This window comes from Dermacentor variabilis, chromosome 7 (assembly GCF_050947875.1).
Source record: "Dermacentor variabilis isolate Ectoservices chromosome 7, ASM5094787v1, whole genome shotgun sequence".
NCBI lineage: Eukaryota > Metazoa > Arthropoda > Arachnida > Ixodida > Ixodidae > Dermacentor > Dermacentor variabilis.
This window is the reverse complement of record NC_134574.1, coordinates 74053912-74126000: the sequence shown is the minus strand read 5'-3', so window position 1 is coordinate 74126000 and position 72089 is coordinate 74053912. Positions and strand designations below refer to the sequence as shown.

The following is a 72089-nucleotide window of genomic DNA, read 5'->3' as shown; positions in this document are numbered from 1 at the left end:
AGCTCGCGAGGTGAACATCTGTTAAATTATTCAATTCCAAGTTCCTTTTCCAATTCCTGCCTAATCTTCAAGTAGGCGCTGCTATGTCTTTCAGCGTGTTGTCGCCCAGCTGGGTACAGAGTAAGTTCGCTTGCCAGCTTTATTATTCTGCGGCATGCTAAAGGCAGTAGAATGCTTTGCCGAAGGTTCAGGAAAGTGCATACTGCAAGCCAGCAACCGACTAGCACTGAACATAAGTGAAAGCTTTGAGAACAGGCGAGACGTTGGCAGAAAGTCTTAGGAGTAGCGTTGACGACACCCTCATGTGAGACAACGACACCGGGCAAAAGCGCGGCGCGGAATATTTGCGAAGACGTCGATTCCCAAGTTTACGGTGAAAAATGAAAAAAAAAAAATAGCTAAAGTATAGCAATTCTTCCAGCCAGCTACTCCTGAAAGGAAGCGTTAGCTCGGGGGCCAACTCCGATTACCTCATTCAAATACATGTGAAACGTAGAAATTGTCTAAAGAGTCAAGTGCTGCACCGATTCAAATGAAATTTATTTCATTTCAGAGAGAAATGTAAACGTTAATGAATCTAGGAAGTAACATTTTAATTGGAGGCCTGGAATTTTTAGCAGAAATTTCTGAATATTGTCAAGTTCAAAAAAAAAAAAAAAAGAAATGAAGCTCGAAGTACACAAATCTGTTACTGTGCACCAAAAACAGATATCGCAGTTTCATAAACTGCATCTCTTACAAAACTTAAAGCGGACAAATTTGTTGCACAAATTTACAGCCCACCTAATAGTGTTTGCAAACTTAGCCATAATTTAGCAAGAGTCTTACTCGCAAGTTACTGGTATATCTCACGGCTGTAACTACACGTTAAATGGAACCTGGAGAAAAACCTTACGTCGAGGTAGATTGAAATATTAGGCACCTGTTATAACGTTCTTCACTCGTAGCGACAACAAACCATTTATCAGTAATAACGTTCTTCACTCGTAGCGAGAACAAACCATTTATCAGTGAGAAGTGACAAACATGTAAAATCAGAGTGGCGCCGCCTGTTGTCGGCTGTGCTGCCTCTCATGTGACGTCAGCACTGCTTAACTCGGACAGAGCTGCATAAAAGGAGGCCTTGTGGTGATTTCATTAAAGCGAGCTCGCTTTAAATACGCCAGCTCGTCTCATCTAGCGCGGGCGGCTCAAATTGAGGCGCAGGAGTGATGCCTTCGGTGGCTACCTTCTGCGCAACAAAGTGACATGTTTGCACACAAAGAACAGTTGTGGACTTCTAGACGAACAATACATCAATATAACTCAACTTAATGTTTTCCTTTCGTGACCCTTTAAATTTGTTCGTCTTACACGCCTTAATAGATGGAGTTTACAGAAATGTGATATCATTCCTTACTTCTGAGGCACAGATGGAAAACTCCGTACTTGGGCTCTTTCTTTTTTCTCTTTCAGGTTTACAACGCCCAACAATTTTTGTAAAATAACACGGCGACCTAAATAGAAAATTCTTACCTACAGTCACTAAACATTTTTTTTACTCCACCTTTAAGTGCAACGTCATCAATATAGGTGCAGTGGTTGCCGAGCAAAATAATTTTTCTCCGTTCCCATGTGTCTATATAGAAGCTGCCGAACTAAAGCTTCCGTTAAGTCGTTCGCTGCAAAACTCGAAAAAAAAATTCTTCATTCCTCTACTGGAATGAGCTCACATTTTGGCAAGCCGCATGTTCACACATAAGCTCTTCCGTAATCATGCTGTGACACAACATTAACGCTAATGAAGCTTAAATCCCTTCCGTATAGTTTGACAATGTTAATCTACAATATTCTTCTTCTTTACAACGAGCCGCATATTATGTGAAACGATGGCTTGAGTAGTGAATCAGTGTAAGAGCGTACTACATCACAAGCCCACAGCCAGCATTAACATCGCACCAACGATATCTATACGCTACAAAAGACGACATAATTGCAGAGATAGTATATTTTACCTCGAACTGGGCAACAATATAGCCTTCACGCTCGGCATATTGGGGATTCTGTAAGGGCAAGCGGCTGATAAGAAACCAGTCAGATACTTTCGCACTGAATTCTTCGTTCGGCTGCTGTTTCGTAAAGAACGATATCGAGCCCTGTATCGTCACCGTTATCGGCTGACGCTCATCACCCGATCGGAGGTCTACGCGATAAGCACAGCCACTTTCAAGTGGACATTGCACATAGCGTGAGGGTTATCAGTGACCTGCGTTAGAAGGATTTCGCCGAGGAGAACTTCAGTAAGCTATAAATGTCCCCCGGACATAATAAGATAAGCACGTCAACATAATGGGTTCCTGTAACGCAGCAGATGGTTTGATGGCTAGATAAATGAAGACAAGGGAAGATGAAATACCAGAGTCTTTTTTGACGTATTTCAAAGTAAAATGACTTATGTGACGAGACGGGAATGTGACACTCACGAGCGCTTAAATTCTATTTTTTTTTCTCTCAAGTATGCAAGGTACAGAAGGTCGGAATAAAGAAAAAGGAAAATAGACACAAGAACTATCATAAACATTAGGTCACCAAATAATCACCGTTGCAATTTCGCGTGAGAAAAGAAAGTGAAAAATGTTAACTCCTTTTTTGTTAGCCTCGTAAAAGCTATGCTCACGCATGCACCCGTCGGGTTTTTCAATTAGACGTGAGTCCGTGATTTGCCGTGTAAACTGATCTGCACATCTTCATAACACGAGCCCACGAGCGCTCAGCTTTCAACTAGATTTTCTTTTCACAACACACAATGTACATTACGTCAGATATAACAGAATATAGCAACGGGAAGAATACACAAGAACTGCGGCACAGATTAGGTCACCAGATAATCGCAGCTGCGATTTCGTGTTCGAAAATAAAGTGAAATTTTTTAGCTCTGTATTGTTAGCGCTATGGAAGCTATACTGACGCATGCATCGTTCGGGTATTTCATTAAAATGTGGGTCCGTTATTTCGCCTGTAATCTTATCTACAGATCTGCATAATACAGTAATCTCTTTGAGAAGAGCGGAACGCATCTACAATGGCAATAAAAGATGCCTAAATTGCTGAGACCCTGTCTCGGTAACATTGTAGTTATCCGTCTTGAGCCTTTCATTTACGCAATGGCCCACTTTTTCCTCGTAGGGCTTACCGCAGGAGAAAGAAGAAAAAAATACACAGCGTTCCGAATGCAGCGCAGAAAAACGCTAACCACGTGGTAGCTCTATTGTCTATGGCGTCGCGATGCTAAGCTCAAGGTCCCAATCCCAGCCACGGCGGCTGCATTCCGATGGGCGGGAAACTTAAAAACGCTCGTTAACTTCAATTTAAGGACCCGTTACAGAACTCCAGGTGGTCTAAATTAATCCAGAGTCCCCCACCAAGGCTTGCTTCAGAATCACATCGTGCTTTAGGCACATGATACCAATAATCTTATTTCATTAGAGAACTTCCGATACTCAGCAGCATGCTTGCAAGAAAGAGATAGGTTCTATTGCCAGGGAGGAAGAGAGATCGACCTGAGCTGGTGCGGTCTAGTCCGCTACACTGCACTGGGAAAGAGGGAAGGGGAGTTTGTGGGAAGGATGAAGAAGTGGTCAGTGCTTGTGTCCTACATTGGACGGCGGTCCTTCTGCAGCTACTCGTCTAGTTTCGCGTGATGCAGGAACTTCAACAGCGCTTTAGTTGCCCGGATTCAAGTAGCAGTGTCAGGTCGTGGACTGAGAATAGCGTCCTCCGACAGTCTTCGATTGCCAACGCCAATTAGGGAATTATCCGAGGTCCTTCGTCCCAGCTTATACGCGCTGGGCAAGCGCATGATATGGTTTCCTGCGTATGAGGCGACTGATACCGCTTGAAACGAGGTTTCTGCAAGGGTTCTGGGGCGAAAAATAGCACGGGGGCATTTGGCTTCGTATCTATCTTCTTGGGATTGTGCGAAATTCGGCGGAGATACCGTATCACCGTTACTGCCTTCCGTTTTTCTTGCGGTATAACCGCTACATTCTCCTTTATTTACGGCCCCTCCGAATCTGCACTGCCCAATCATGAACATTTTCCACAATGATTCCCTCGCAGTGACGATCAGCCGCGAAAAGAAACCTGTCTCCACTGGACGCCTAGCTTAATCTTCTCTGCCTGTGTCACGAATAATGGTGACCGTAAGTCAATCAATCGGAATCTCGCAGAAGTTTTAGCAGAAAAAGTGACACTACATTGCGCCCTGTACGGCTGGATATGTATCCGCGGTATTTGCGGGAAAACTAACTGTCCGGCACTCGCATCAGGATAATACCATCTGATTGTCGTGCTCTCGAGAAGATTCTTCACGCGAGAATAGAAACAGCCAGAAAACAAGATAAGGTGCTGTACATCTCCCATATTCGTACATACTTGGCTCAAAACAGAGGAGCATCTTAAATGCCCATGTTCGAATATAAGCGGCGGTTATCCTTAACCTGTATAATAGGATGACTTCTGCGCGGCAAGACCCTTTCGAGCACAGGAATGTTGCGGCGCTTTCCAGAGCGAAGCAATGTAGCGACGGATTGTCTCTTTAAGGAGCTGGTTATCCAGCGGCGCTCAGAAATGCTGGCCACCTTGAAAAGCAAGCTTGTCATTTCTTTAATTACCAGTGATAACACGATGTTATCTACTGAAATATTGCTTTATTGCTCCCTTTTCTGCGATTTTTGTAAGTGAAGCCAGACACTAACGACGAACTTGTTTCAAGCCACTCGACGAGATAGTTGAATGGCAAACTTCTAATTGACAGAAACCTGCAATAAACATCCCGCAAAGTGTGCCACAAAACAGTGCGCCGCCATCCTAAGGTGGTACACTAGTCACCCTAGCCATAGCATACACTGTATTCTGTTCATAGTACACTTTAGAGAAGCGAAAGTACATGTATGAAACAGAAAACACAGCGCTATCAAGTCACCATGAGTCTAATCGGCTTCAAACTTTTACGAGGGAGCGCTGCGTCGGCGTGGCTGACACAAAAGCACCTTTTTCCCGTTTCCTCTGTCGAAAGCCCTTGCACGCTCGTTCATTACGGCAGATAATTTCCGTTTCTACCAGCTGTGGGCTACGCTTGCGCTTACTAATTGGGACAGGCAGGTCAGTGGTTTTAGACGCTTGCGCGGGCACAGCAATCAATTCCATTATTTCACCGGCTCCTCCCTCGCGTTTACTCTTTTTTTTTGTGTGTGTGTGTTTTCCTGCCTACACGGGTTGTTAACCGGACACGTGCGCATTATTTTTTTACGATGCTTGTGTAGGTTTCTCTAGTTGATAAGGTTTCAATCGTGTGTATAATGGAACGACAAAGCCGTTTTGTTTGTTTGCGGATAGTAACTGCTGGTAGTGAACCTCGGTGACAGCGAAATGTTTATCAACCAATTCGTGTGAGAATTGTTAAGACGACTGAACACTCCGAGCTCAATTTGTAGGAGTCACAACTCTCGGTTATTTCTTTCAGTCGGGGAAGGGGTCACCAGAATTGTTGGACACTCACTAACATTCACTCATCCATGCTCTGTTTTCGGGATTCGCCAAAATCGGAAATTTTCGGATTCGCTCAAAATCTGCGGCTCTCAATCATACTAAAATCTTCACCTAGCCCCCCTCACTGGCATCATTTCACTTTCAGGCGCTAACTTCTCAGAATGCTGGTGTGATTTGAAACAGCTGTAATTTTTTTATTTTGTACACACTTATAAAACTTGCTGTTGCCTATATTTGTAATTGTATTATACAGCCACTTCGGTATTTTGTATTTGGCAGACAAGTTTTAATCTTGATCGTACGCCGTGTGAAATGTATGTGGGTGAGGTGGCCTAGTCCGGCAAACTGATGCCTTTACCCTTACAAAAATGACTGTTGATTAACCATTGATATATTGTTGGGCAATTGTTGAAACAACGGACTTCAACAAATTTTCAAGAGCAATTGAGTTCACTCAACCCTTGCACAACAATATTACCGTTGAGTGTTCTCAATAAACAATTTATTGGGTAATTTGTGTTGATTTTTCTAGTTGTTTGTTGTGTAGCAGTTGAGTCCAGTATACAATAATTAGGACTCGCATATGAAGACATTCCAAACATTTATTGCGATGCGTTCCAACCTCATTCCTGTCATATTGCGGCAGGTAGGTTCTTCTTTCGTCTCGCTTTCATTAAAAGACAATAATGTGTGACCGATGGGGTGGAATCGAACGTCGGCCGTCGAGCCCGGTAATCTAACCAATAGGCCACGAGCGCGCGCATACTCCTCTCATTCGAAAGCCAGTAAGCTCTGAAATGCTTCGGGCGTGCGCCGCGTGCCACTTCCTCGCGCTGTCGCTACAGCTGGCGCTTTGAAGCGCCTATCTCCGGGACCGCCCCGCTTTCGTAGCCGTTTTCCATACGTAAAAACTGCAACGTTAGACTAGATTCACGACCGCCCAAGTTCATAACGATTTATTTCTTCGCCGGTGTACAAATTCCATCGTCCTTTTAACATACACTAGACGACATAGCCATTGGTACGATTTCAAATGAGCACGTTTCGGGGAGCAGAATAATGCGAAATTCACTTGCAAACACGGTGACTACGCACATGTGGAGTTCCCCAAAAGCCCCTGCATCTACGCGCCACCGCCGCTTCCTAAGTAGCGACAACCTTTGTTGAGCGCCGCCTTTTCCCCTCACACTAAATCCGGTTGCGGTATTTTCGGTTCCGGCATTTCCGGTTTAAAAATTTCCGGTTCCGGCGTTTACGCTTCCTGGAGTTGCGCTGCGGGAATTTCCGCTTTGACTGCTGTTCTGTTCCACTCGGAACAGAAAGCTGCAGCTACGTAAGTTCCGCTTGACGCCGGAAGGAAAGGGGGAGAGTGGGAGAGGAGCGTGGAGGAGGAGGGCAGGTTGGCGGTACTAAAGCCCCTCCATACACGTTTCCGCCGACCAGGTTAAGTACCGCCAACCTGCCCTCCCCCTCCACGCTCCTCTCCCACTCACCCCCTTAGCTTCCGGCGTCAAGCGGAACTTACGTAGTTGCAGCTTTCTGTTCCGAGTGGAAGTGACGCTTTGTTTTTTAGCGTTGTTTACTTTCGCGCCGCTGGAGAGGCTTCAATTGCACGAGCTGCGGTTGAAACTGTGAATGCGATTCCATCCAAGAACTACCGCCTACTGTAACCAGCGATCTGCTCGTGTTCGCTGCTTCGCGTCAACTAAAGCCCCTACATCCACGCGCCACCGCCGCTTTCTTAAGTAGCGACAACCTTTGTTGTGCGCCACCTTTTCCCCTCACGCCAAACCCGGTTCCGGTATTTCCGGTTCCGGCATTTCCGGTTTAAAAATTTCCTGTTCCGGCGTTTCCGCTTCCTGGAGTTGCGCTGCGGGAATTTCCGCGTTGACTGCCGTTGGACGATGGTGAGACGCCCGCGCGTGCTTAGCAGAGCTGTGGCAGTCACCATAAGAAGAATGCACAGGGGACAAGCTGTGTATTCCGCTGAGGTAGTAGTTCGCGGTCGCTGTTTTCCAAATGCACGAAAAACGGCAGTGGTCTCCAAGCGCCTAGGCACTACATCCCACTGTACGTTGTCGCTCGTGCCACAACCCATCGCAGGTTGACGCGAAGTAGCGAACACGAGCAGATCGCTGGTTACAGTAGGCGGTGGTTCTTGGATGGAATCGCATTCACACTTTCAACCACAGCTCGTGCAATTAAAGCCTTTTTAGGGACGCGAAAGTAAACAACGCTAAAAAACAAAGCGTCACTTCCACTCGCAACAGGAAGCTGCAGCTACGTAAGTTCCTCTTGCCGCCGAAAGCTAAGGAGGTGAGTGGGAGAGGAGCGTGGAGGAGGAGGGCAGGTTGGCGGTACTTAACCTGGGCGGCGGAAACGTGTATGGAGGGGCTTTAGCGTCAACCTGCGACGGGTTGTGGCACGAGCGTCAACGTACAGTGGAATGTAGCGCCTGGGCGCTTGGAGACCACTGCCGTTTTTCGTGCATTTGGACAACAGCGACCGCGAACTACTACTTCAGCGGAATACAACAGCTTGTCCCCTTTTCATTCGTCTTAAGGTGACTGCCACAGCTCTGCTAAGCACGCGCGGGCGTCTCACCATCGTCTAACAGCAGTCAAAGCGGAAATTCCCGTAGCGCAACTCCAGAAAGCGGAAACGCCGGAACCGGAAATATTTAAACCGGAAATGCCGGAACCGGAAATAGCGGTACCGTATTTAGTGTGAGGGGGAAAGGCGGCGCACAACAAAGGTTGTCGCTACTTAAGAAAGCGGCGGTGGCGCGTAGATGCAGGGGCTTTACCCAAAAGTAGACACGGCGGCGGCGCCGACACGAGACGACGCTACCTTCGAGCATCGGAGGCGCTGTGGGAAGCGTAGGATGCAAGCGCGCACACGCTACAAACATGCCCGTGTGAGGTCTTCGAATTTCCTGCGGCGTATGCTGTGTCCGTAAAGCAAATATAGTTTTTTTATCCAATGTCCGTGGTACTAGAGATCAAAAAACGAACGCACTTTGAGATCGCAGCGCGCAGCCGCTATAACAATTGACTTCAAAGAACTTCGGATTCAGCAACAGCCGCAACAGTATCACAGCTAATCGCTGTATCTGCGGCTGCTCCCGACTCTCGCCTTGCAAGAAGCACGCCATTTATTTGAGCCTCGCCGAACTGTCGTCCTGTCATCTACCAAGCCTGCATGTCTCGTATGTTCAGAGAAATAGAAGAACACCAAAGAGGAATAAAATAAATACAGGTAACGGGCTCTTATCATACCTTAATTGTCACATCGTCATCTGCAAAGGCGCTGCAAACTATTTTAGAAGCGTTATACTTTTGTAAAAATAGCAATATTAGTAGAAATTTTTATTTCTAGGTGGCGCTACAAACGTCAAGGTAGTGTTAAGGTATGTGTGTGTGTGTATGTGTGCGTGCACGCGGTTGCAACTGTTGTAGCTTCGTTTTGCGCACCCTTTTGCAACAATACACATGGTTACCGCTAGTTTCGTAGTCGCATTTTTTGGTCATAGTATTTCTTGTTTACGCAACAAATTAGGTTGTTCTTAAAGAATAATGAAGGTTAGTGGATGAAAAATTATTGCTAATTAATTAGCGGTTTTTCAGTGCCGTTATATTGTGTTTGAAAGATTTTTATAACTCAATACGATAGTGAAGCCGTGAACGGCTTTCATACTCAGTTACTTGGTTGCAGTTGTGCCATAGAGAAAGAAATTCAGCAAGAGGGGACACTCTTCAAAAACTGGCAACAGGAAAGACGTCACGCCTAGTTTCAACAACATCCGTTAGTTGACGCGAGCATCAGAAAAAAAAAGAATGTGAAATAAACTTCCAGACAACGTTTTATTTTTTTTATTCTTTCCCACTAAAAGTGAAAAAGTTTTGCGTGTAAATGAACTTACACTTTGCAACTTTTTGTTGCGTTGCCTAGCAACAAGCTAGCGGCACGCCAGACGCGCGTGCATACGTCATGCGCCAGACAAGCCGCAGGAGTGAGCGAGGCCGGCCGTACGTGCGAAGCTCGCGTGCTCGGCGACCCGTCTGTTTTGGATATAGCCCATGTTTTTGGGCTCCCGGCCTTCTCTATGCTTTTCTTGCGTATCGTCTGCATTTCGACACGGCACCACTGCACTACTGGACTACGGCAAGGTGAGAAATTGTGTTTGACAGTGTGCGGCGCATTTTAAGCACATTTAGGCTTAGTTCGAGTGGCGCAGTTAGCGAAAAACAGCTCCGCCGTCCTGGCGCAGTTAATTTGAGTTAATGCCTCGTCCTGGGAGATGTTTGCGACGCTTTCTATGAGCACCAACATTACTGTAACTTATTTCGGTAGGTTTTGGGCACGCTTGCCGCGCCCGGCTTATTGACGCAGTAAGCGAAAACCGGCTCGGCCGTGTGAGGCATTTGCGCGTGTACATACATGCGTGTACTGCGTCGTAGCGCCTAAGACAGACAAGTTTTCGCGCATTCTGTGGCCCCCAACATTATTGTAACTAGCGTCGTTATATTTGGGGTAGTTTAGAAGCACGGTTGCCGCGCCCGGCTTATTGACGCAGTTAGCGAAAAGCAGCTCGGCTGTGTGCCGCAGTTAGTTTCGCGTGTACTGGATCTTACTGGTAGAAGTTCGTGACGCATTCTCTGACCCGAAAAAGTATTGTAATTTATCTGGTAACTTTTTGGCATATCTTAAGGCTTGCTCGCCGCGCCTGGGGTTGTGAAGGTGTTAGCAAAAAAGCAAGCCGGCCATAGTGAGTTAGTTTTGCGTGTACTGAATTTTAGTGGGACAAGTTTGTGACGCATTTTATAAAACGCGACGAGCGATTGCCGAGAGATAACACGGGAGTGTTGCATGCGCCGGCAGGACGCGTAAAAGATAACACGGAGGAGCTCAAGAACACGACATTTACGTATTATGTGCGACTGAAAACAGGCTTTGCACCCACGAGTCTGACTTGAGTGCGATTAGAAGGCATTCTGCGAGCGTGTAACATGGACTGGCTGAGCCTGTGTTGTAGCCACCTTTGTGTACTTCGCGTACCATCGTGTCGACTGAGGCCAAGTTGTTTTGGAAACGCGCAGTCACCCGTGTATTTGTGCACTTAAAGTGCAGGAAATAATGCCAGGTAAAGGAGGGGTGCTTGAAAATCGGATGTTCAGATTTTATGGCATTGTTTCGGAGGAGTCTTTGCTGCGAAATGTACGTAAAAGTGAATTTATCTGTAATGCCTCTCATTCACCACTTACGCACGTTTCGCCTCTACACGAAATACTCCTGTTAGGTCAAAATGCCAAAATGATACATGCTTGTAATTTACTTTCAGCTGATGGGATCCGGTGGAGCATCGTACGGCAACGACTGCTGCTTACCTGGTGCCACAACTTTCGATGAATGCAGAAGAAGCCCGGAACGAGCATTTATATAGAGCAAAATAAACATTTCATCATTTCAGAAGACTTCTTTCGTTTTCTTTATGAAATTGCACCTGACAGATTCGGTGCAGTCTTGTAAAGGTCAATCGCAATCATTTCTACGTAATAATGAAACGATTCCACGCCAAGGCCACGCGAGGTTCAGCAGAAGCGAAAAAAAAAAACAATGCCGCGCCGAGCAGCGGAGCCGGCGCGGCGTGTACCAACTGGTGTTCAAAACGCGCGCCCCCAAAACCGAAACCGGAAGGAGTCAACAACATCCACTTGGTGTGCTACAGTCAATTCGGCCGCTGGGCTCTATGGGAGTGTCCGCTCTTGTTGAAATTTCTTTCTCTATGGTTGTGCGGTGGTTCACGCCTCGTGCTTTTTGTGAAAGTACTTTTTTCTTTTAGGGCACGATGACGCACATTTTAGTGAAATGCTTTAACGACGACAAGTGGGACGTTTATCCGTTGAAGTCGTTGGCTGACCCAGCTACTAGTCTTCGACTGATATGCGAGCCTGGCTGTTTTGATGAGTTGCGCGGCAGAGGTCATGATGCCTGTTGGAGAGAAGGCACCCCGAAACAGTCGCAGCCGAACTTCTGCAGATAGGTAAGTAATCTCGTTTTCTTGAGCACGTAGCCTTCTTTTTATTTTGACATTGACAAGCGTGAGATGGTTAAGCACACCATTCAATTTCTTCAAGCAAACCGCATGCCCCGGAGCAAATGCACGCGATACTGATGGTATCTTCGACTGGTCGCCTGTATGCCCCGAGGCTGAGTCGGGTAGATCGGTCGTTTCCCGAGCTCAAAGGTAGGGGACAAGCGCGCAAGCCGAACGTGTGACTCGCTCTCGGAGGAGGAAATTGCTGATGCGAAACCACGTGACTACTGCCCACGTCCGATGTTTCGCCTATCCAAAGCTCCCGGCGCTGCCGGAAAAACCGGCGGACGTGCCGGCGGGAAGAATGTTCGTCGAGACGCCAGCATGCAGTGGCCTAGGTTGCCAAGGTTACGGTGGGCCGTCGCCAACAGCAGCGACAAGGTAAATATACCTGGTACCGAAGCTTCCATAGGAGCCCATACGTTCAAATCATGGCGGTCCATCGGCGCTTCATGGGGCTTTGCGCCATCTGTATGTGGTGGGAACACTTCCGGCGGAAGAAAAATAATGTGACGCCATGTCCGTTAAAAGCAGAAGTGAGGTCATTTTGTTTTCGAAGGCGCGAAATTTGTTTTGTTGTCCTTCCTTTGCAGCTATATATTCAAATTCCCCGCCATTCGACTTGATGGGCGTTTCGAGCTTTCAGCGTGGAAAGCGATGCAGGAAGAGGCCAGCCGTACGGTTGTCGAAATCGCATCCCTGCACAGAACATACTTTCTTTGGAGGCCGACGAAAGCTTTAGGTGTAGAGTGCTGATCCTATTGTCGGATGCCAAGCCCGTCGGCCAGCGCAGTCTCACGAAAACAACTACACAATTATCTGGCGGTCGTAACCCACTCCTTTTAACTGAACAGATTAAGAAGCGATGAAGCTACCCGCGTCACCAAATTCAGACAAACTTCGACAAGCAAGAAAGCACAAACTGTGAGGGGGGCGTATTTCAACAGGTGAACATTACGAGTGCGCCTTTCTGCCCATTTGAAGACGTGCATTGCATTGCGAGTGATAGTGGCGTCAACGCCCGCTGTAGCGATGGGCGCTGAAAAGAAATGCATTTATTAATAATAATAAAATTAAACTTGTATTTTCTTAACTCGTCACGAATATATAAAAATGACTAGGAATTTTATTTTCGTTGAATGAATCTGTGTCTCGTTTGAATTAAAAAACGCCTTTTTCTTTCCCAATGTTTGTTCCCTCCAAACATAGTCGCGCTTCAATCGCTGCTCCCATAACCCCCCATGCTGATGTCGGTGACAATCTGTAGTGAACCGCTTTTCGCCCGAAGCTTCGCGACCTATTTCAATCGACCTTGGCAGCGACGCGGCGCTGCGATGACGTTTCAATCTCGACGACTGCTCCGACGACAGCGTTCGGAGCGCCTCAGAGCGCTCCAAGATAGAGGAGAGCAATCGAGAAGAACCAGCCGAACGCATGATGCGCACCCTCTTTCAACCAGCCGAAGACAACGCCGCTCGCGACAGCGCTCCAGAGTGCTCAGATACGACCAGCCGAAGATAGCATAACTCTCGCTGCCGCCGTCCCTTCGTTTGAAACAATGGTAGGCGAAGAGGCAGCGGCGCCCCACGCGCGTAAAATTGCACTGCTTCATTTTTTTCCTGTCTAATAACGTTTCCTTAATTTGTATGAGAGAACGCAATTGAAACATAAGGATCGGCTTCCCTGCGCAGTGATAATTTTGTACAGTGGCCACGTCATCTTTCATAGGGGCTCACGTGGGCCGTCTAAGCGCTTGTTATCGCGTTCCGATACGTGAGAGGCGCGCTGCCTTTCAAGGTATTTAGGCAGGCACTACGAGCTTAGGAGAACCGCGACAAATAATTGTGCAGCAGGTGTGCAGCTGTGCTACGCTTGTACAACACTCGTACCGGAAAGCGGTGTTGGACTTCAGGCTTACGCATTTCGTAACTATGGCGGCCGCCGTGGTAATTTGGGGCTCGAGGTCGTTGATACGATCCCTGCAGGGACCGCATTCCAAAGGAGCAGAATGCAAAACCGTTCGTGCATTGTGCATTGTATGCACGTAAAAATTTCCAGAAAGTCAAAATTCATACGGTGTCCCCAACTACGACCTGTCTCATAATCAGATCGTTGATTTGGCACGTAGGACATCAGAATTACTTTTTTTTTATCCATAGTGGCTCATCGTATACCATACGGTTAGTCTGATCACCTTTTGTGCCGTAGCGGTTAAGCGCGCCTCGATTTATGTTGCGGCTAAAGATGCGGCGCACCGCAAAAAATATTTCGCCTCTATGGGATTTGCGGAGAACGGCCAACCGATTAGTCACAGCTTCCGCGCGGTAACTGCGCACGGATACACAGCGCAAATGAACAGAGGTGTGGTGACGACGTCGGCAAAGTACACAGCCGCCGACGGGCTCGCCTTATCGCCTATCATCGCCAAAACTACCGCGGTAAGCATCTTTATCTAGCGTGGCGGGTTGCCGTTGAAGGCGTACTGTACAATTTTAACAGGCGATAACCGAAACATGCCACCGTTCTCTGCTGCCTGTTTGAGCTGGACCGATCCGAACGTGCGTTGCTTGCAAGCGAAAGGAGTGCCAATCGGCGCGTTGTCGCCTCGAGCTAAGCGTCGCACTCGAGCACCGTTTGTGCGGCGATGACGCGTGCATGAAGCTAGCTCACTGCGCAGACGCTACCGCGCAAAACGCGCAAGGGCGCGTACGCGACGTTCTGCACGCAAATGGCGTGGGATGATCGGAGCCACGCCGCAGCGGCTAGCTTCAAAGAAGCGGTACATGTTCTCATCGTGCAGGCACGCTCACACTCGCATCGCACTCGGCGTATCTTTAGGTCATTACTTCAGCTGGACTTCTACCCAAAGATTCGATATCTTCTTGGTATCGGCTATGCACTGTCGCGTGGTCCTTGGTTCTGCGAGAGAGCCGGGAATATTTTTCCGCGCTGTGAAACATCGCTGTGCGTGTTTTAGCTAACATTTACCGTAGCAACCCATTTCTTCTTTTTCTCGACGGCACTCGTAAAGAGTCGCAAATTTTTACTTGCCAGTGTAGTGTGCACTTCTATTTCATGCGGAGCTTTGTGCAGTGTGTGGCAGACTCTTAATCCGCGTAATCTCATTTTCTGTCCACATTTCCTTCTCACAGGTTACGCATGCAGCAAATTCTCAGGTGCTAAAGTGTACTACGTCAAGAGCACCTTGGTGTCGTGCAAGAGACACCCGTTGATATGTGGCTGATTCACTAGCAAGCTCGTATCTCTGTTGTCACTCTCCATCAAGTGGGATTTTCAACTATTTTTTGTGCTGCTCTGTGGTGTACTAGCTGCCGCATGGACGCTGCGAAGGCTTGCTTTTGATTTGCTCTGGCGTTCAGAAGTAAACGATGGGCTACCTTTTGAGGGGAGGCATTTGCTTTTCTTTGTGAGAATGTTTACCAGCCTAACCAAGTGATACGTACACACTGTAAACGGCAGCACCAACAGAGGCGGACGACGGACGACGAAATAGGTAGGAGCACGCACGAGCGCTAGCTCAACTAAATGTTTACTTTTGATGACAGAGGTATTAAAGGCACTGGTCAACTGGACAAAGGTAAAAAACCGTGCATGCGTGGCAGAAACAGCCACGTGCGACAAGAAAAAAAAATATGAAATAGCCATGTCATGTAGAATAAACGTGCCTGAATAACGAGAACTATCGGGCAAATCTTTCGAAAAAGCGAAAGATTTGTCCGATAAGTGATACTACCCAACGAGAAATACTCTTTTGAGAACTGCAACTTTTTCCCACTAAGGGCAACAGATAACTTGGTCATGCATTTGTTTCGTTTGTGATCAATAAATATTGCTTCTGGAACTCCTCTGGTGTTGCGGTATAGAGCAGAAAGAACGATTGTTTCATCACAAAGACCAGAACACAAGAGGACTTATGGAAGCATTATTTATTGATCACGAAGAAAATTTCACAAGGAGGATTTCTGTGACCCATAGTGGCAAAGAGTTGCTGCAATACTTCTCGTTAATATCACTTACAGGACAAACCTTTCAGTTTTCATGTTTTTGTTAGTTTTTGACGCACAACCCGCCGTGGTTGCTCAGTGGCTATGGTGTTGGGCTGCTGAGCACGAGGTCGCGGGATCGAATCCCGGCTACGGCGGTCGCATTTCGATGGGGGCGAAATGCGAAAACACCCGTGTGCTTAGATTTAGGTGCACGTTAAAGAACCCCAGGTGGCCGAAATTTCCGGAGTCCTCCACTACGGCGTGCCTCATAATCAGAAAGTGGTTTTGGCACGTAAACCACATAAAAAATGTATTTTATGCAATAAAAATCTGGTAGCATTTTAATAACATTTTACCTGCGCAATTCAGGTCATTGGTGTTTCGTATACGTATTTATTTGCGTTTTTCACTGTCTCACCAATCTGGCTGTCCAGTCATTGTAACCTTTTCTCATCCTTTATGACTAGTTCTGGGGTACTTGATACTGCAAGTGCAGGTGACCATTTATTTGGCTATTTGGAATTGTGTTAGCCGTGTGTTACTACCAATTTTCTGTGCAAAATAATTATTTTTTCCCTTATCGTTCAATGTATTGGATGGATATTTGATGCTTAATGGCGCAAGGGCCACGTGTGGCCAAAGAGTGCCATGCTAGTGTTAATGAGTTCGCAGTGGACTGATGTGTTCTGTGATGTTAGTGTGACGTGTCTGTAAAGGGCCTAAAAGAGTTGATGTAAATTCTATAAAACCTACGTGTAGTAAAATTATGGGAATGACTATTGACGTGTACTATGAATATTAGAATGCACAGCGAAAGAATGATGCAATATATAAAATCTTTGGGGTGCTAAAATTGACTAGAGCCTCACAAGAGCCCTTGAAATCGAAGGGCCCAGAGGCGTGTGCTATACAAAGAAAACTATCGTAGCAGCATCCTCTGCAAAGAGGATGCGCTACGAAATTATTGGGCTTGTGACATAGAGGACAACGTCTTTCAAAAAGGCGAGGACTGCTTTGGTCTTAAAAAGCGGTTCTTTACCAAGAAACATACCCGGATGCAGGGGAATACAATAGCGGTATGCAAAAGGGAAATGTTTCCTTCTGTCTCTTTCGGCTTCCCGGCACTCCAGGAAGACATGGAGGACGGTCACCCGGTCGCCACATCTACCACAGGTTGGAGGCTCGTTACCGGTCAAGAGAAAGTTGTGAGTGCCAAATGTGTGTCCTATTCTCAGTCTAGTGAATAGGACATCGGTTATTCGTATTTTCGTAGTTGGGTGCCAGAAACCTAACTTCGGGTTAATTAGGTGAAGCTTATTACTCGTTTCTGCGTCCCACAAGCGTTGCTAGTGGCTTCGGAGTTTTTCTTAGGAAAGGCTTCATGTCTGGGGCAGGGAGAGCAGCAGAACGAATACCTTGCGATGCTATTGATCTGGCGATCTCGTCGGCAAGCACATTTCCCTTGATTCCTCTATGGCCAGGAACCCAGTATATTACTACATGTCTATGTGATAAATAGATGTTGCATAAGAGTGAGTAGAGTTCATTGAAGACGGGATTCGTATGCTTTTGTGAAGGAATGAGTGCTTTTACAAAACTTAGAGTCTGTGAATATGATTGCTTTGTCAAGTTTCACTTTCTTTATATGTTTCACGGCACACAGTACTGCATAGACGTCTGCAGTGAAGATACTTGTTAGCGGGTTCAAACGTCAGATTGAGTAAAAGAGGGATCAACAGCAGCGTAGGATACGCCAGCATGCGACTTTGACGCGTCTGTGTAAAGTTCGGAGCAGGAGTACTTAAATTGAAGCTCACGGAAATACATGGCAATTTCAAGCTCAGGAGCGTGCTTTGTGACCTCTACAAAGGATAGGTCACATTTTATCGCCTGCCACTGCCAGGGCAGTAATAGCTTAGCTGCAGGCATTAGGCGATGTTCAAGAAATGGGACGTCCATTTCTTCGCTAAGTTCTCTTACACGTAGGGGGAAAGGTAATCTCAAAGAGGGTCTATTGCAAAAACGTGTTTCACACGTCAAGTAGCTAACGGTTGTGAAACACGGATGTTCCTTATGAGAGCGCACTTTCAGAATATAGGTAAAGCTGATGTATGTTCTCTGAAAATCGAGTGAACACTCATCCGACTCGACATACAGACTTTCAACAGGGCTTGTTCTAAATGCGCCAGTGGCCAGGCGGATTCACAGATGGTGAACGGGGTCTAACATCTTTAGCGCGCTCGGGGCGGCAGAGTGATATACTACGGCACCATAGTCTATTCGTGATCGAACTAGGCTCCTGTAAAGATTCAGTAAACACTTCCTGTCACTACCCCATGTTAGCTGGGATAGGACTTTAAGTATGTTCATTGTTTTTAGACATTTTGTTTTTAGATATTTTATGCGTGGAATGAAACTAAGCTTATAGTCAAGTATAACACCTAGAAATTTGTGCTCATTGTTAGAACGAATCTGTTGTCCGCCCATTTCTAGAAAAGGTTCTGGGACCAGGCTTCTCTTTCTTGTGACGAGAACACAAGAACTTTTGTGGGGGTTGATTTTAAATCCATTTTGGTCTGCCCACATCGGCACCTTGTTTAGGGCCCGCTGTACCTGTCTCTCGCAGACTGTGAGGTTGCAGGATTTGAAACGTATTTGTATATCGTCTACGTAGACGGAATAGAAAATAGCTGGTGGTAATGATGCACGAAGCGTGTTCATCTTTACGACAAAGAGCGTGCAGCTGAGTACATCACCCTGGGGTACGCCAGTTTTCTGTATGAATGTACGCGACAGTGCAGGACCTATTTTCACTCGAAATGTACGGTTCTCTAGGTAGCTCTCTAATATTTAACATATTGCCGCGGATACCTAGAGCGGAAAGATCACGCATGATTCCGTACCGCCAGGTTGTGTCGTACGCTTTTTCCATATCCAGAAATACAGATAAGAAAGATTGCTTGTGCACGAAGGCATCGCGAATGCTCGCTTCGATGCGCACAAGATGGTCGGTTGCAGATCGCCCTTCCCGAAAACCACATTGAAATGGGTCAAGCATTTTACTGGACTCTAGGAGATGTACGAGACGGCGATTGATCATTTTTTTTCAAAAAAACTTACAGAGGCAGCTCGTAAGTGCTATAGGACGGTAGCTAGTAAGCAACGAAGTGTCTTTACCATGCTTCAAAACAGGGATCACAATAGCCTCCTTCCACTTTGGTGGGAGATAACCAGCAGCCCAGATACTATTAAGAAGTGTGAGTAGCGTGATTTGTGTGTCGGAGTGCAGGTGCTTAAGCATATCATACATGATTGTATCGGGGCCCGGTGCAGAGCTCCGACATACTGATAAGGAAGCTTTAAGTTCAGTAATGGTAAAAGGACGATTATAAGGATCGTTTGGCATGCATTTCCGATTCAGAGGCTTGGGTTCTTCTATTGCTTTATATTTAAGAAAGTTCTCCGAATAGTGAGTGGAGCTAGACACGCGCTCAAAGTGTTCACCGAGAGCATCAGCCTGGTCTTGCAGGGTATCGCCTTGCGTGTTTACCAAAGGGAGGGAGTACGTTTGTCGCCCTCTTATGCTATTAACCCTGTTCCAGATTTTGGCCTCATCTGTATACGAGTTGATACCCAATAAAAACTTCTGCCAACTCTCTCTTCTGGCCTGTCGGTGGGTTCGCCTGCCTTGTGACTTTACTTTTTTAAAGTTGATAAGATTCTCTGCAGTGGGAGAAGCGCGTAGCAACCCCCATGCCTAGTTCTGTTTCTTACGGGCGATCCTACATTCGTTGTTCCACCATGGTACGCGTCGTTTGCATGCCAAACCACTGACTTGGGATATGCATTTTGATGCGGCATCTATTATGAATGCTGTAAAATACTCCACAGCAGCATCAATTTCTAAAGAAGACATATCAGGCCATGAGATGCTAGTGAGAGTTCGAAATTTCTCCCAGTCGGCTGTATCTATCTTCCACCTAAGAGCTTGTGGAGGATATTCAATTTCTTTAGATGTTCTTAGCAGTATGGGGAAGTGGTCACTCCCGTAAGGATTGTTCGTGAGTTCCCATTCGAGTTCGGGCAGTATACACGGGCAAACTATACTAAGATCTATTGAAGGAAAGGTTTTGTTTGCGAGAGTAATACGTGGGTTCCTTCTTATTCAGAAAGCACGCACCGGACAAAAAAAGGAACTGTTTAACGAGACGACCTCGCGCATCGATACGAGGGTCGCCCCACAGGTATTTGTGTGCATTGAAATCGCCAAGAACTACATAAGGTTCTGGCAATTCATCTATAAAGGACTGAAATTTATGTTTGCCCAATTTGTAATGTGGGGGTATATAAAGCGGGCAAATAGTGATAAGTTTGTTTAGCAGAACAACTCGAACCGCCACTGTTTCAAGGGCCGTTCGTAGCTGTACAGGTTGACACGCTATGCTTTTTTGAATTTCAATTGCAACACTGCCCGATGATGCGATTGCATCATCGCGATCTTTGCGAAAAGTAACATACTGTCGAAGAATGTTTGTGTGTTTGGATTTTAAGTGTGTTTCCTGTAAACACAGCACTTTTGGATTGTGTTTGTGGATGAGTTTTTGCACATCATCAAGGTTTCTAAAGAGACCTCTGATGTTCCATTGAGCAATTTGCGTATCCATATTTAAAGTTAATTGGTCCTGTGTGTACGGAAACGGAAGTGATGCCTTAGTTTACAGAGCTCTTTCCAGGCTTTGTAACGGGGATGTGACCCTTTTTGGAGCGTTCGAGAGAACCTCGCCGCCCCTTAGGCGCTTGGTGCGCCTTGAGGATAGGTGTAGTGTCCATTGCCTCAAGTGAGGCTCCGGACACGTGCTCTTGCGAGCGAGAAGTCACCATCGAGAGTCCCGCCTTGGAGGGCAAGACCCCTGCGCCGACCAGCCCGGAGGTCGATGGGGCTCCCTGAGGGATTTGGCTGCGCCGGCTGTTACCAGCGCTGGAAGGGGCCGGGGATGTTGGCGCAGCCTCGGCTGTGCCCACCTTCGGGGTCGATGGTCCCCTCTGCTGTGTTGACGGAGCAGCGCTAGCTGCAACCGCAGCGGGGGCAGATGGCGTAGCTGCCGACACACTGCTTGTGGCTCGGACAGCCGCCGGAGGCCGTTGTGTCGCTGCCTCCTGACGCGTCACATCGGCAAAACTTTTCTTGGGCAGGTATGAAATGCGCCTGCGTGCCTCCTTGAAACTTATGTTTTCCTTGACTTTGATTGTCACAATTTCTTTTTCTCTTTTCCAAGACGGGCACGACCGCGAGCATGCGGCGTGCTCGCCATCACAGTTGACACAATGTGGAGTGTTCTGGCACGTTTCGGAGGATTGTTCATTGTAACTGCACTTGGCACAAGTCAGCCGGCCTCGACAGTTCTGTGAACTTTGGCCGAAACATTGGCACTTAAAGCATCTGAGAGGATTGGGCACGTACGGCCGAACACGAAGTTTGATATAACCGCCCTCGATGGACTCGGGAAGGACACTTGAGTCGAAGATGAGTATCAGGTGTTTCGTCTTGATCTCTTTACCATCTCGCCTCATCTTAATTCGTTTAACATTGATAACATTCTGGTCACTGAAGCCCTCCAAGAGTTCAGCCTCAGTGAGCTCCATCAAGTCATCGTCAGAGACAACACCACGGGTGGTGTTCAACGTGCGGTGCGGGGTTATAATTATTTGGGTTTTCCCAAATGACACTAGTTTTGACAATTTTTCATATTGTTTCTGATCGCGCAGCTCCAAGAGGAGATCAGCGCTTGCCATCCTCGACGCCTTATAACCTGGACCAAAGACTTCAGTCAATGACTTGGAAACAGGGAAGGGTGAGATTGTTCGTACTGGTTTATCTGGTTTTGCAGAATGAATCACATGGAAACGCGGGAAGGATTCTTTTTGCCGGCCAAAAAACTGGAAAACTTCATCGGTGCGCCCTCTTTTCTGAGGGTGATCAGGCAGTTGAGGGAAGGAATTATCCATATAGGAATGTGTAGTTTTCGGCAATAACGCCAGCCACCCACCGTGGAGCCCTACAAGGGGACGCTACAGGAACTGTAAAAACACGTCCTGCAAACGCCAGCTGTACGTAATTACTATAACCGAATATGAAATAACGTAGGTTGGCTATTCACACAAGGTTAACCCTTGCTGCCTGGAAAAATTGGATGTAAGCGGAAGCTTGGAGAAGACAGGAAAGATGAAAAGTCAGAGAAAGACGAAGGCTGGAGGGAGAGACAGGAAAATGCAACTACCGATTTCCCCCGGATGGGTCAGTCCGGGGGTGCCGTCTATGTGAATCAGAGGTCAAAGGGGTGTGTTTCCTCCGCCGTGGGGCCTTCAAGGTCCAAACACCCTGCATCAGCTCAACCCCCATGATCCCCCTTTCCCCAGACACGGCTAAGCCGCGCACCGCTACACGCGGGAGGGTCCAACCCTCGTGTGATCGGGTACGTGGTGTCGCAACACACGAAACGCCTGCTGACGCAGACGCCCCTGCGGGGGTTCAATGTATTTCTTTATTGCCTTATCTCTTTATTGACTGAGGTACCACTTAGTTGCTGGGTATAGGAAAAAAGGCCCCAAAAAGTGCTCTAATTAGCTTTGTGCAAGTCCAGAAAAATTACCTGAAAATGAGCTCACTAAATTGAGGAAATGCCACCAACAAACTCTTCTTTACCCCAAATTAGCATAATCAAATGCTGTACTGTTTGTTGTTGGCTTGTGCAAGGGAGATAACCTGCATTCATTACACAAAAGTTTTACAAGTTTATTTCTGAAGAAAGCAAACCTGGCTCGTCAGAAACATGATTCAGGTGTTCACCATGCCCGACAACTTTCTAGATGATGCCTCACCAATTAATAGCTAAGTTGAGTGATGTTATTTTATAAAATAATTGTGCAACATGAAAATATATGCATCTGGAAGACAAAAAGCTCAGGCAAGTCTACTTTGCTACTTCATTAAATTTTAATCGCGGTGAAAGATGTGTGCTGAAGCTTGTATATATTTACGTGAAGTCATTTGTTTCAAGTCTTATTTTGCCTTCTCACAGTCAGCCGTAGCTCTTACTGTGGTGTGTTAGTGTGCGAAACATTTTAATGTAACATGTTCGGATGTCTTTTGTCTATTCACACGCAAGCAGCTTCAAGTGTTCATGTGTTCAAAGTTGGTTGTTACAAGGGTATGCTTAAGCCCTGTCTTGTGAGTCGCTTTGCCTTCTAGTCATAAACTTAAGTCGAAAGTGAAGACCACAATGATTGTTTTGATTTAATTCATATGTATAGGTTTCTTTCAGATGTATTTACACTGCTAGAGTGCTGTAGGTACTAGCCTATGTATCCAGGTTCGATGTGGTGGTGCCTTATGTAATGTAGTAATGTTTCATGTGCACGCATCTTTAGTGTAAATAAAGGTACTTCAAATTGATCAGTCTCTCCTTTGCTTTTTTTGTGTTTGGGAAAGTTATAAGCAGGCACCGGGGCATGCAAGTGTGAACAATAAAGCAATTTCAATATATGAATTAAAATCCACTAGCCCAACGAAACGTCAATCGTATTTCAATGGCATTTCAACTGGGCCACAATGTACTTTTCTGTGCTGTGGCAATAGTAACTCAACAACAGGTCAACAGAACTACCACAACGTCAGTTCAACACAGAATCAATGGCAACCCAACAACCATTCAACAAAACGAACACAACGCGCTGTCTAAGCACAATGGACTTTCAATGGTAACTAAACAATTATTAAACGTTGAGGTACCCAATGGTGTTTCAATTAAATTTGAGTGGTTAATATTCAAGAGCACTCAACACTCAACCCAACAATTCTGCAACAAACTGAATAATTCCTGAAAAAAAGCTCAACATTCACCAACGATATTTCAATGCCCTCTCAATAATTTTTTTGTATGGGTAGCCGCATTAATTGAGACTTGCACGTATTTATACTGCGCGTATCGAGTAACCATCAACAAAAAATGTCATGCTCAAGTGCCCTCCTTCTTTAAAGTGAAGCTTTCTTGGCCTCCTTACCTGGGTTTAAGGTGGCTCCCTCGCTGTTTTGCCGGTCGCTATCTAGCCTGATATATTTGTGAATATTGTTACGGCGCAACCAAGTGTGGCGTCAGTCAAAAGAAGGCGATTTGACCTTTACAGTTGGAATCGGTCTCGACAGCCATCTTTATGCATCGTTGTGTTTTTCGCAAGTATTGTAATTCATCTTTATACGTGACTTCTAGAACGTAACAAATTGGTGGGGGTGCGGGGTACCCACGAGAAACAAGAACGGAGCTCCGCAGTGGTTGTTACCTCGGACTGGACAACACGAAACGGGACCCGACATGGCGCGGCCCACGTCAACGCCCACAAGCCCGACGGTTGTGCTGCCTCAGCCGCGGCATTCAGGAATGTTCTGCGGCACCGACCACCTCGACGTGGAAGACTGGATCGCCACGTATGAACGTCTAAGCGCCCAAAATAAGTGGGATCCGAGGATTATCTTGGCTAACTTGGTCTTCTACTTACAAGGTACGGCGAAGGTATGGTATGACAACCACGAGGAAGATCTTAATGACCGGGACGCGTGCATACAGAAGCTGAAGAACTTCTTTGGCCGTCTCGCCGGGCTCAAGAGCATCGTTAAAAAAGAACTTGCGACGACCAGACGTCCACAAAATCATACGTCTCTTACATCTGGGACGTGGTGGCTCTGTGCCGTAAGGCCGACAGTGTTATGCCTGAGTCAAACGAGGTTGGACATGTACTGGAGGGGATCGCTGACGAAGTTTTCAACCTGCTGATGTGCAAAAATTCTGAAACGGTATTGGAGGTCATAAAAGAGTGTCATTGCTTTGAGCAGGCCAACAGCCGCCGCATTGCAACGCCGTTCGCACGTCGGCAGAACACAGCCACGACATCATCTTGGACGACCGGCTAGGAGTGCAGCTACCATCATCATCAGATGACCTAGCATGGATAGTGCGTCGAGGACTTCAAGCCGTGGCTCCTGCGGTGCATTTTTACTGTCCCAGTGAACCGAGAAACTTGGGTACAGCGCCATATGGGCAGGCAGTATTCCGGGAAGAACTTGCTAATTATGGAGTTCATTCTGTATGTGCCCTTGCCGCTTCGCAGCTGTCTCATGCTCCACATTTATCGACTGGTCTACGACATCCTGCACGCAGACAATCGGCCAATCTGTTTTGCCTGCCGGCGTATTGGTCACGTTGCTCGCCATTGCAACAACCTTACTGTCTCCTCCCTTCTGCGACCGCCAATTATCGCCTCGAACAGAGCGAACGTCGTTACCGCCCTCGATTGGCACCGATACAGCCAAAGAATGACGCTTGTGCTCCTTGGAACAGTCCCTCCTCGTCATTCCGACGTCACCAGTCCCATTCGCCACTAGCTCGTCGATCATCGTCCCTATCCCCGCAGGCATGTTGCCCACCGTCACCGATGCAGCCCCGATGCCTCTCTCCGGAAAACTCGATCGAAGCATTGACGACTCGACCGCAAAACCCTTTGATCACTTTGCCGACCAAACAAAACTTGCTGGACGTTTTAGTCGATGGCGTCAGTATCCCAACACTCATTGACACTAGCGAACACGTTTCCGTCATGAGCGCCCAACTGCGCGACACCTGAACAAAGTTCTCACACACGCTGCACCACACACCCTCCGCTGTTGTGCATCAAATGTGTCCGCTTTAAATGTTGTAACAAGTGCAATTTATGAAACTGCGATATCTCTTTGTGGTGCGAAGGAACAGATTTGTGTACTTTGAGCGTCACTTCTCTTTTTTTGTTGAAGTTGCCAATATTCAGAAATTTCTTCTAAAAATTCAGAGCCTTCAATTGAAATATTTCTTCCTTGATTCATTAAAATTTACGTTTCTCTCTGAAATCAAAGCAATTTCATTTGAATCAGTGCAGCGCCTGACTCTTTTTAGACATTTTCTACGTTTCAATTGTATTTGAACAGTGTAATCGGAGTTGGCCCCGAGCTAACGCTTCCTTTCAGAAGTAGCTGGCTGGAAGAATTACTATACTTTAGTTATTTTTGATTTTTCACCGTGAACTTGGGAATCGACATCGTTACAAATATTCTGCGCCCCGCTTTCGCCCGGTAACGTTGTCTGACATGGGGGTGTCGTCAACGCTACTCCTAAGACTTTCTGCCCAACGTCTCGCCTTTCTCGATGCTTTCACTTATGTCTAGTGCTAGTCGGTTGCCGGCTGGCAGTATGCACTTTCCTGAACCCTGGCGAGCGAATTGAATGTGTACCGAGCTGGGCGACAACACGCTGAAAGACACAGCAGCGCCTACCTAGAAATTGAGCAGGAATTGGAACAGGAACATGGAATTGAATAATTTAACAGATGTTCATCTGGCGAGCTGACATTTACGCTTCATCGTTAAACGAGTGATGATTAAACTTCACGTCAACACGTCATTGTGTTCTTATGCATTAAAAACATAAAGATCACAGTAACACAGTGCCTAATCTGAAACAAGTAATTTCAGACATCGCCATGGGCTTTATCGTAAAGGAATAGTAAATATTAGTTTCATAGGTTTTACATGCCCAAACCACAATCTGATTATGAGGCACGCAGCAGTGGGGTATTTCAAATTTCAAGTTCAAGAATCAGTTTATTCAAACGACTAATAAGAAGTACATGTGAATCATCTGGGCCCTTAGCCTTCTCGGATAGACTTGGGCCCATGCAGGAAGTGCGAAAAAATAATTGTAGCGAGACAACTGAGTATTTTACACAGGATTCATGTAACAGCAGTTACGCGACAGTTATACACAAAGGCAGGCGAAATGCTCAAGAAATTATACAATAGTTCGGAGGACAAAAGAAAAGGAAGAATGCATGAAGGAAAAACATAGCCTTATAGTGGAGTCGAATATTGCTGGCTCCGGAAAATTTTTTTTATATCGGCGATAGAGAGTTCACCTACTTTTAAGTTAGCAGGCAGTTGGTTCCAAATTTTAGCAGTGGCATAAGCGATAGTTCTTTTACCCTACACATTATGAACTGCTGGAAGGTTAAAACAATAACTGAAAAAATTTCTAGCTGGACGAGATGGATATACAAAAACAGATGATGATATTGGGATGTTATGGTTTAGTATATGTATAACCACACAAGCTAGTTTGAAATCCCGCATAGCAAAGAAAGGTGTAATGTCTAAGTGACGAAAGAGCGGAGCGGATCTATCTGTGTGTTTACTATGTGTTATTATTCGAAGTGCTCTTTTTTGTAAAATTACTATTTGAATTAAGTACGTGTTATACGTAAGTCCCAAGGACTCTACACAGTAAGTCAGATTGTTTTGAAAAAGGCAATAATACAAAATTTTTAATGTGCGAAGCGAGAAGAACTTTCTAGCTTTTATTAGGACAAAGCAAGCCCATCTCAATTTGCTGCTTACTCGAATTACGTGAGGATTAAAATTGAAAGCTGAATCTAGAGTTATACCAAAATATACCTGTTGATCGACTCGTTCGAGGGGGTTTGCGCGTATTCGTAACTCATTTAAGCTATATGAATTTTTATATGGACGAGAGAACACAATGTATTTAGTCTTTGAGGCGTGTATTGTTAAATTATTTTGTAAAAACCACTGGTACATCTGAGAAAGATCACCATTAGCGTGCCTTTCGAGCATATTAGGGTCATGACTAGAGAAGAGAAGGGCTGTGTCATCAGCATACATAATAGTTTGGGCATAATTCAAAGCATCTGGCAGATCATTTATGTAGAAGGAAAAGAGTAATGGGGGGGGGGGGTCCCAATACCGAGCCCTGAGGCACGCCACAAAGGATGGAATGAACGCTTGATACGGATTTGTCGATTTTAACACATTGCTTGCGACCAGAAAGATAGCTTTCGAAAAACTGATTCGCTTGACCTGTGAATCCATACCGATGTAGTTTTGATAGTAGTATATCACGGTTCACAGTGTCAAACGCTTTTTTAATATTAACAAAAATACCGATTACATACTCTTTGTTATTTAATGCTTTGTTAAGAAATTCACTTAAACACTGTACAGCCGTGGAAGTAGATCTGTTTTTCCTAAAACCGTGCTGGTTGTCTACTAGTACGTTATATTTGTCTAGAAAATGGGTAAAACGTTTAATCGTAAACGTAAAGGTCTTTCATGTGACACCCAACTAGCTTTATTTTTTCATGATCTAAGCTCTAACCTCGACTTGAACGTACCTGTAGATGCTATTTTCTTTGATTTTGAAAAGGAATTTGACAAAGTTTCACAACAACGGCTACTCCTAAAACTTTCTCGTCTCAAGATTAATCCATTTGTACTAGACTGGATACGTAGCTTCCTCACTAACCGGCAACAGTTTGTATTTGCTAACACACAGCCATCTAAAAGATCTTCTGTCCTTTCGGGCGTACCACAAGGCACAGTTCTCGGACCACTACTCTTTCTAATTTACATTAAGGATCTTCCTACTGAGATCTCTTCTAACATTCGATTATTCGCAGACGATTGTGTAGTTTATCGACGCATAACTAACACTTCAGACATGCATTTGCTTCAAGATGACCTAAAACGCATTGAATTATGGTGTAACAAATGGTTGATGTCTTTGAATACTAAAAAAACTTCGCTAGTTTCTTTCCATCGCAGACAGCATCACCAATCAGGGTAATACACCATATAAAGCGCCGAAATCTCATCCATAGACTCGTATAAGTACCTCGGCATAACCTTTTCAACTACCCTAAATTGGTCAGATCATGTCATTAACTTAGCCAATGCCGCGAATCGAACCCTCGGTTTTCTCCGCCGGAATCTAAGACTTGCTCCCCTATCAGTAAAATTGTTAGCTTATGTTACATATGTCCGCCCTAAGTTAGAATATGCATGCTCTGTCTGGGATCCCCATCAACATAACCTATCTAATACACTGGAATCAATTCAAAACCGTGCAGCCCGGTTTATCTACTCTGAATATTCTTATCATGCAAGCGTGTCTGAACTAAAATCCCGTGCCGGTCTTACTAATCTAGAATCGCGATGTCTTATTTCTAGACTGTGTCTTTTTCACAAATTCTATCATTCACCACTCCACATTTCAGCTATATTACCAGCTCATCGTCAGTCCAGCCGCATTAACCACAGCAAAGCCGTGTATCCTCCCCCGGCGCAGACTACCTCTCATCTACGATCATTTTTTGTGAAAACTGCCAGGGACTGGAACGGTCTGTCTGCCGACATCACGCACCACTCCGACACTCATCACTTCAAGGCTGCTCTCGAATCACTGTTTTGTTAAAGCCCATCCCTCATGTAATATCCCATCTCTGGGGCCTTTGAGGTATAATAAATAAATAAATAAATAAATAACTTCTAAAATACTGTGTTAAGGGCACTAAGTATTGATATTGGTCGGTAGTTCTGGATGTCAGCCTTACTACCGGACTTGTATATTGGTGTGACTTGCGCTATTTTAAATGCGTCTGGATATGTGGTCATGTAGAAGGATGCATTAAATAATTTTTCTAAAAGCCCACTCAGTTCCTCGATGTGCTGTTTAATGACGAGTAAGGGGATCTTATCTTTACGTGGTGTTCTACCTCCATTCATTGTTTTAACGGTAGAAATGATTTCGTCATGAGTAATGTCATCAAAAACAAAAGAATTAAGTACAGGAGCTGGGAGCTCAGGGGCTTCGTGCATACTTAGTTGTTTCGCAAGAGTTGGACCAATGTTACAGAAGTATTGATAGTCTTCCGCAAGGCTTTCTGTGGTTCTAGTAGGTGGGATAATTTCTGGGAATATATGATCCTTCTCTCGAAGTGTAATGACCGAGTTAACTATTTTCCACATTTTACGCGGAGCATGTTGGTTGCTTTCTATGAGTTGTATGATACTTCTTTTTGGATTTTCTAAGTAAGGCCAGAGCTTTATTTCTATAGATGTTATATTGTATACGATAGTATTAATTAGCTTTGAACTGCTTGTGCTTTCTATACCATTTATCTTTAGTTTGTATAGCAGCTAAGACCTCAGTCATTATCCAAGGACTTATTGGGTCAGAATAATAAGATTTTGCATTAATAATCGTTTCTTTAAAGTAAGATGAGATAACATTTATAAGTTGGTCGAATTCTTTGTTAATATTCTTACTGTTCTCAACATTGATCTCTAGAGTGCGTATACGGGAGCTTAACAGGCTGTGATCAATAGTTCTTATCACGCGTTTCTTAATTTCTTTTTGGGAGGAGAACAGGATGCTAGAAAAAACACTGGAAAATGGTCAGAAATATCAGCATCAATAACTCCAGAGAAAGATGGTGAGGTTTCGAAATTGCATAGGATATGGTCTATGAGCGTCGCTGTGGAGGGGGTGACTCGAGTTGGTTGTGTTATTTAATTAAGGAACCCGTAAGACTCAATCAGGTTCACGTATGGTGCTGCATTGTCATTAAGAGTGTCAATATTAATGTCTCCACATATTATTGCAGGATTATTCATAGAAGCGAGATGTTCTAGAGCAGGTTCAAAGGCATCTAGAAAAAGACTAATGTGCGAACTTGGGGAACGGTACAAAACACCTACAGTTAACTTGGAACTCAGTTCAAGGAATGAGAAATCATATGCTTCGGGAACCTGACATGTCAGTTTGGGACAATGCTTGAAAGGAATATTCTTGTGTACATACAAAGCAACTCCTCCGCCACGCGTCTTTGTTTGTCTCGTGAGATAAACTGAACTAAAATTTGGAATATTAAAGAATTCATCAGGTTTCAACCACGTTTCTGACAACGCGATTATATTATACTCAAAGGAATGGAACTTCAATAAAACCAGCAAAGAGTCAATATTTTTAGTTAAGCTTCTAATATTGCAGTGTAGTATATTCAAATTATGCACAGATGAAAAAGCCGCGTTCAGATGCGACACATTACACATTTCTGGAAATGGCTTACCTACTGCAGAGGCCACAAAATCATGCAATTAAATTCAAATCTTCCTCACAAGTGATGTGAATGACTGACGAGGTTTCAGTTTTCCGGACAAGAATTTTTCCATTGGAAACACAGGAAAATTTTCACTGTTTTTCTTTCCTTTTCTGAGTGGTCTTGCCGAGCAAGATCTTCAATTCCGTACATAAATGTTCATTTATGTAAATAGGATTGTCATCTTCGAATTGCAAGTTTAATGTGGAAAGTTTCTTCCTTTTTGCGAGTTGGAGAAAGTTGTCTCTGACTTTGCGAGATGTAAATCGGACAACAATGTTGGATTTTGTTTTATCTTTAGTTGGTACGCGATGGACTACATCAATGTCCGATGCGGAGACTTCTGTACCAAGTTTAGCTCCAAGTACCTGCACGGTATTTTCAAGGTTCTCATCAACAGTGAAAGGAAGGCCCTTAATTTCCAAATTCGTTGCTCTGCTGTATTGTTTCAAATCAATCATGTCCTCCTTTGTGGCGGCAAGTTCCTGCTTAAGGTGCAGGTTTTCTTTTTAAGCTGCTCATTGTCGTCTTTCAGAGTCTTGAGATCCGCGCAGGCACTCTCAAGCTTGGCCTTAAAATCATCAAAGGAATTACTAATATACTGAGTCGCTTCCTTGATTTCGTCAAGGTCAGTCCTGATTGCATCAATTTTGTCAAGCTTCAGTGACATGTCCTGAACTATTTTCGCCAATTCTTGGATGGTGGTAGGTGCTTTTTCTCCCACCAAAGAGCCAGAGCAGCGAGCGACTTGGAGTAGGTAATAAAAAGAAAGCGTCAAAGTCACGCACCTGTAAAATGGCGAAGGGCGTTTTTAGCAGCGCTGTTCCACGCGAGCTATTCCCACTGAGTCGCCCGCTGCTCTGTGCCGACAGGGTTCCACCGCCTTGCTTTTGTAGCTGCAGGACCGGCGGTGCGCAGGCGCAATGATGGCTTCTTGTCAGTAGAGTTGAGGGGGCGTCATCCAGGCTCTCCAGGTAGGCACATAGACGCTCCAGTGGTGGAGCGTCGATGTGCCAGCGGAACTAGTTTCGCCAGCAATCTTCCTGCAGGAAGATTCCGCTACGTCAATCTCGCTGCATTGTTGGTGAAGGGCCAGAGACTTAAAAGGTTGGCGCTGCTGAGGGGTTCCACGGAGACCACGAACAGTTCTCTATATGTGAGGCAAAGGTTTTCGTGGATCCAAAGATTCGCAGAATGACTTCCATCTTTGCGATGCAAGTTTGCCCATGCGACGCTGAACTTCTTTTGAGTTTTTCTAACCAACCTCAAGTCGTGTACAGACTTCGTGCGCCTGTATCTTCGCTCTGCACGACGACGAATTGCACGAAGCTTCTCTAGCTCAATGTCGTATTACGTGCGTGTATACGTTCTCAGAAGCGAATGTTTCACAGCCTCTAGGGCACCCTTTATGATGTCCTCTAGGCTAGAGGACAAGTCATCACGACAGCCGTCTTCGACAATTGACTTGAACATTGGCCAGTCAATAATTCGTCAACCCTTCAACCCTATAATAAGTGGGTAGGTGGTCACTTCCCCGCGTTTCAATATCCGGAAACCACCTGACCTTTCTAGTGAAGGCGCGTGAAACAAAGGTGATGTCCAGGCAGCTACAGTAGGCAGTTCCACGCAGAAAGGTGGGGCTTCCATCATTTACCAAGCACAGTTCTTGTTCGGAGGCAAATGGCACTAATCTTCTGCCTCTCGAGTTTATCTTAGAACTTCCCCAGAGATGGTGGTGGGCATTACAATCTCCAGTAATCACCAAGGGCTACGGAGTCGCTGTTGTGATTCGCCGTAATCTCTCGCAGTCCAACCGACTTGAGGGCGATATGTAGGCTCAAATTAATGTGAAAGTGAGCTTGCCTTTCTTCACTGTTAGACATACGTATTGGTTTTCTTGGTCAGGTGACACTGGATGATGCACATACGTAAGATCACGTCGCATGAATACGATGATCTTGCTAGATTCTCCGTGGGTGGCGGACGTGAAGCACTCATACCCGGACAGTCTGATGTTATCTGATAGAGGCTCGCAGATGACGATGACTGTGAACCTATTCGTGAAGACAAACTGTCGAAAGTTCGACATGCGTGACTTCAGTCCTCTGGCGTTCCACTGAAATAACGACGCGTTCCGGACTTCGTCACGAAACGACGGCTTCTGGAGAGCCATGATTTTAACCAAGAGCTGCATGTACTGGACTCAAGGTGTCCAGCACCTGTAGCGCGCTTTGCGCAGACGAAGATTTCATGTTGGTGAATATAACGCGAATGACATTCATGAGCGACCGCAGAATGTTGATGATCTGGAGGTCATCAGCCAGCTTCGCTTCAACAGTTGCCGAAGCTGTTGAATTCGGTGCGGTTTGAGGTAACTTATCAGGGAGTTGTGCCCTCGGTAGCTCAGGCCATTCTTCATGACGGGCGAGCCTCTCCGCTTTGTTTGCTTTCCTTGTATTTGTCTTGGTGGCGCTGTGCGGTGATGCGACAGTCCTTCTGACGGTAGCTGGCGTGTTCCTATCGTCCCCAATTCACGATACGATTATAAGCTGCACCGTAGTGGGGGGACTCCGGATTAATATTATTTCCCCGAGGTTCTTCAACGTGCACCCGATTAAAGGTACACGGAAGTTTTGGGCATTTCGCCCACTATGAAATGCGTCCACCGCCGCCGGAATTGGATACCGTGCCGTTGGCCGCAGCAGGGCTACGTCACAGCCACCGGGTGGGTCCCCAAAGTATCCTAGGCGCATGTTATGTTGTGTAAATGCGAAAAAACAGCCCTGTGCCGTGATACCTGGATATTATTGTGCGAACTGCATGCCGCTGATGAGAGAAGCGGCGAGTATAGTATGCAAAGTCTCATTGTAAACAGTATATCAGAAAATAATTTATGACTGTGGAAGAGCCGGGCTTCTCATCGGCTCCTGCTATTATGCCAATTAACGCAGTGTTAATTGACAGTTACCGCGATATGATTGGTGCCAAAGTGTGTGCGAAGGTGCGGGGCATCAACCAGTACCAGTTTTGACCAAGCGGTACGTGATTCTCTCGATTTACGAGGACTTTTTCTATCGGGGTGCGGACTTTTCGCTAAGCCTAACGTAGCCCTACCATGAGTACGGCCACCGTTGGCGACGGGCCCGGCCGCTAGGCCTAACCCGGCGACGACTACGACCAAGATGGCATCCGAAATGGAAGTGGCCACGTCAATGGGAGACAACATGGAGTCAGCACCGAGCATCGGCAGTCTCGGCGGGCGCACGCGCATTGAAGTTTACGGAGAGGACATTACACCGGAAGAAGCCGAAGGCTGATCGGCCTCCGGCAAGCGTGTCAAGCAGATCATGGCCGGCAAGAAAAACGGTGAGTCCGCCGCCATTACTCGCCAGTCTAGACCCAAGACTAGGGCCAGCTTTGCTAAGAGAGTTGCAGCCTTGGTAACGAAAGCGGCGAGGATGCCGACAGACATGCCGAAAGAAGACACCAAGATAGTCATGAGACCACGTGGAGGTCTCAACGTAGCGAGAACTGAGGTTTCAATAATTATGTCGGCCGTCATGACGGCGGCTCGAGTAAAGAAGGAAAAAGCCAAAGCAGACACCATCTGCACGAACGCGGAGCAAAACATCATCGTGGTCAGCACCCAGGACGAGAGACGTGCCACGCTATACTCTAAGGTCAAAGCCCTTAGCATAGGAGGCACGACATACGAAGTCAGCGCCTACCAAACGGGGCCGGATGGCACGGTCAAGGGAGTCATCCGAGGCATAGCCGTAGACGACACCCCGGAGGAGATAGCCGAAAACATCGTGAACCCGTGCAACCCCCTAGCGGTAGAGGCGCACAGAATCGGCAATACAACCACGTTGATAGCACTCTTCGCAGGACAGAAAGTACCGAACTACGTGAAGTATGGTTCGATATTAGTCAGGTGCGGGCTTTACCGCAAGCACTTTGACGTGTGCAGGCAATGCGGCAAGGTCGGCCATGAAAGAGACCTATGCCCGAATCCCAACACCAGAGTGTGCTTCGGCTGCGGAATCGTGAACCCCAGCGAGGATCACAAACACGAATGCAAGCCCAAGTGCAAGTTCTGCGGGGGACAGCATCCAACGGGCGAGAGGGAATGCAAAAACAAGTACAAGATGCCGTACGTGGTCAAAAAACGGCAATGGGAACGCAAGATGGAAGCCATGCAGCAACAACCGGATCCGGAAAGCTTTCCGCCGCTGCGAGCGCCGTCTGCCGAGGGACACCGCGGGGAATCGAGGCAGCGCGACAGCAGCCGCAAGAGGGACAACAGCAAGGGAGGCAGGAGCGCCAGCCGCCACAGACCGTCGCAGTTGAAGGAGAGAGTCGCCTGGGCCGACGCAGTCAAGGCAAACATAGCAGAGAAGAGACAACCACCAGCGCAAAACGCCGCCAAGAAGATCCAAGAAGAGAACGGGGTGGTAAAAGCCCTGAGAGACGAGAACGAGATGCTAAAGCGGAGAATCGCCGAACAGGACGCAACCATCAAGGAAATCAAAGGGAAGCTAACGGCATTAATTGCGTTGCAGCAACAGCAGCAGCTGCTGCCGAAGCCCGCACAAGACAGGAAACAAGAAGACATAACCGAGGACGAACAAGAGGTCGAGCTGGACCCGAGAGCCACGAGAGGTGGGACCGGCTCCCAAGGGGAGAGCCATAGAGGGTGCCAAGGAACGAAACATAATGTAGAGAATCGAAAAACAGGACGACAGACTCGACCGTCTTGAGGCGCACAGCAAGGTAACCAACGAACGCCTCACTGCGCTCGCGCAAACAGTTCAGCAGGTGACAACGAACATACAGAGGACGATCTAGAACATGATGGCGCAGATGCGTGCACAGCTGCAGACGCAGATACAGGCACAAATACAAGGTATGGAAGCACAGATCATCGCCAATCTGCAGCAATCATGGACGGGACAGCACGTACAGCAGCATCCACACCGCCAGTTAGAGACCTCTTGGTCTGGCGCTGGAACTGCAACGGCTTTACCGGCAAGAGAGCGGTGCTGCAGCAACACTTGCAGCAACTAACGAGCAAACGAGACGTCATAATGATTCAAGAAACACAGCGAAGAGACGCCGAGACTACCGGGCTACCGGTCGCACGACAGCCCGCCGAGCAAAAGGGACACGTCCAAGGGCAAGGGCAGAGGGGTCTGCACCTTCGTTAGGAGAGGGATCACCTTCATGGAACACAAAATAATCGGCAGAAGCGCCATCGAACACTGCACGGTGGAAGTAATCACGGGCAAGTGGAGGAAGGAGAGCACTTTCCTGGTGAACGTCTACAGCAATCCGTCCCACGGACAATAGAAATTCAAGGCACTATTCCACAAGGCGAGTTCAGTCGCGGGGAGCAATACGCTCGTAGTGTGCGGAGACTTTAACGCTCCGAGCCAAGACTGGGGCTACCACAGAACGACGGTCAAGGGGAGAGAGCTGATGCAAGACGCCACCGACGTGGGACTGAACCTAATCACGGATCCGGCCTTTACCACCAGGATCGGCACATCGGTTACGAGAGAAGCCACTCCGGACCTTACCTTCATCAAAACCGACGGAGGATCGAAAGAAGCAAAATGGAGAAACACGGGCCAAGAGCTGGGTAGCGATCACTACATCGTGGAGGTCGTCGTACCACTCGAAGGCCAAGGCAAAAGCGGCATAAGGAAGCATCGCATTACGGACCGGGACGCCTTTCGAAAGGCGCTACCTGCGGTGCAACTGGACATTACGGACATCGAGCAATGGGCGGCCAACGTCGTTGAGACGACGGAAGGAGCCACCAAAGAGCTGGAGACGGACAAACGGATAGACAAGATGGATAGTCGGCTGGCCCACCTGATAGAAGCGAAGCAGTCCATAAAGGCGAGGTGGCAGACGCGACGACCCAACCGAAGTCTAAGGAAGAAGATCGCCGAGCTCAACAGGCAGATCGAGGTCCACTGCAGGGTGCTATGCACCCAACAGAGGAACGAGGCCTGCAACGAAGCCGACGGACAGATGCACAAGGGAAAGACGTGGAACATGCTGCGGCACCTCCTCGACGAAACCAAGACCAAGGGCCACCAACACAACAACCTGGCCAGGATCCTACACAAGGCAATCTGCGAACACGGGGAGGACGAAGTCAAGGGGCGCTTGGACGCCAAGTACCTACCGACCACCCCCACGGAAAGACACCCGGATTACCGAGGCAACGAGAACAAGACGCTAGATCGAGACATCCAGACGTGGGAAATCAGAGTTGCCCTGCAGGATCTCAATGGCAGGTCCGCCGCGGGTCCCGTTCGAGTGACCAACAGAGCGCTCAAGAACCTCACCGAAGCGGCCATCGAAACGCTCACGAACTTCTTGGGCCAGGATAGCCTACAAGTGCTGGCAAGAAGGAAGGCTGCCCAAGCGATGGAAAGCAGCCAAGACGATCCTCATTCCCAAGCCTGGCAAGCCGCCCAACATAGAGAACCTCAGACCGATCTCGCTCACTTCGTGCGTGGGAAAGGTCCTCGAGCACGTTCTCATGAACAGGTGGCAGCGTTACCTGGAAGAATCGGAGCTTTACCCACATTCCATCATCGGGTTTCGGAAGAAGCTCGGGACGCAAGATGCCATGATCTTACTGAAGAACGAGATCATCGACGGTGCCATGGGCACCAAGGACAACAGAGCCATACTCGGGCTGTACTTGCAGAGCGCCTTCGATGAAGTGAGGCACTCGGCTATCCTGGCCCAAGTATCCAAGCTAAACATGGGCAGAAGGACATACCAGTACATCAAAGACTTCCTGACGGAACGGAGCACCGAAATCTGCGCGGGAGACCTGCAGCTCGAAAAGAAGAAGCTGGGCAGCGTCGGAACTCCGCAGGGCTCGGTGATCTCCCCGCTACTCTTCAACCTCGTGATGATCGGGGTGGCCAACCGGCTAGAAAGAGTAGCGGGAGTCCGGTACACCATCTACGCCGACGACGTTACGCTATGTGTACCGGGAGGAAGCGACGCACGCATCGAGACAACGCTGCAAGAAGCGGTCAAAGCCATCGAGGAGCAGCTGGGCGTGTCTCGACTCGTTTGCTCTCCGGCCATGTCAGAACTGCTGGTGATTCCACCGACAGGAGCGGGCAGGAAAAGAAAGAATATGGAAGTCAAGTACGAGCGCAACAAGATCACGGTCAAGGCAGCGGCAGGACAAGTAATACCGGAGGTCGATAAGATTCGAGTGCTCGGGCTGCTCATCCAGCGAAACCGAGTCAATGGTGAAACGGTCAACAAGCTCGTGGGCAAAGCGGCCGCGGCAATGAGACTCATCAAGAGGGTGTCCAACAGAAGAGCGGGGATGAAGGAGGAGAGCCTGACTAAGCTCGTTCAATCCTTCGCAGTTAGCCACATAACGTACGTGGCCGCCTTCCACAACTGGAGGCCGAGCGAACGTAACAAGATAGACGCCACCATACGCAAGGCGTATAAGGCGGCACTCGGTCTCCTCGGGAGCACGAGCACCGAAAAATTCATGGCGCTGGGAGTCCACAACACGCTGGACGAAATCGCCGAAGCACAGAGAACGGCGCAACTCGAGCGTCTCTCTGAAACGAGAACCGGAATACAGATACTGCGGGACCTTGGCTTCGAGCCGAGGGAAGGCAAGCAGCAAAAAGACTTACCTATACCGGATAGCATCAACAGAAAGCTCAGGGTCTGCCCGAGCCCGAGGAACGTGAACTCCGATCACAACAAGGAGCGGAGGTTGGCGAGGGCCAGGGCTCTCGTAGACCTCCACGCCAGAGAAGAAGGCGCCGTCTAAGTGGACGCGGCGGAGTATCGAGGGAGCAGCGACGCATACGCGGTGGTGGCTGTCGGGGCGTCGACAGGTGCAACGAAGACCGCGGCAAGGGTCCGGACTCGAGAGGCGCACCGGGCGGAGGAGGTGGCCATCGCCTTGGCCGTCTCCGACCCCGGATGGCACAACAGTGCTGTGTGACTCTAGAACGGCAGTGAACTACGCCAAGGGTAGGGTATGTAGTGAGGCCGCGCGCATACTGGCGCAAGGCCGAAGACATCGGACGGAAAAGTGCTGTGGCGATCAAGTGGTTTCCGGCCCACATGGGCAGTGACGTGTCGGAACGCGGGAACGTGAACCACAACGAGACGGCCAACTCGGCCGCGCGAGGACTAACCAACCGCGCAGCTGCAAGCACGGCCGACTCGGAGTGTTGGTCGCGGTGCAGTGCCAAGGACAAGATGACCACCTTCAACGAAATAGTGAAGTGGTACAGACTTAACAGACAGACTATGCCGCCACCTCCCCCAAGGCTTACCCAGGAGGAGGCAGTGCTATACAGGCAATTACACACGCGGTCCCTGCTCACCCCGGTGCTTTCTAAGCACGTGTGTCCGAGCGTGTACGCGAGTGACGTGTGTAGACTGTGCGCGAAGGAGAGAGCCCCCGCGGCTCACATCCTTTGGGACTGTAGCATAAATCCGCGAGAAGCCAGCGAGAAGACGACGATCCCGCCGCAGCTAGAGGCTGCAACGAGGAGCTATGACCAAGAGACACAACTCAAGGCCGTCCAGCAGGTCTCGGCAGCTCCAGAGAGGCAGCGACCGCGCGAAACCGAGGAGAAGGGGGCAGCACCCCCAGGAAGGGGGCCGCGGCCCTCTCGGACCCGCGAAAGTAGCGAGCAACCAAGACCTCGAGGAGCACAATGCACGAGACTGACGTAGTGGCCGCGTGGCGGTAAAAGCTTGTCCTCCCTTCGTGGAGGGAGCCTAACCGACTCTGCAGGCATTTTCACTAAAGTTGTTCTCTCTCTCTCTATGTTACGTTCAATATGGGCCGCAATGTGGGCAAATGGTAAGCGCTTTGATTGCAATAGCAATTCTATGGACACTCAAGGCGCATTTCTGCCGTTGCCGTCACCGTGATCTGCCGTGCAATGTACAAGGGCGATGACGTCGTCGCCGCCTGCCGTATGCTGTACGTGCGAGTGAAAGCTTGCAGGAGTGAGCCGATGATGGAGGCTAAATTACGCACGCGAGGGAAAAATGCAGGGAGGAAGCGCGCCGTCTTCCGTCGCACGCAAGGCACCGGGCTGAGGGAGAGCGGAGGCGTTCTACTCTGACGGCGGCTGCATATCGCGCGGCCGAGTGGTCCCATCTTGAAAGCGACCTGCAAGGGGCACACAGTGCGCCGACTGCTGATAGCTTAGTTTGTGCAGTGTTTTCACCGCTTAGTTCGCACTGAAGCGAGAGGCAGGGCGAAGGTCAATTCGCTTGCTGCTGCAGACGGGTTTTCTCACTATAGCGTTCTTATAGCGCGTTTCCGCGGTCGTCGAGTGAGATGTGTTCATGATTTTTCGTACGCGCGTGACACCATGCTCGTTAATTTCTTACAAGGCCAATGTTTACAAGTTTATACGGCCGAAAAAACTGCTATCCTCACTTCGTATTGCTCTCTAATGATTAGCTATTGCAATCGATCTTTCTCCTTTCGCGTGAAATTGCAACTTTTTAAAGGTTTACTTCTTTTCGCGGATTGAGACATAACCGCCGCTGAGACGTGCACAAAAAGAGAACACGAAGGGAAACAAGCAGAACAACGCGGACGGCACGAAGCAGGTTTCTTCATGTGCGTCCTCTCACAGGCAATTATGCCTCAGCATGTACCAACCATTACGGATAAAAGAATTCGGGTAGGCTTTATTAAGGACGCAGCCGGAATAGGCTACGTGAAACGTCTTACACTTCCCGAAGGCAGTACATGAGTACTAGGGTAGAGAAATGACATAACCAAATATACAATTGACATTTATTCGCACAGGTGAAAGCTTGAGGTAGATCTCTAGTTTATGTTACAGGTAGTGGGCATCTTATGGTGCAATTTAGCATTGCTGCTCGCTCCATGTTCATAGTGGGGCTGTTTATTTTGCTGTGAGTGTAGGAGACCTAAACTACAGAAATTGCGCCGTTAGTGGTGGCGCTCCGGTTTCTTCTGCGCCGCTGAAGTCTGTAGCATCTGTGGGTGCTTGGGACCTCCTGCACTTTTATCAATCTGCTGCGCTCATGAATTCCGCATCGGTCTGAAACCACCTGCCTACCTCCACTGTCGCCATTATGAATCCACTGAAACATAAAACTGAATCTCCCGATCACCTTTCTGTAAACTCGCACGTCATTATCTTTACCTTGTTTAATTTTTAGACCCACTGCCTCTATTCCGCTTGACCGGCGCTGAGAGTAAATACATATATAAAATGAAATGTGAAAGATAAAGAAATTTGCAGTTTTACAGCTGCTGCTTGTTCAAGTAATAATTTATTGCTTCAACCATTGGTAATCCAGTTCCTGCCACGTCTTATCGCGAAATCAGAGAAACTTCGGGTTGAAAGCCTCCAGTTTCTGGCCGGCTACCGTAATCGGGCCCTCGGTGAGAACGTGGCGGATTTTGATGGGCGAGTAGCCACCCTCCGAGTAGACGGAGCCCACGAAGTCGAGGAAGCGCTGGGCCGAGCAGCCGCTGGCGCCGTGCTTCCCGCACATGTACGACATCAGCTTGGTCCAGAAGATGTAGGTGCGGATGCCCTTGCAGGCATCGTACACTTTTTCGGCGAACGTCTTGTGCACGGCGTAGACCGATTCCGTGGCCGAGGGTTGGTCGCTTCCCTCGCTGCTGGTGCCATTGATGGCGACGAATGCGGACTGCTTGGGCGAGCAGAACGCCTGGCAGACGAGGTTTTGGAAGTTGCGGAAGCACGGATCCGTCTTCTTAACGCCGAGGTTCACGAGGCTCTTTAACTCAGACTTGAACGACGCCGCCTGCTTCGCATCGCAGCAGGCAGGCACGGACTTGTCCGAAGAATCGATCAGCGCGGGACACGCGTCCTTGAGGATGCTACTCTCGATGGGGACCGGATCACGCTTCACAGCGCATGGCAGCGGCTTGCCGGAGTCCCCGTCCGTGCCGCAGTAGCCGTACGTCACGCACTGAGACAGTGCCGACGACACTAGCGTGACGCTTACAGCGACGGTGAAAAGCCAGCTGCTGGACATCGTGGCGCGTGCTTGTCCCCGGAGACCTCAAGGGTGCATCAATGAATCTCGCGTCTCCTTCTTCTATACCACACGAAGCCATCGATCTTCTTTCGCAACGTTTGCACTTGGTCAGTAGTGTGCCTCGAGAGTTAGATAAAGCGGATCACATGAATTGCCGATAACGTGCGCAGGTCATCGTACGCCGTTCATTAGGCAGATATGAGCTGCAGTTAGCGACCCAACTATCTGATAAAGTACCAGCCAAATGCTCCGTTGCAGAATAAACGTTTGGCTACAACGCGAACCCAATTTATTGCATTGAGTATTGTGTTGAAGAAAAGCTCTGGCATACGTCTTAAGGCAGCAGCACCCTTGATAAAAATCTCTGTAACTCATTAAATCCTTTAAAATGTTTCTGTAATCATCACTCACACCTCTACGCAGCCTCACTTAAGCAACCGCAATCTTTAATTTTCCAGCACGTTGATGAAGGGCATGATTCCTTACTGTATCATCTTCTGCAGCAAAGCGCTTCCAAATGGGGCGCACCAATTGCGGCGAAATTTTGTCACTCGATAACAGTTGTATTGAATCTTTTGTGCGCACCCGTTGACGTTGCGTAGCGGTGCTTTTCTGTCAAAGATGTCCCGAGAGCCTTGACGACTTGTAACTTTCTCGTCAGGAAAGCAGCAGCGCACAGCTTTATTGAAAGTAAATGCGCAAATAGCTAGTGGCTTGCTTAGTCGTATCACAAAATTAGGCGCAGACACTATCCAATTTTTAAATTATGGATGTTTCTCATGTATTATTTCGAACCTGCAGCTTCCCCACATGAACGAAATAGGCTTTTAGCGTTTCCTCGACTTGCAGAAAAGGAACTTATAAACTTATGTGAGTCTATTAACTCCGCAAACAAAGATACTTAGTGATATATGCCGTAACGCCATGACAAAAATATGACGTAAGAACAATTACTACACTTCACGACAAGCTGAGTACCCTTATTTCGAGGGGCGTGTAGCCAGGGGGGGGGGGTCTTATGGGGCTTCAGCCCCCCCCCCCCGAAATTTTTTCGTGCTGTCCATGCACCGCCGACCAATGCAACTCCCAGCGCCGGAAGTCATTCTAAATTTTGTCTAGAATGTTTTTTTCATGCTCTAAAATATATTTCACCGTGAACATTGCGAACTCGGGCCGAATTTAGCAGGAACTCCCTTGTACCGGGAGTCGCATAACGCCAATTAGCCCCATACGAGCACAAAGTTTCAAGGGCGTTTTGATGACAAACGGGCTCCCCACGGCATCTCGCGGAGGCCGCGGATTCTACAGAGCGCATAGATATCAATTCCGAAACTTTATGGGTATAAATCTCATAAACGTTTGATTTGAAAGGTGCGTTGACATTTCCAAAGTTGTAATTTCCAATTTAGGAACTTTGTGGGTTTAATGTTGTTATAAATATTTGACGCCAAAGGTGCATTGACTATTCTAAAGTCTTACATCGGAACATATAACGAGACAAGCCAAATCAACACACTATGAGACAAGTTGACAAAGCACGCAGCGAGGTCCGATGAGACGAAGGGTTGTGGTGGTTCATTTGTGCCGTCATGTCACATAAAAAAATATCAATTTTTTTTTCATCTACGCCAAAGCATCCATGTCAAGACACTAAAGCCAGCCAAAGTAACTGCGTTCTTATTTATTTTTTTCTACATTGGCTTTTATTCCCGAGGACACATTGAGCGTCTTCCTTATTTTTGTTTTCGCTACCCTACCCGCGGGCTGCCAGAGGCAGCCAGAGTGCATACGGTTTTCTCGTGTTGCCCTGACCACCGCGCGGCGCACTTCGGTGCGCGTTCAGTTTGCTCTGGCCTAGTGGATTCTTGCCTGGCAGAGTTTTGGATGCTTTCTGGCTAACAGACGAGAAAAGGAAACAATGGTCAGTCGCCGCCATTACTGTGGGGACTCAACGGATTGCACCGCGTTCGCTTGAGCGCAACCTCTCCAGAAAGTCTTCTCTCGTCGGTGTATAGGATACCGAGCAGTATGCGTATGGTTCTTGGTGGACCAAGCATCTCACGTTTTTTTCGATATTTCTTCGGTAGCCACATTAGGTGCGCAATATAGGCATTCGATTGTGGCCAACATAATTTCCTTCGCGTATTTTCATTTCGGCGACCCCGCCCCACAAAAGGAAAAAAATAGTATACATTGTGGCGGCGCAGCGAATTCTCGCATGGTTAAAGTTCGATTTTTTTACTTCTTCCTTTGCGGAAAGTAATGGGTCATGGGATGCTTCAGTTGCCGGATACTCTTATTATATTATTGCGATAGCAATTATATGGATGCTCCAGGCTCTTTTCTGCCGTCATCGTCGCCCTCACGTTTCGTATAAAGACCAAGAGCGATAACAATGTTACCGAACGCCGCATGCTGTGCGTGCGAGTGGAAGCGCAAGGGGAGGGGGGCTGGAATGGGTGAGCCAATGATGGTGACTGTCTTGTGTGCGCAAAGGAGAAAAGCGGAGAGCAAGCTAGCCGTCTTCCGTCGCGCGCGATACATCGGCGGGAGTGGATGGAATGGGGGCGGTATCTAGGATTCTGTGAATCTGTGATTGCGCAACATGTTTATTTGCCTTGTTTGACGCATTATATACCGTGACTTTCTCTTAGATACGTAGATTTATTGGAGACTTATACGTATGTTTAAATATCTTGTTGCGAGGTTTCGTGCATACGTGAAGTGAACTTTTTTTCCAGTGACACTTTTTGCCCTTTCACAAGCTCTATCTTCGCATTTGTGTATCCCATTGTATCTTTGCATTTCAAATGTACCAGGGCGAGTCAAATGAAAGTGAGCCTACCCACCCCGCGCAATAATAGTTCGGTTCATTAACTGCGAGGTATGTGTGTAGAAGAGAGGGATGTCTCACTAAGAAAAGTGACACGTAGGTGTGAGGATAAAGGTTCTGTAATGCTCTCATACACTGGGTTGAACATGGTTGCGTGGCATAATGGAAACTCCAAAAGTTGGACAGCGTGATGCCGTGAAGTTTTTGATTGCGGAAGGTATTTCCCAAAAAGAAATTAGACGCCGTATAGCTGCCGTGTACGTTGAACATCTCATTTCATTGGCCACTGTGAAGCTTTGGAGCACACGGTTCAAAGAAGGAGATGAAAATTGCAAAGACAATCCAAAGCGGGGCTAAATACCACCGTGAAATCACCGTTAACAAAATTGCAAAGGTTGATGAGATGATGAGACAAGAACGGAGGATAAGCATCGATGAACTGGCAGAGCGTGTGGACGTCAGTCACGGCTCGGTTCACGCCATATTTCATGAACATCTCTCTTATCGGCTTTTGTTTGCGCAATGGATGCCCAAGATTTTGAACCACCACCAGAAGATGGAGAGGTTCGGCACTTCCTTGACTCATCTGATGCGGCATCAGAATGATGGTGGCGACTTCTTGTCTGCAATTGTGGTCGGGGACGAACCATGGTGCCACACTCACGAGCCTGAAACACGACGGCAAAGCTTACAGTGAAAACATTGGAATTCACCACGCCCAACGAAAACAAAGGCCGTCATTTCTGCCGGAAAGGTGTTGTGACTTCTTTTTTTTTTCGATCGTCAGGGACCATTACGGATAGAATTTGCTAAATCTTGAGAGACTATCAATTGTTTCCGATACTGTGAAACGCCGGAACGGCTGCGTGTTGCAATCAAGAACAAACGACGTGGAAAATTGATGAATGGAGTCACCTTGTTTCACGAGGATGCCCGTCCCCACATCGCTGATGTGTTTAACACAAAACTGGCCAATTTCAAGTGGGAAACGCTGTCACTTTTGCCGTACAGCTCAGACTTGTCGCCTTGTGACTTCCACATTGTGGGGCAATCGAAAAAAAAAACAGCTCAAGGGAACCAGATTCGTGTCGGACTGTGACGTGAAAGAGTCAGTTGCTGACTTTTTTAAAGCAGCAACCCAAGGAATTCTATGAGACCGGAATCACGCGACTCCTTAGTCAATGGGACAAATATCTAAATTCTCATGGAGGCTACTTTTAAATAATGTACCCCGTTTGTCATATATTCGCATTGGCTCACTTTCATTTGACTCGCCCTCGTATATTCTGCAGAACTCCTGCTTTTTATACGTGCTCTCTGTTGCGAATATAATTTCGGTGAAATTACTAACGATACACGGCCGGTGACAGCTGCTCCTGCGTAATACATTGGAATGAATGCTAACGTCATTGAGACTTTTCACTGGTCGTTGCATACGTACATGAATGTAAACGCGGTTCTTGAATGAGAAAGTTTCATTAACAGATTTGTCCACGACTTGTTCATTTCATGGCCTTTACAGTTTTCTTATTAGCGGCATGCAATGCTTTGCTGGTTTCCAACTGAAATAGTTCTAAAGTTCGTGTGATATTTCCTTTACTTATTAAATAGACATAAAAATGGAAGCATTGATATCAGTTATTCTGGCCACAATTTTTGGCACGTACGAGTATATTCTTTTGTGAAAAAGGACATATTCTACTTGTTTTGACACTGCGTAGCGTTCTAGAATTCGTTTGCAGCACCATTGGCAGTGGCAACGCAATTATTATTCATGTATTTGATCCCTCGACAAATTGTTTAAGAGGAATCTTTAGCTCGGGCCCCACTCCGACGCGGCCTATTCAAATACATGTAAAACGCAGAAACGCTTTTCTGAGATAACCTCTGGGTCACTTTTAATGAAATTTGTTGCATTTGAGAGTGAAAGTTAAATTCTAGTGTCTGTTGGAAGCGGAATTTCAATTCAGGGCCTGAATTTTGTTTGAGATATTTCGAAAAATTCAAAATTTCGAAAAGAACAGAAGCACGACGTTTACAATCTCATAGCTCTGCATCAAGAACAGATATCGCGGTTCTGTCGACGGCATCTATTATAACAGTGAAAGCGAACAAATTTGGTACGTCAATTTGTATCTTACGTGAATTGGTTTCGATGTGTACAAGGGTTCTGCAAAAGCCGTATTTCCATAATACAATTTTTTCCATTCATGAGTAACATATCAATTTTGTCCGCTGTAGATGTGCTACTTCTTGAAATTCACATAATTGCGATATCATTTTTCTTTGTTGAGTTATAGAGTTTTAAACTTAATTGTATGTTTTTCTGAAAATTTGCTATATTGGCGAATTTTTAATAAAAAATTGACATCTTAAATGAAAAATTCGAAACCGGCAGTCACTAGAATTCAAGTTTTTCTGAAATGTAACAAACATCGTCAAATTTGGGGCAGTAGTTGCCAAGAAAAAACGAATTCCCCTTCTACATGTATTTAGATAGGAGCACCCGAGCTAAAGCTTCCTATTAAGGAGGATGCCGAGCTGCAACGTGAGCCCCCCCCCCCCCGCCCCCCCGAACGAAATTTCTGGCTACGCCACTGCTTATTTCTTACAGTTCAACGTACTTGATAACTGAATAACCAAGTGCAGACAAGGGAGAACTCGCACGTCATTAGGGCTGCCCTGTTGGCCAGTTACAGGCTCACATTGCAGCGGGACGACGACGAACGACCACGTGGTTTGCACAACATCGCAGCCCTATGTAAACATCTGCGACATTCACTCATGCATATTCATATATGCGCATTGACTAAATGTATTCTCTCTCTGTGTGTGTTCTGTTGAGCACAATGTAGGCTAGCTGTAAATTTAGAGTATTCAAAAGACATGGATTTAGTCGTAATGATGCAGTATGCCTCTAAATTTTACTTTCTTTTTTACTGGAATAAGGGTTCTTTCAGCCTAATGCTCTTCAACTATGAAAAATATACTCATGTAAATTACCTTCCACTGCAACCTTGGGGTAGTGATGACACATTGCTATAAACGGGTGTAATTGTCCTTTTCCACGCAATATTTATCATCTTAATACAACTTTAGAGCTACCCATCCGATTGCGCAGTGCTACCATGTGGACACAGCAGTGTGGCTCAATGTGCTCAAGTAAGGTTTCCATGTCTAAAACACAAATAATTAGTAAATAATTAGGTAAAAAACTTGTTTGTATATTTTTTGCTCATCCACTTTGCTCTTCATGTCCAGGAATCCCGGACATGGACTACTTGAAGGAAGCCAACCTTGGGGCGAAGCAATAGGCGTAACTTCCCATGGCAAGCATTTAAAAAAAAAAAACCGATTATTATGCAATGCCTCGTCTTTCGCCAATTGAAAGCGGCACTCAATCCCGACAACTCTCTCGCACTATACTGTCGCGTCTAGCTTGATTCGGGTGGCTAAATTTTTCCGTGGGAAGTTCAGTAGATTCGTTTCATATGCATGGCGGGGTTATTAAAAAGCTGATTACCACGCAACAGGCATTCATCTTATAACTGTACTCGTGTGGCATATACTATATAGCTGCCTCCATATGCGGGTTCAGTTTGGTTTTATTCTGCTATTTGAGAGTGAGTGAGTAAGTAAAGACTTTATTTGAAAACAAGGTATTGACGGATGACCTTGTTGTTAGGCAGCCACGAGGGAAAGGTTTCCTCCGTCATGCTGAAACTGCGCGCATCGAATGTACAGCTATGGCGCAAATGCGTGTCCTGACGTAGTAATAACAGATCGTACTGTCAGATTCTGCACAATGAAGTGGACCGAATGAGTTTATGGAATAACATCCAAGTCTTAAAGTGTGGCAGCGCGTGTTTTTTTTTTTTTCAAGTTGCGGTCCATGGTAAAGTGTTCTATATGCGTTTTCTTCTTCACTTGCCCGTGTAGATACCCTCTCGTCCTTGCCTGCCTTTGGCCCCAGCACCTTTTCTCAAGTAATATGCTTCACTTGGTTCTTAGAAAAAATTGACATAATGTTCTAGCTTAACTCATGAAAACAAATTGCTAATCACGCTCAATTATCTTGCCTCGTTGTGGTGAAGAACGCAGCAGTGAAAACTGTACGTTACGAAATTAACTCTTTATTGAGGAAACTTGAGCCCACAGAACAACACTCAAGCACAACGGTAGCCGCGAGTACAGGCGGTGATCGTCGAAATACGATCTGCGAATCATACGCGTTTGCTATTACACATGGCTAAATGAACCTTCCAGCGTGATCGCTGGTGCTCGTGTAAGGTCTAGAATGTACACCAGTAATCCCGTGGCGCAATGAAGTTGTTTAAACGATGCTCAGCGACAACATAGACAACGGGTAGAACCATCAATAACATTCCAGAAGCTTGCGGTAAAGAAAGGCGCGTCTTGCACTGAGCGATGACCTTTAACTTTTGTTAGCCGGTTAAATGCGGTCACCGAGTAACGACGAACAAGTAGGCGTATCAATATGAACAATTAACAAAGTATCGACAAAATAGAACTAAACAATGTAACTGCAGTCACTAGTGATCACTAGTTAATATAATACTATGCCAAGGTCTCTCAGCTTTGCACAACATAATGTCATCAGTATCAAATTAAATGTCATAAAACGAGTGCAACCACACCTACTAGGAACTGGTATCATGAAATCAGCAGTGATACTGAATCATTTATGCTGCTAGTACATGGGTAGTTTTCATTCGTGCACGTCCTCAATGGTGTCTTTTCTGCTATAATTAAATGAACATTTTCGGGACCATATGTAACTGCGAGCAGCGGGTCATGCTTTCATACAGCATGGCGTTATGGACATCAAATCAAAAGTAATTTAAACGGTGACTTAATTATGATAATTATGGCGCACGGCAGTGCAAGGCAGCCCCGGTGCGCGGCATCCCGTCATGCTTAGAGATGCTGCAGATGAATTTATCGCGCGAAGGTGTGGGTGAGCGTATCTTGTGCTTCAGTGCACACAATAGACGTAACGATAAAACAGCGTACCAACGACCCCTTACTGCTTACGCCAAGAGACCGCTGCTTCGGTCGAAGCGGTCGAATGTGCTTGATGAGCATGTGCTACTGCTGCCACGGTGGGAACGCCCATTTGTCGATGCTGATCGCGCAATATATGCCGGCGTTGTTACCGCAAGGTTGTCATCTCTGTATCGAGTGTAACGATTGATATCACCTGTGAATGACCGACGAGGCGACTTGGCGTGGCTAGCGGCGCGAGGAAACGATGAACCTCTGCTACCAGCGATAGTATGCAGGGTGTTTCACGTAATTTGAACCAATGATATAAAAAATATGGTTAGCCGCAGATGAATGACACCAAGAACATATGGTCTACCGTAATGTGACGCGCTTTAGAGTATCTTTTTTTTACATTCCGCTTCATTAGTTAACTAAGATTATTTATGCATGCTCTTTTATATTCACATTACGGCTAAGTGCGTTTTCTTGCGTTGTAGAGGAGTTTCAGAAACAACCGATCCAATTATTGTGGCAGCGCACATGCTGCGTGGCGATTTTTTTTTTTGTGGCGTTTGAAGAAAGCCCGCGAAATATGAAATTATTGAATGAATGAATAAAGCCTTTATTTTAAGGAAGGGGACGGCTTTAACCACATGACCGTGCTCGTGCGCAATCGCATTGCAGTACTCTCAACAAAGCGTCGAACGGTGCAACGGAAAACCCAGGGAAAACCGCTCCCCAGGGTGCGCTTCCGGTGATCGAGGCTGGTCGGTGCGCAACGGTGAGGTTGATCGAGGATGAAAGTACGCACCAAGGCACCCCGGTGCGCACTGGTGCGGGTGATCCAGGACGCTAATAGTAAACGTAAAGGGTGGACACTCCCAAGGCGCCTGCGGCCGAGTTTGGCTCTCAGCGCACTTAGCGGAATCGGCGAAACGCACCAGCCTCCAAGATAGTTGTGCACGCTGCCGAATCTCGGAAGCCCTAATTTCAGTTTCGTTTGTTGCACTTCTTTGTGGCCCATACCTTTGCTTAAATCGCGTGATTTCATGCAGGTGCTTGCGCAGCTGTTTATATGTTGTGACGACGAGCGCGCAAAGGTGTTTTACTAATGTTAGTTTCATTTAAATTCATATTTGCTTTTTCAAGCTGTAACTTAGCGCAACAATCATGCCAACTGCCGAGGAAGTAGAACTTACCGCTTACGATATTGATCACGCCAAAAGGTGTATCGTAAGTAAATGTGCCGTGTTCCGTAAACATAAATCAACTTGCTGCACCGTCAAGAACACGAAAATAGCAAACAGCAATTTATTGCAGCAAGGTTGTAAGAGGCAGATACATGAAAACGGGAAGAAACAGCGAAATGCAGGTAATACGGGTGTCACACGGCACACTTTTAAAAAACCCGATCAAGTTCAATCCGATTTCAATTTCTCGGTCACGATTGGTTCTTTTGCGCAAGCTGCGTCATCGCGCCAACAGCAGTCGCGAATTTCAATCCGGATCGGACTTGATCGCGATCGAAAGTGGTCGTGTGACACCGGTATAAGGAAAAATAGTCGGAAATTAATGGCCGGATGGCAATAACTTTGCACAAGCAAAACACATAGAAGACGTGTTGCAACTGTCCAGAGAATTAAAAAAAAAACTGCACATACGTGACAGCAATTAATTTGCTGTCATGTATGTGCACGAGAAGGGGGAAATATATGACGTTTTTTCTTGTACTTCTGCGAAGGAGGGTGAATTAGGGCAGCAAAATTATGTGAATGGTAGCGTGCCGAAATAAAATGGCTGCAAAAATAATTGAGCACGCACCAACATCTTCATCTCGAATATGTAAGCCAGTGTCCGTTATTAAACAGCTGCAATTAAGCACTTTGTGTTGAGGTTCTTCACCTGCTGTCTTCGAAGCCTTGCAATCGTCTTCTGATACTTGGAATTTTGACCTTGAATATGCATGATGTCCTTCGGGTGTACAGTGTATTTTGAGGAAATGGTGGAGATTCCTGCAATACGTAGAATGACAGACAGAAGGTAAGCAATACTGGGGGCTTCCAAGCTATTGAATGTAGATGCTACGTTCCTTCGTATAAGCAATACTGGAGCCTGCAAAGCTTTGTAATGTAGATGCTGCGTTCCTTCATGCAATGTGTATTCTTTTTTTCTTGGTTAAGGAAGCACTGTTATAAATATAACAAGGAACTTAAACAAGGAACAAGGAACTGTTATAAACAAGGAACTTTCTAGGGCAACGACTCGACACACAATTAAAACGTAAAAACACGTATCTTCAGCCCAATGCAGAACAGCTACCAACGCTCGAGCGCATATAGCGTGCTACAGAGCTTCGGACAGAGCGCATTATTGCCATATTACAAATATTGCACGTGTGCCGCTTTAGAAATAACTACATTTCTTTTGCAAAAAATTGGAGGACGCTTAAGCTTCGCCTTCAAGAATGGAACGCGAGAGCGTTCCCGTCGACCCGCCAAGGGGTGTAAGACAATGGGCTACGGCGCAGCGACTACGCGCCCCGTATCGGACGCGGTGAGCGTCGAGCAACGCAGCGTTCGGCGCGACAACGAAATGTGCGCCTGAGCAAGCGACGCACGCCTGAGCCTTAGAAACAGCTCGTTTCTAAGGCAACACCGCGTTCACTAGAGGCGCTTTTGTACCGCTTTCAAGCATCGAACTCGTGGCTCAGTGCATAAACAGTGGAGGAAAGTGAAACGACGTGTTAAAGCGTGTTAAGAAAATGCATGTGCAGCCTTTTTGTTCATGGGTGCAATCCTTTTTCTTTAAGTTCCATACCGGAACTTTGCCGGTACGGGCCTTTTTGCAAGAGAAGGGTTTTTATTTACCATGGGGAGCCAACTGCCTTATATGTAAACAATTAGAAACAATTGACCATGTTTTTTTGCATTGTTGGGCAGGGGTTTTCTTTTGGGACGTTCTTCAAAGAACACTACAGAAAGAATTGCCTTTAAGCCCATTAGGTATTAGATTTTTGACGGTAGAAAATGAGGATGGCATGCCATTGGACTTAATTATGCTAATGGGCCTCCACTGTTTATGGAGGGCTTGAATGGCCGGTTTCTTTTGTGAGCCTGACAGCCGGCCTGCGCGGCTGCTCTTCTGGGAAGCTATTTCCAAGTTCATTGATCTAATTAAAGAACAAGAATGTCCTCCGGATTGGCTGGCGAGCATTGAGCCCCTCGCCACATTAAAGGAATTTTAAACTTGACATGGCCAGCCACAATGTGACTGACCGCACAATATGCATGCGCACAAAGTTGAATGTGTGTGAGTGTGTATTTATGTATCGCTTACCTTATTTCAAGAAATGATGCCCTTTTTGTTAGCTTGGTGAAACTTCCGGCAATAAAGAAAAAAAAAACTCGTGGCTCAGTGGTAACGTCTCCGTCTCACACTCCAGAGAACCTGGTTCGATGCCCACCCAGCCCATCTTGCAAGTTGTTTTTTATTCATGAAGTGCCTGCTGGGATTTATCGCTCACGGCCAACGCCGCCGACACCGACGACACCGGCTTTTCTGCGACACGAGCTCCTTAACGCTGTCGCGTTAAAAGTAGAGCATCATACTTTTTCAGCCGCAGCCGCGCGTATGTGTGTGTGTGTGTGTGTGTGTGTGTGTGTGTGTGTGTGTGTGTGTGTGTGTGTGTGTGTGTGTGTGTGTGTGTGTGTGTGTGTGAAGTGATTTTAGAAAAGGAAACGGAAGAGATAAGTGCAGCGCCGTAACTGTCTCTCACAGGAGGACACCTCAACAGCACTGCACGGGGAAGGGGGGAATTGGAAGAAAAAGATGAAGGAGAGAAAGACGGGACGAACGTGGCGAGGGGAAAAAAAGTGAGTGCGGGGCTCAGAGCCACGCTCTGAAGTGCGTCGCACTGCAGTAGTCTAGCAGTGCCGAAAAAGCGTGCTTCACGATGGACGAGTGGGCTGCAGCATAGAGTTTCCTACAAGAATTACTAGAGGGAACTCTGGCGCTAGCGTCTACGGGAGCTGCAATGGGAGCAATTGTCCCAGCATGGGAATTATGGGAAGTACATGGATTTGCCTGAACTTCGTCCTTTTGGCTTCAAACGGCATTGTGACTTTGTTAACTCGTCATTTTCAACAGTATATTGCGGAATAAATAATTAAATAAACATCATTAAAATTGCCCGACTGCAGGATTCGAACACAGGGACTCTAGTACAGAAGCCTGATATTGAAACCATTAAGCCACGGATGCATGTATCGACAAGCGAATGAAACGCACTTATGAATTTATCGCGGGCATGCCAGTGCTTTGAGACGCTTGGTGCGTTTCGATTTGGGCACATAAACAAGCTCAATCATTGCAATTAACAGCAATTGTACGCGTTCCCCGGTGTCTTCTACACTTCGAAGAATATAGATTGCGCTGAAATATACAATAAGATTTATATAGCGTAATATAGAAAGCCACAAGAACGTCTGAATCCGCAAGCACGAAGATCAGACAAATCCATGTACTTCCCATCATTCCCATGGTAGGACAACGACTGCAGCGCCAGAGTTCCCTCTAGCAATTTTGTAGGAAACTCTATGGGCTGCAGGGAATAGCAGCGCGGTCGCCGTATCGCAAGTCAGTCCCAGTCGCCGATAGACTGTACACAAGTCCGTGCGCTCCACATCGAAGGCAGGGCAGCGAAGTAGCAAGTGGTCGAGCGTCTCCAAATCGGCGCAGTTGCTGCACGCGGAGTCGCCAATTCCCTGCAGCCTGTGTGTACTAGCAGCCGTCTTGTGGCAGCCGACGCGCAGGCGAAGCAGGAAAGAGCGGTCCGCCCGGGAAAAGCCCAGGCGGGGGAGGAGTCGAAGTGACGTACCTGCGGCGACGCGCTGGTCCGGATGCTGCGCACAGAGCGTTCGCAGAATGGTTGTTTTGGCCACGTTGAAGCCGGTGACCGAGGTGGCGAGGGGGAAGCGCAGGGAGTGAGCCTGCTTTGCGAGAGCGTCGGCGGCTTCGTTCCCTTGCAGGCCGATGTGCGCTGGAACCCATTGCAACGCCAAATCGCAACCCTGGCTGACGAGATGGCGGAGCTTTGAGCCGACGCGCTGCACCAACGGAGGTCCAAGGTAATCCTTCGCCAGCATACACAGTGCCGCGCGCGAGTCCGAAAGGATCGCGGCAGAAACAACACTGCGCTGTTGAAGCAGGAGATCAGCTGCTAGGTCGATCGCAGCAAGCTCGGCCACCGTCGACGACCACACAACACGAAGGCGGCACTGCCGTGCAGCGCAAATATCCGGCGCCGTGCACGCTGCAGCACCGGAACCATCACTCGCCACGGAGCCGTCGGTGTAAACGAGCAGCCGGCCCCCTAGGCGCTCGTGTAGCAGTGCGGCCGTTTCCTGCTGCATAGCACAAACAGCTGTTTGATGCTTGGACTTGACGCCTGGCACCGTGGTGTTTACATCGAGTAGCGCGGAGGCGTGCGGCGATACCGGCAGAGGTAGGAGTTGCGGCGTCGACGCGACGAGTGCGCTGAACTCGGTGGCACGCTGGCCCATGCCCGTGCCCTCAAGGGTGTGGAGGCGACAAACGAGGCGTTGTCCCTGTGGCGAACGTTGAAGGCGCTCGATGTGGTTCATCGCTTGATTCCGTGCGCGAAGTGAGGGCGGCCAGTCTCCCGCTTCGGCGAGAGTTGCTCCTACTTGCGAGTTGCGAGGAAGCCCGTAGAGTTGGCGAATTACAGTGCGGTGCTCCATGTCGATGGCGTTCCAGTTGGTGGCTCTGGCGTTCGTGAGGGAAAGCTCATAGAGTGCTCGCGTTGTTGCGACCGAGTTGTAAACTCGAAGCGCAAGTTGCGGTGTACAACCACGACCACGGGCGAGCAGGGAGCGTGCGGCGCCAACCACCTTAGAATTCTTGCAGAGCTGGGAGACGGCGGCGTTAAAGTTGACCCGGCAGTCGATGTCAAGTCCGAGATAGCGCACTTTTTTCTGCCACGGGAGGGGGCTTCCGCGCAGCGTGAGACAAGGCATTTCGAAGCGCGCACGAGCACGGGGGTGTACTAACAGCGCCTCAGTTTTTGACGCCGAGAGCTGGAGCCCTATGCTGGCGAGATATTCATCGACGGCGTTGATCGCCGACTGCAGGGATTCTCGCACTTGGAAGCCGAGGTTCGTGGGCCCGCACGCAAACAGTGCAATGTCATCGGCGTAGATCGCCATGCGCACTTCGTGGGCTGTCATCTTGGGGATGTAGTCAGGTAGTCTTGCCAGAGCCAAGTTAAAAAGAAATGGGCTGATCACGCTGCCCTGGGGAACCCCGGAGGTCACGCTGCGAGGGGCACTGAGCGTGTCGCCAACTCGCACTCTGAGCGTGCGGTCACTGAGGAAGGCCGCGATGTAGTCAAAGAGGCGGCCGGTGACACGTAGCTCACGGAGGGCTTGAATGATGGTGGTGTGAGGGAGACCATCAAATGCGCGTTGCACATCGAGCAGCACGAGATATCCGGCTTCTTGGCGACTTGCTGCGTGCTCGAGCGTAGCCACGACGTCCGCGAGCGAGTCAGCTGCTGAGCGCAGTCGCCGGAAACCACTCTGTTCAGGGGCGAAAGCGTCGAGGGCGGAGGCAATCCACTCAAGGCGGCGCAAAGCCATGGCCTCCAGAGTTTTGCCGGCTACCGAAGTAAGCGACACTGGGCGATAGGAGCTGACGCTCGTGGCAGCTTTGCCGCGCTTGAGAATAGGGACGACTATTGCCTCTTTCCAGTCAGCAGGAATAATCCCACTGCGCCAGACGCCGTTGAAGGCCTCGAGTAGGCAAGGGAGCTGCGCTGCATCGACGTTCCTGAGGACCTGATGTGTTAGTCCGTCGGCACCAGGCGCTGAGCGTCGTTTATGCGTGTTCAAAACAATGCGCAACTCACTGAGGGTAAACTCGGCCGAGCAAAGCACCTCAACGGGCTCCAAGATTGCCCTCGTAGGAAAGTAGCGCAGGGGAGCGAGGAGTTCAGCCTTGTTGTGCGGCGGTAGTTCGCAGGGAGCACTGACTGGGCGCACAGACGGTGGCGGTGGAGCGAAGGCATCGGCGAAGAGTTCGGCCAGTTGCTCTGTGCTCAAGCCCGTAGCCACCGCGATGGAGAGTGCAGGATGGCGAGGGATCTTGGGACGGAGGAGGGAAGCGAGAATGCGCCAAGGGCGCGACTTGTCGCGAGTGTCCTCCAATGACACGCAGAGACTTTGCCAGCTCTGATTGCGGCGCTGCCTGGCGTGACGGCGACACGCAGCGTCCAGGCGGTTGTATAAAGTCCAATGCTCCACCTTGTCGCTCTTGATGGCACGGCGTTCGGCGCGACGACGGACAGCGCGCAGATTGAGAAGTTTGATATCGGGGACCGGCGTTCCAGCAGGCACCACGCACGATTTTGTAGCGGCATCCAAACACCTCGTAAGATGCGTAAGAAAGTTTGTATTTGCCGGAGGGGGTATGGCGCAGAGGGACCGAAAATGAGACCAGTCCGTGACGCGGTACGTACATGTCCTCGTGCGGTTCCGGCCGAGCGGGTCGAGAGAGATCGGATAGTGATCCGACCCCTGCGTGTCAGGGCTGCGAACCCACTCGTAGTGGCATCGCTCACTCGCGAGCGACAAGTCTATCGCACTCCCGTGTACCCTCCGACGCACAAAAGTGGGACTTCCGGTGTTGATGATTAGCAGGCCCGAAGCATGGATGGAACTTAGCAGGTCCCTGCCGTTCGGCTCACTGTGGGCGCTGCCCCACGCCGTGCGGTGGGAGTTGAAATCACCGCACACGACACAGTGACCACCGATGCGCGCGGTGAGGCTCTCGATGAAGGTCGTATCCCACCGTCGTACGGGTTGCACGTACACGCTGGCAACACAAGTGTAGGCCCCCACAACGCGCACGGTCACAGCCACACACTCTACGGAGGTGGGAACAATGTCGGCCACACGAACGACGGCTTGGGCAAGACGCGCACGGACGTAAATAGACGCGCGGGAGCGACCGGGTGGATGGAGCGGATCACAGCACTGCACGTTGGCGCAAGTCCGTAACTCGCAGGTGGTCGCACTGTTGTATCCCATGAATCCCGGAAGGTTGCACTCCCCGTCTCGCGTGTATGTCTCTTGCAACGCGAGCGTGTCGTACTCGTGCAGAAGTAGGTGTTCGGAAAGTTCGGCGTGTCGTCGGCGCAGCGAGCGCACGTTCCGCTGCAGGATGCGCGGCCGACGTTTTGCTGTGCGACTAGCCATGGTGATTATATTGCTGTTGACATGCCACTGCCTGCAGGCAGATGGCCCGGAGCGGATGGTCAGCTGGCAGCATGGTGCTGACTGCTTGCATGGTGAGCAGCAGGTTTTCTACCAGCTGATCCATAGTAGTTTGGGCGGGTGGAGCAGCAGTATCCTGTGTCTGCTGGCGTTGAGAGGCACGAGGGGCTGGTACCGGACGCCTGGGTGCAGGACTGGGGCCCTTCAGCACGCTCGCATAGGACCGCGCCGGAGATGAGAAGGACTGCTGTGGCTGCTTCTCCTCCCGGACTGCTGCCCTGACAGCACGCCTCGACAATGCCGAGGTGGAGGAAGCCATGATGGTGGCCACCTCCCGTTCTTCCTGCCATTTGGGAAAGGCGGGAGTGTCGGCCCTATGGGGCCCCCCGCAGTTCCTGCAGCGGACTTTCTGGCAGGAGGCGCCCTCCACGTGGCTTTTGCCGCAGGAGATGCAGTCGGTCGGCCATCTGCAGGACTCCAGCACGTGCCCGAAGCGACCGCATTGCCGACATTGCACTGGACGGGGCCTGGCAGGTCTCACCCTGAATCCGAGCTTGAAAAGGCGCACGTGTTCAGGGGGGACCGGTCCCGCGAATCGGATGGTGATGGTGCTCTCCTCCCTCGTTGCCGACAGCACGGGAACGCTCGACTCGATGGCTCCCAGCAGGTCTGCGTCCGCGGGTAACCCGACCACTCCGTGCAGGAAGCCGGTGCTCTTGCCGCGCTCGGCTGGTAGTCGGGCAGTCACTGGAATTCCGTGCAGCTCAGTGACTGCCAGCAGCTCCTCCAGGCACTCCCGGGTGGTAGTATCGGCGGCCACGATGTTGCGCTTATGGTTAACGCGAACCACTGCAACACCGGGCCGCGAAGAGAGGGTTGCAGCGAGTGAGAGGCGCGGTGCTCCTCGGAAGGTTCCGCCAGGCGCCGAGGGACGGAAGAGCACCGTACCGACGACCGCGGGGTCAACCGGGAGTGCAGCAGTCTCCAGGGCTCGTGCACGGCGCCGGTCCTTCTTTGACTGCACCAGCGTGAAGTCATACGTGGTGGACTCGCGGGCGGATGGTGTCACTCTCTGTACTGCGGCTGTAGGCACACTGGGGGTGACCAGGGTAGCGGGTGGGCGCGGCGAGTCGTCCGTTGCCCCGGGAGACGAACGGGAAACATGGGCAGGCTCCTTCCTCTTGTTCTGCTTCTTCTTCTGCCCCTTTGGCTTCGGCCGCGAAGCAGGCTGGCATGGTGGGTCCTTCAGGAACCGCGCCGCGGGGTGATCAGGGCCCTGATGTGACGAAACAGTGGGTGTTGCATCCGTCACCTCCATCTCGTCGGCAGCGCTTTCGTTTGTAGCTGATTCGCTAACAGACGTTGCAGGGGACGCACCGCCATCAGGAGCAGACGGCGCGTCGAGGATGGTTCCGGGCGCGCCCTTGCTCGGAGGGGGCGCGGAGGCGGCGGCTGTAGACTGGGCGGGATATCGAGAAGTAGCGCTCGCCCTTCTTGGAGGGCCTCCGTCTTGTGCGGCAGGCGGAGAGGAGGTGGCGGCTGGTTCGCCCAAGTGTGGGGAAATGGCGCTGCCGTGGTCCGGTTGCTGCACGTGGCTGCTGGCTGCCGTGTGCTGCTCCGGGCTGGGGGGAGAGCTCGACGGCTGCTTACGTCGCCCGGTTGGTTCCTCGTCCTCGCTCTCCGTCTCGCGGGCGCGTTTCCGGGAGCTGGACATGTCCTCGTCGTCGGAGGGGGGGAGCGGTACCGAAGCATGGGGCTCTTGTACTGGGTGGCCGTCCTGGAGAGGCTTCGAAGCGGTAGTAGGCAGGGGGGGATCCACAGGGAGATCGAGGGTGGCGGCCCGTTGACTGAGCCACTGGCCCAGCATACGAGTGGCACGAAGTTCCAGGTCCTCCCTTGCCCGGAGTTCGTCGAGGGATGCAGGTCCGAGTGTCACCAGGCTCAAACTGGCATGGCGACGGTGGCGAACGCGTGGCGGGCGCTCTCCGGGCGAAGCGAAAACCATCTTGGCCCGAGACTTCAGAGCGACACGCAGCCGCGTGTATCATAAAGCTCTCTGCACCGAACGGCTAGTGTTCATAGGCCGCATTTCTTAACGAACCGTTTTATCTTCTAACTGCGTCACTGTATCGAACGTGCCTCGCAGCTCGGACGCTGCCGCATCGCTGTTATCGCTAGCATCAGCGCTCATTGCCGCGCATAAAGGAAAAGAAGAATACGAAATGAAAGTGAGCGTAGCAAATGGGCAGCAGCTGTTCATGGCTTCAAGCCCGCCGTCACTCGTTCATGCGGCTAACAGTGACATAACGAAATGCGAAGAGAATAAGTCGTTACCAACGCGCAAAAGAACTTGCTGTGGCCTAACCATGAAACGGCGACGAAGAAAACGCTGGCAGAAGAACCCAACAACGGTGCTCAGGTGCATTTTACAGAAAGAGCCCGGCAACGCGACAACGCGCATCTTCGCACATGTTGGGTCGTGCCCAGTGGTCGTGCCGTCTGTCAAGCTGCTAGCCGCAGCCGCAGCCGCAGCTGCATCTTTCTTGATGTGCTCTGGCACCTAGCGGAGTCGGCGAAGCTCCATAGCTCGGCCGCGAAACGGCTCAAGTGTTCGCTCTTGTCGTTTACTATGTTACTCAATGGTCGGAGCAACTCTCTTCTTCCACCGTAGCCTGAGATACTGACGCACAGTGAAGCCGATGCGTAAAGCTGCGGCCGCTCAGTTTACCGCGGTCCGCGCGCACAGTTCTTTCGCAGTAAGCGTGGTTGAGAGCGCTGCAATACGATAGCGCATGAGAGCAGTCACGTGGTTCTATTTCATATTTCGCGGGCTTTCTGCAGGAAACCGCTTCGGAACAGGTCCCACGTCGTTAAGGTGGATTCTCGATTCTCGAACCAGGTCCTCGCGACGTCTTCCGATACGAAAAAGACATGTCGCAGCTCGTCGTCGCTGTTTTAGCTGTTAAATGTAGTGACCCTCTCATACGTCTCCAGCCAGCTTTCCGGGTCCTCGAATGTTGAATCGCGGAGCGTCGGTGGCTCCCTGGGCTGCTGCAGCGCGACCGGTGTTGGTCACACTGGGGCTTTCATTAGCTTCTGTCGTGGCCGGGCACTTCCTGGTCTTAGGTAAAAGTCCGTGCTACGGCGGCAGCTCCTGCAGCCTGCGGCTAGATCGCTGGCCGTTGGCGACGACGGTGTTTTCTTCGCGGCTTGGGCTTGGCTCACGGATTTACGGGGGCGTTCGGTACATGAACGCACTAGCACCTACACCAGGTGTCACGTTGTAGTGACGGTGAATAATACAGCGGCAAATCTGTGAATGATGAAGCTAACTTTTATTGGGTGAACTTGTGCCAACAAAAGCAAGTTACACTCAAGAGGAAGCTTTAGCGTGAGTGCTCCTATCTAAATACACGTAAATGGAGAATTCGTTTTTCTCGGCGACCACTGTACCAAATTTGACGAGGTTTGTTGCATTTAAAAGAAGAACTGAAAATCTAGTGATTGTTGGTTTCGAATTTTCGATTTAGATCGGCAACTTTTTATTAAAAATCGGCAAAACTCAAAAAATTTCAGAAAACGAAACTATCAAGTTTACAACTAACTCAGCAAGCAAAAATTATATCACAATTCTGTTAATCGCATCTGATACTACGTCTAAAGCGGACAAAATTTATATGTTACACAAGAATCTAAAAAAATGGAGTAGTATGGAAATATAGCTTTTGCAGAACCCTCGTACATAACGTAACACATTCACCTAAGATACAAATTGACGTATTGAATTTGTCCGCCTTGAATGATCTAACGTATGCCGTTTACAGAACCACGATATCTGTTTTTGATGCAGAGCTATTAATTTATAAACTTCATGCGTCTATTATTTTCAATGTTTCGAATTTTTGAAAATACTTTTCATAAAATTCAGGCCCTAAATCGAAATTCCGGTTCCAACAGTCACTAGAATCTAACTTTCTCTCTCGAATACAACACATTTCATTAATGTTGGTCCAGGGGTTATCCCACAAAAACGTTTTTGCGTTTTACAAGTATTTCAATAGGCCGCGTAGAAGTTGGGCCCGAGCTAAAGCCTTGTCTTAAAGCACAGCGATAGCGGCGAACACGTTCGGCGGTTATCGAGATCTGATCTGCCGGTCAAGCGCATCGGCTTTTGTACATGAGCCATCGAAGGTTCCAGAGTAATCGCTGGTGCCCGCGTGTCTTCCACAAAGTTCTATACAATTAACGTCGTACTATCAGCGTCAAACACAGAGTTTCTAATAATACCCTAGAGGGAAATGTGGCGCTAGTGTCTACGGGGGTTCTCATGAGCGTTGCCTCAACCTACATGGGAATGATGGGAAGTACAGACTTCGGATTGACTTCGATCTTTAGACTAGTGGCGTTTGCTTGCGGCGCATTAAACGAAGCTATACTCAAATATTATCGCATAAAAACTAATTTTATTTCTGCAGTATGTCATATAATGTACAACGCGCTACATAAACTTTGTGTGACTGTGAGATGGAAGCATCGTTTGCTATGGTTTATCACCAGGACACACCAGGGTATGCATTCTTGTGCGATTATGTTCCCGATTCAACGCCAGAGAATAATTATTTCTTTATTTTTGCAACAGCTATAACAACCATGCATTTACTTATATAAAAATACTCGTCAAGTATTATTGGAAATAAAAATGTTGTATTGTGAGAAAGTTTTGCGCCCTTGAGCGGAATGCTGCAAGTGTCGTCTGCTACGACACCTGCTCGCTGCAAACGCGAGACATTTCTCGCAGACGACAGGCACTTGCGAACTCTCTTGCTCTTTCGAAAGGCTGCATCAGCTGTCACGATTGCTGAACGTCTTCAAGTACTTTTAGGCACATCTGCTGCAGTGCTAGCTAGGACGCTAGTGGCCTCATACGAGTATGCTTCATCATACTTTATATTGAGGTACCGCTTCCGAAGCGTTATGGCGTGGCTTTGAAATTACCCATTTTGCGACCCTAGACTGCAGCCAGGAAGCAGCAACCTGTCCTACCACAAGTAAGTTTGTGTTCTCAGAGACCTAAAACACGCATTTCAATGAGCACATAAACCAGCAATGCATGATGAAGCCGTCAAAAAAAATTTGATTGTCAAGCCACTAGAAGTACAACTGTATATGTCTTGTATCAGTAGTGCCTTCTTTTCCCTATTCTGAAGTTTTATAAAGCACGTAACGCTACAGCGTCAACCTAACACACTTAACAAACTAAAGTCCAAACGCTCAAAACATGTTCTTTCAATGTTTACGATGCCGTCGCTTTCTCGTCAGGACTTCGACACCACACCGCGACACAAACATCGTCTCAGTCGCTGGCCCAGCGCGCTATCGCCACTTCGAGCAACATAACAAAGGCAGAGAGCTTTGCGTTGCACTGTCCCACTGCAGGTTATAGCAATTGAGCTTGAAGCGAAACCAAAACTGAAAAAGAACTTGTAGACTGGTTCGCCAGTCAACAGAACGCCAATCCCGAAGCCTGCACTTCCCATCATTCCCATGATGGTTGAACGATCGCAGCGCCAGATTTCTCTCTAGGTATACTAATATGAAACTCTATGGCGTCAAATGAAAATTGAACAGCGGAGCGCGTGGCCCAAGCATAAGTGAAGATATAGTGCGCGCCGTCCAGTCATCACCATTTCCAGGCGCGCACATCCGCTTTTGGCCGCACTGCGGGATCCCCCTCTAGTGAAATAATTTTGCTTCTGTCCAGGTTCTTACATTTGAAAGGGAGAAAGTGAAAAATAAAAATGAAGCTAAAATATTGCAGTTTACGACGAGTCTTGTCGCACAGATCGCCGAAACCACAAGTGCGATTTCTTTCTCTATGCAAGTGCTGTCGGCGCGAACAGCGGTGCGCGTGGTGCAGTTTGCACCGTCATCGCAATGTAGATTCGCCCGCGCGGGACCGTGCGATGACGGTGCAAACTGCACTACGCACACCGCTGCTCGCGCCGACAGCACTTGTTTCGGCGATCTGTGTGACAAGACTCGTCGTAAACTGCCATATTTTAGCTTCCATTTTTATTTTTCACTTTCTCCCTTTCAAATGTAAGAACCACTGAACAGAAGCGAAATTATCTCACTAGAGGGGGATCGCGCAGTGTGGCCAAAAGAGGATGTGCGCGCCTGTCAATGGTGATGACTGGACGGCGCGCACTATATCTTCACTTATGCTTGGGCCACGCGCTCCGCTGTTCAACTTTCATTTGACGCTGACAGTACATGCAATCAGGAAACTGACGCGCCTTGCAAGACATGAAACGGGGAAAAGCGGCAGGAGAAGATGGACTACCAGTTGATTAATTCAAGGATGGTGGAGACATAACGCATGAAAAACTAGCGGCCCTTTATACGAACTGCCTATCGATTTCAAAGGTCCCACAGAACTGGAAGAATGCCTCCATTATACTATTCCACAAAAAAGGACACGTTAAACAATTGAAAAACTGTAGGCCCGTTAGCTTACCTCCAGTACTATATGAAATATTCACCAAGATGATCTTCAATAGAATAAGTGAAACACTGGACTTTAATCAATCAAGGGAACAGGCAGGTTTCGTGAAGGGATACTCTACTATGGATCACATCCATGTCATCAATCAGGTAATCGAGAAATCCGCACAGTATAATCAGCCTCTCTATATGGCTTTCATAGATTACGAAAAGGCATTTGATTCAGTCGAGGTACCAGCAGTCATAGATACTTAGATAATGAAGGATTACAGGATGCATACGTGAATATTTTAGCAAATATGTACATAGATTCGACAGCTGCCTTGATTATCCTCAAGTAGAAAGATACATATAGAGAAAGGAGTCAGGCATGGAGACACAATTTCGCCAACGCTATTTAGTGCACACTCGGAAGAAGTATTCAAGCTAGTAAACTGGGAAGGCTTAGGAGTAAGGATCGACGGCGAATACCTCGGCAACCTTAGATTTGCAGATGACATTGTCATGTTCAGCAACATTGGGGACGAGTTACAACGAATGGTTGAGCACCTGAACAGAGAGAGTATAAGAGTCGGGTTGGAGATTAATATGCAAAATGCAAAGATAATGATCAATAGCCGGGCAAGGGAACAAGAGTTCAGGATTGCCCGTCAGCCTCTACAGTATGTGAAGGAGTACACTTACCTAGGTCAAATACTCACAGGGGACCCTGATCGTGAGAAGGAAATTTACAGAAGAATAAAATCGGCTTGGAGCGCATCCTGCAGACATTGTCAGATCCTGACTGGAAGCTTACCGTTATTATTAAAAAGAAAGCTGTAGAATGAATGCATTCTACCGTTGCTGAGATATGGGGCAGAAACTAGGAGACTGACAAAGAAGCTCGGTAACGAGTTAAGGAGCGCACGAACAGCGATGGAAGGAAGAATGTTAGGCGTAACGTTAAAAGACAGGAAGAGAGCGGTGTGGATCAGAGAGCAAGCAAGGATAGCCGATATTCTAATTGACATTAAGAGAAAGGAATGGAGCTGGGCAGGTCATGTAATGCGTAGGTTAGATAACCGGTGGACCATTAGGGTTAGAGAATGGGTATCCAGAGGAGGGAAGCGCAGTCGAGGACGGCAGAAGACTAGGTGTGGCGATGAAATTAAGAAATTCGCAGGGTCTAGTAGGAATCGGTTGGCGCAAGACAGGGGTAATTGAAGATCGCAGGGAAAGGCATTCGTCCTGCCGTGGACATAAAATAGGGTTGTGATGATTATGATGATGCAATCAGGTTACACACGCTTCGGTGACAACGGGCAGCCGAAAGAACCATCGATAAGAATCGAGAAACTTACGATTCATGCAGGCGCGTCCTGCGCTGAGCGATAACATTCGTTAGACGGTGCAAAGCGGTCCCCGAAAAAGATAAGCAAGTACACGTGTCAATAGAGAGTTTTAGCCCAGCGGGTTTACGGCCAGCGGAGCGGAGCGGGCGAGCGGAGACACGACTGCGCATGCGCACAACGCTGAGGCGGCCAGCGGTTTTACGGAGCAGCGTTTACGCCCGCTGGAAAGCACTCCCCAGCGGAGGGTATACGCAGCGCGCGAGCGTGTGTAAGCGCGCGCGGGCGTGTATGGGAAATGCAAGATGGCAGCCGCGAACATGAACGCCGGCAGTTCTGCATCGACGACGGCGACTGCGGCGCTGACCCGTACATTAGTACTCAGTATATTATTAACAAATAATGTACTGAGAACATGTAATATATCTTTATTCAACATTTCTTGCATTATAAAAGCAAGCGTAATTCAATTTCCTTTCTCAGTAACTCCTATTCGGGCCACTAGGTGGGGAAGCACAGCGCCCCGCTCTCTCCGCTCGAGCGGGTGAGTGATCCGCCGGGCTAAAATTCTTTTTTCGCGAGCCGCTCCGCTGGCGCAACGGTGGAGATCGCGAGCGGAGCGAAACGTAAACCCGCTGAGCTAAAACTCTCTAATATAACCTGATAAACAAAGCACCGTCCGATCACATTAGCAACTTTTCATTACCATTGGCGTTGCGCTGGGACTGCGCATATATTTAGGTATGTGTATCCTATATGTGTACACATGCCTGTATATGTGGGCTATATTGCCACACTATTGAATCGTTAAAGTTGCTCATACCATGTCTTACGCTCTTTAAGCCTTAGGATTACAGCCCATACATCGGGGAACGTAACATTCACAGCGCATACCGCTTATCTTAAATCTTCCCAAATCATTAAATATTGAAAGTGGAAACAATACCAGCGCTCAAACGTAAACTTGACGTACTTTTACTGGCGTGGCTCTTTACGGGCAGCGTAGTGGCGCCTGTGCGGTGTCATTACAGGTCGTGCAACGCGTGTTAATGGCGCCATAACTCTTGGCGCACCCGCGTATTGTCGCGTCCACACTAGTCCGGCCCGCGTATAGTTAGAACACCACCCACGAAGTTCTAGCGCGATGCTAAACCTTGCTATCACAGACACTGCTCCCCCTCTTGAGATAACCCAGTTGAAAATGACAACAGAGGTTGTGTTCAGTACTACAGAAATTTCTGTTGTACAACAGGATTTTTCTGTAGTAACTACAGATTCCTGATGGAGCGACAGACTTTTCTGATGTACAACAGACATTTCTTGTTGTGACTACAGAAGTACGGTCTGTCGTATGTCTGTTGCTACAACAGAAAGCTGAAGCTCTACAACAGATTTTTGTAGTACTACAGAAAAATTTGTCATCACTACAGGCACCCTGTTGTCCCAACAGAAATGTTCCTGAAGTAACCCGAAAAACTTCTGTAGTGCTACAGAGAGCTGTTGAAATACTACAGAAACCTATTGTGGCAACAGGCCCCCATTTTGTCACAACAGAAGTGTTCCTGAAGTAATGCGACCAACTTCTGGTGTACTACAGAAAAATGTTGTTGTACCACAGTAACCTATCATTGCAACAGGCCCCCAGTTGTCATAACAGAAGTGTTCCTGAAGTAATGGACAAACTTCTGTTGTACTACAGAGAACTGTTCCACAACGGAAACCTATCGTCCCAACATGTACCCAATGATGACAACAGAAGTGCACTGAAATTGTGCGATGCGACAAGCTTCTGTAGTGCCCAGTTGAAAAAGACAAGAGGAATTCCAGTCGCAACTACAGAAATTCTGTTGTACGACAGCAGTTCTTGACATTTCTTAATTGAGTGACATTTCTGACGTTACGACAGAAATTCTGATGTCGCAACAGAAGCATTCTGTCGCGAAGGCCAATAGTTATGAAGTCGCAACAGAAACGTTCTGTCGCGACAACAAGAGCTCTGAAGTCGGAACAACAGATTTATATCCTGACAGCGACTCCGACGTTACGACACCAATTCTGACGTCGCAGCAGAAGCATTCGGTCGCGACGGCCAAGGGTTCCGAAGTCGCAACAGAAGCGCTTTCCGTCGCGGCCCTTTAAAATTGTATGTTAGTTTCGCATCGGTGGTGTACACTGTACTTTTCTCTTGCGCGGTATTCAATCGCGCTTTTCTGAAGCCGGCAATGCTGATGGCACCAACACCGGTATTAAAGTCGACGTGGCGAATAGTTATAATTGTGTCGTGACGACGCGGCACCAGCAACGCCCTACCGGCCTCCTCAAGATCGGCCGCTGATCAAAATCATACCATCTGCAGGAATGGCTGCGTATCCGTTTTATTTTTTTGGTAAGATGTGGCACACAGGCCTGTGGACTTACATGTGCTGTTACACTGATACATTAGTTAATTTCCCAGGAATATTTCCCAAGCTTATGCGAAGCGGAAAAGAAGATTTGGGTTGTTCCACAAAGTTGCGTGAATAGCTGTCTCGCTCGGGTGTCATTAATCTGGTACAGTGCTGCCGTGAGAAGCCAGTATGCTGTCAGAAAGAAATCTCATCCGCGAATGTTTATGTAGCTATTTTGCATTGAAGACACGAATTATATGCGCGCTCAAAAGTGTAAGGAACGAGAGACAACTGTCAAAACTAGCAGTAATAACCCTAAAAGTCAACGTTGTCTATTTCTGAATTTCTTATTTAATATGGATATCGTACATCAAAATCGATGTTCTAGCACTCCACGATGTACCTGTCGATGGTACGAACACTCTTGCTCTTCTAGAGATGCGGCACTTGACGCGGTGGAGTGATAGCGGATCTTGGCTCTTGGATGTAAACATCAGCGCATCAGCACGTCGTACTATTGACATGGCCAAAATGCACACTCGAACAGCATGTCAGGAGTGGTGCTCGATCTAGAGAAAGCCTTCGACAGGGTGCCGCATGACCTCTTGTTCTCTGTTTTAGAGCACGTTAATGTCGGATCAGTCATCTGCCAAGGCGTAGCCATGGCGTACAGAGGATGCACGACGCGGTTGTTAGTAAATAAGAGGGTGGGAGCGCGCATCCAAGTGCAACGCTCTGTGCGTCAGGGTTGCCCCCTGTCACCATTGCTTTTTTGTTTGTATATTGAACCTTTTTGTTTGAGCGTTATTGAAAGCAACAGCGTTCATGGTTTTCGTTTGCATGCGGCGGAGGTCCGCATTCTCGCGTATGCTGATGACATTGCCGTATTCTGTGCTGACTACGAAAGCGTTCGTGTTGTGGTTCAAATTGTGAAAGACTTTTGTTCTGTGAGCGGGAGTGCTGTGAACTGGGCTAAGTGTTTGGGGTTCTGGCACGGCGACTGGCCCTTAACCCCAACGAATTTCGCAAACATGACTTGGACAGCAACCCCAGTAAAATATTTAGGAGTGCCGCTTGAGAATTATCGCGACAGTGAGCCATATTGGAAATGCCAAGTTGCTGAAATGCGTGAGAAGGCCGACAGGCTCAAAGGCTTCAGCTGGTCTATTTTCGCGCGTGCCACAATTTGTAACCTTTTTTTTGTAACCAAGCTGTGGTATGTCTTGCAAGCAATTCATTGTTCTCGCGTCAATGTGCAGAAGCTGCACCGTGTATTTGCGGTTTTTGTGTGGGGAAGCACTTGGGAGCGGACACGACGCACCAATCTGTTTCACCGCGTCCGCTCTGGAGGACTAGGTTTGGCCCATCTATATCTGCGCCAGTTGGTTAACCGATTTATGTTTTTTCGTGACACGAATGACCCCTTTTTGCGAACTGTGTGTCAGGTTAGGTTGGGCAGGGTTTTGCCAAATTTGGTTGTTAGTTCGGAGAGTATGCAAGGGAGCATTTTTGGCTTCCTTAAAGAGGTGTACATGGCATGTCGCGTCTTGCAAGTGCGATTTTCGTTTGAATATTTGTCAGTGGTGTCGCGAAAGAAACTTTATAAGGACCTGTGTGAGGTCTTTCTTCCGGTACCGTTGTACAGGTCGTTGTACTGTGCAGGTCCATGGCAGTCAGTTCTAAAACGTGTGAAAAGAATGACTGTACCAGGCGGAGTTAAAAGTTTCTTCTTTAAGCTCCATACGAACACTCTTGAAGTCAAGACGTATTTGGAAGCGAAGGGTTTCTTTGTGCCTTGGGGAAATCATTGTTTCATATGCCGGAAGCCGGAAACTATCGAACATGTTTTCTTAGATTGTTGGGGAGCCCTTTTCTTTTGGGACATTCTCCAACGCACGATTAAAAAAGACTTACCGGTGGATGCTTTCGGAATTAGATTTCTGCCCGTCGAGAGTGAAGACGGGGTTCCTTTTGACATGATTATGATATTGGGCCTGTACAGTATTTGGCGATCCAGGATGGCGGTCAGCAACGCAGACATTGATGCCAGGCCGATAAGACAGTATTTTTGTGAATCTGTTAGCAGAGCTATTGAAGGATACAAGATACAAGACCCAGTGCCTGAGTGGCTTCCAAGAATGGAAGCTTTGCTACACATGCGTGAATTTTAATCTCATCACGTACCCCAAGTGAGGGTGACGTATTTTTAGCATACGTGTTGTGTTCTTCGCGCGGACTGATTTTGTAAACTGACGTGTTGAAGTCGGCAATAAAGAAAAAAAAAAAAAAAAAAAAAAAGTCAGGAGTGGTGCAGTGGTAAGATGCCGGGCTCGGAATCGTGAGGTCGCAAGTTCGAATCCTGGACGGCGACGGCTTTTTTTTTTCATTTTCTTTTACTTTTATATTTTTCTTTTTTTGTACTAACAAATTTACATAGCCTTAAGGAGGTCTCTGTCAATTTTTAATTAAATATTGATCAAGAACTACAGAACTTCCTACTACAGGACGTCACACTACAGAACAACAGAACTACAGGCAACAGAACTACAGAAACAACGTCCCAAAATACGACAGACTGTGAAAATTTCCTGTTGTGTTTTTCAACTGGGAAACTGCCAATTTTTTTACAATATTTGACTTCTCTCGTTAGGCTGTGTTATCTGGTGGTGCTCCTGGCATGGTAACATTGCACGTCTGTGAAAGAATGCTCATTGCCGTGCCACCCTGGTGATTCTTGTGTATTGGGTGTTAAACGCATTTTCTGTGCGAATGTGTGTGCGCGGCAAGCTGGTGTTAACACCAAGGTATGTCCGAAAAAGAATCTGGTATGTCCGAAAAAGTTTCTGGTATGTTTCAACTCGGCGCGACTTTTGGTCGTCCGTTAACACTTTGGTCACAATGTTTGCACGCACTTTTCAGATCTGCAAATTATTAGTAAATATCTCGTGAACGGAACTTCTTGGAATATTTAATGTCTGTGCCACTGAACGGACACTCAAACTGCGCTCTGAGTCCAACAGATCTCTCACACGTGCGCGTCCCTAGTTTTGTCGGTGGTGGTACTTGATGGCCGTTCAGCACGGCTTTCATAGCTGACCTCTTCGTGACCTTCTAGAAAGGCCTTGCGCCACCGGTAGACTTACAAACAATTATCACCAAAGCCCGTGTTTGTCATTGAAAAATTTCCACTGCGGACTTGCCAAGTTTCACACAAACCTTTATGGCAATCCTTTGTTCCAACGAGCGTGGCATTATGGCTTGCGCAAAAATGAACATGAATTTCACGATAAAGCCTGTCCTTACTCTCCAGCTAGTCGCAGACGACTGAGCGATCACGCATGCGTAAGCTAACTTTCCCTTTACCCATCCCAACGAGGCCTAGTGCACTGGCACAACAAAATATGTGCGGCATAGTACCGGACGCAACGACGTATATGGAGATGTATGCCGCTGCTACCTACGCTAGCAATAAATTTGAAAACTCTGGACTCCGCTACACCTACACCATCTGCCATCGGTCTGTGGATTCCGTCTGCGAGTGTGACTATCTCCTGTCCCTGTCAGTTGCCGCACTTCAGCCTCAGCCACTGAACTAGCACACTGCGGACGGCTTTTATTTGCATCATCGACCAGGCAGCCGAGTCTTGGGCCAAATTCACCGAATAAAAAGCGGCTCTACACTCCCTGAAGTTTCCACGCACGCCAGAATGACTCGCAATGGACATCCTACGCATATGCAATAAAGCCTGCGAACTGCATCACAGCGTTGTGCTGCAGTGGTTACCAGCCCACTGCGGAATAGAAGGCAACGTCCATGCGAACGATGCTGCCAAAACTGGGCACGATACTCGGAGAGAAGCGGTCCAGATAACTTTCTTGGGGAAAGACGCAGCGACACTGGCATTCGCACACGCTTGGCGTCTCCAGCGATCCCTCTGGATAGATCCAAGCTACCAGTACGAACCCACCCACTTTTACGTGTTACTTTTAC

At 48.1% G+C, this 72089-nt stretch overlaps 1 protein-coding gene, 1 long non-coding RNA gene and 1 pseudogene across 2 annotated transcripts; 2 read left to right on the top strand and 1 right to left on the bottom strand.

Annotated features, from left to right (window-relative positions):
- The first annotated feature begins 9290 nt into the window (after positions 1-9290).
- LOC142586845 (uncharacterized) lies at positions 9291-11001 on the top strand. The gene is made up of 2 exons (XR_012829258.1): positions 9291-9698; positions 10871-11001. It is a non-coding gene; the product is annotated as an uncharacterized LOC142586845 (long non-coding RNA).
- A 22847-nt stretch (positions 11002-33848) lies between these two features.
- Positions 33849-40930, top strand: LOC142588697 (uncharacterized; annotated as a pseudogene).
- A 131-nt stretch (positions 40931-41061) lies between these two features.
- Positions 41062-41745, bottom strand: LOC142588695 (NPC1-like intracellular cholesterol transporter 1). Its single transcript, XM_075700515.1, has one exon. The coding sequence runs from the start codon at positions 41743-41745 to the stop codon at positions 41062-41064; it is 684 nt and encodes a 227-aa protein (XP_075556630.1).
- Between the last annotated feature and the right edge of the window lie 30344 nt (positions 41746-72089).

Bases quoted from the DNA above. Each gene is read 5' to 3' on its own strand.
- LOC142588695 (XM_075700515.1), bottom strand. From the start codon at position 41,745: ATGTCCAGCAGCTGGCTTTTCACCGTCGCTGTAAGCGTCACGCTAGTG.